The following is a 72089-nucleotide window of genomic DNA, read 5'->3' on the forward strand; positions in this document are numbered from 1 at the left end:
GCACACTGGCGCCATTTTTTCCTCACAGCTCCGTTGGAGGAAGGCTCCCTGACTCTCCCCTGCAGTCCTGAACTACAGAAACAGGGTAAAACAAGAGAGGGGGGGCACTAATTTGGCAGATAAATATATACAGCAGCTATATCAGGGAAAAACACTTATATAAGGTTATCCCTATATATATATAGCGCTCTGGTGTGTGCTGGCAAACTCTCCCTCTGTCTCCCCAAAGGGCTAGTGGGGTCCTGTCCTCTGTCAGAGCATTCCCTGTGTGTGTGCTGTGTGTCGGTACGTTGTGTCGACATGTATGAGGAGGAAAATGGTGTGGAGGCGGAGCAATTGCCTGTGTTAGTGATGTCACCCCCTAGGGAGTCGACACCTGACTGGATGGTCTTATGGAAAGAATTACGTGATAGTGTCAGCACTTTACAAAAGACTGTTGACGACATGAGACAGCCGGCAAATCAGTTAATACCTGTACAGGCGTCTCAAACACCGTCAGGGGCTCTAAAACGCCCGTTACCTCAGGTCGATACAGACACTGACACGGACACTGACTCCAGTGTCGACGGTGAGGAAACAAACGTATTTTCTAGTAGGGCCACACGTTACATGATCACGGCAATGAAGGAGGTTTTGAACATTTCTGATACTACAAGTACCACAAAAAAGGGTATTATGTGGGGTGTGAAAAAACTACCTGTAGTTTTTCCTGAATCAGATGAATTAAATGAGGTGTGTGATGAAGCGTGGTTTTCCCCCGATAAAAAACTGCTAATTTCTAAAAAATTATTGGCATTATACCCTTTCCCGCCAGAGGTTAGGGCATGTTGGGAAACACCCCCTAGGGTAAATAAGGCGCTCACACGCTTATCAAAACAAGTGGCGTTACCGTCTCCTGATACGGCCGCCCTCAAGGAACCAGCTGATAGGAAGCTGGAAAATATCCTAAAAAGTATATACACACATACTGGTATTATACTGCGACCAGCAATCGCCTCAGCCTGGATGTGCAGTGCTGGGGTGGCTTGGTCGGATTCCCTGACTGAAAATATTGATACCCTGGACAGGGACAATATATTATTGACTATAGAGCATTTAAAGGATGCATTTCTATATATGCGAGATGCACAGAGGGATATTTGCACTCTGGCATCAAGAGTAAGTGCGATGTCCATTTCTGCCAGAAGAGGGTTATGGACGCGACAGTGGTCAGGTGATGCGGATTCCAAACGGCATATGGAAGTATTGCCGTATAAAGGGGAGGAGTTATTTGGGGTCGGTCTATCGGAACTGGTGGCCACGGCAACGGCTGGGAAATCCACCTTTTTACCCCAGGTCACCTCTCAGCAGAAAAAGATACCGTCTTTTCAGGCTCAGTCCTTTCGTCCCCATAAGGGCAAGCGGGCAAAAGGCCACTCATATCTGCCCCGGGGCAGAGGAAGGGGAAAAATACTGCAGCAGACAGCCTCTTCCCACGAACAGAAGCCCTCCCCCGCTTCTGCCAAGTCCTCAGCATGACGCTGGGGCCTTACAAGCGGACTCAGGCACGGTGGGGGCCCGTCTCAAGAATTTCAGCGCGCAGTGGGCTCACTCGCAAGTGGACCCCTGGATCCTGCAGGTAGTATCTCATGGGTACAAATTGGAATTCGAGACGTCTCCCCCTCGCCGGTTCCTGAAGTCTGCTTTACCAACGTCTCCCCCCGACAGGGAGGCGGTATTGGAAGCCATTCACAAGCTGTATTCCCAGCAGGTGATAATCAAGGTACCCCTCCTACAACAGGGAAAGGGGTATTATTCCACGCTGTTTGTGGTACCGAAGCCAGACGGCTCGGTGAGACCCATTTTAAATCTGAAATCCTTGAACACTTACATAAAAAGGTTCAAGTTCAAGATGGAGTCACTCAGAGCAGTGATAGCGAACCTGGAAGAAGGGGACTATATGGTGTCTCTGGACATCAAGGATGCTTACCTCCATGTCCCAATTTGCCCTTCTCACCAAGGGTACCTCAGGTTTGTGGTACAGAACTGTCACTATCAGTTTCAGACGCTGCCGTTTGGATTGTCCACGGCACCCCGGGTCTTTACCAAGGTAATGGCCGAAATGATGATTCTTCTTCGAAGAAAAGGCGTCTTAATTATCCCTTACTTGGACGATCTCCTGATAAGGGCAAGGTCCAGAGAACAGTTAGAGGTCAGAGTAGCACTATCTCAAGTAGTACTACGACAGCACGGATGGATTCTAAATATTCCAAAATTGCAGCTGATTCCGACGACACGTCTGCTGTTCCTAGGGATGATTCTGGACACAGTACAGAAAAAGGTGTTTCTCCCGGAGGAGAAAGCCAGGGAGTTATCCGACCTAGTCAGGAACCTCCTAAGACCAGGCCAAGTGTCAGTGCATCAATGCACAAGGGTCCTGGGAAAGATGGTGGCTTCTTACGAAGCGATTCCATTCGGCAGATTCCACGCAAGAACTTTTCAGTGGGATCTGCTGGACAAATGGTCCGGATCGCATCTTCAAATGCATCAGCGGATAACCCTGTCTCCAAGGACAAGGGTGTCTCTCCTGTGGTGGTTACAGAGTGCTCATCTCCTAGAGGGCCGCAGATTTGGCATTCAGGATAAGGTCCTGGTGACCACGGATGCCAGCCTGAGAGGCTGGGGAGCAGTCACACAGGGAAAAAATTTCCAGGGCTTGTGGTCAAGCATGGAAACGTCACTTCACATAAATATCCTGGAACTAAGGGCCATTTACAATGCCCTAAGTCAGGCAAGGCCTCTGCTTCAGGGTCAGCCGGTGTTGATCCAGTCGGACAACATCACGGCAGTCGCCCACGTAAACAGACAGGGCGGCACAAGAAGCAGGAGGGCAATGACGGAAGTTGCAAGGATTCTTCGCTGGGCGGAAAATCATGTGATAGCACTGTCAGCAGTGTTCATTCCGGGAGTGGACAACTGGGAAGCAGACTTCCTCAGCAGACACGATCTTCACCCGGGGGAGTGGGGACTTCACCCAGAAGTCTTCCACATGATTGTGAACCGTTGGGAAAAACCAAAGGTGGACATGATGGCGTCTCGCCTCAACAAAAAACTGGTCAGATATTGCGCCAGGCCAAGGGACCCTCAGGCAATAGCTGTGGACGCTCTGGTAACACCGTGGGTGTACCAGTCAGTATATGTGTTCCCTCCTCTGCCTCTCATACCCAAGGTACTGAGAATCATAAGAAGGAGAGGTGTAAAGACTATACTCGTGGCTCCGGATTGGCCAAGAAGGACTTGGTACCCGGAAATTTAAGAGATGCTCACGGAAGACCCGTGGCCTCTACCTCTAAGAAAGGACCTGCTCCAGCAGGGACCATGTCTGTTCCAAGACTTACCGCGGCTGCGTTTGACGGCATGGCGGTTGAACGCCGGATCCTGAAGGAAAAAGGCATTCCGGATGAAGTTATCCCTACCCTGATCAAAGCCAGGAAGGATGTAACTGTGCAACATTATCACCGTATTTGGCGTAAATATGTTGCGTGGTGTGAGGCCAGGAAGGCCCCTACAGAGGAATTTCAACTGGGTCGATTCCTGCATTTCCTGCAAACAGGACTGTCTATGGGCCTCAAATTAGGGTCCATTAAGGTTCAAATTTCGGCCCTGTCGATATTCTTCCAAAAAGAACTAGCTTCAGTTCCTGAAGTTCAGACGTTTGTCAAGGGGGTACTGCATATACAGCCTCCTTTTGTGCCTCCAGTGGCACCTTGGGATCTCAATGTAGTTTTGGGATTCCTAAAATCACATTGGTTTGAACCACTCACCACTGTGGACTTAAAATATCTCACATGGAAAGTGGTAATGCTGTTATCCCTGGCTTCAGCCAGGCATGTATCAGAATTGGCGGCTTTATCCTATAAAAGCCCTTACCTGATTTTTCATACGGATAGGGCAGAATTGAGGACTCGTCCTCAATTTCTCCCTAAGGTGGTTTCAGCATTTCACTTAAACCAGCCTATTGTGGTGCCTGCGGCTACTAGGGACTTGGAGGATTCCAAGTTGCTGGACGTAGTCAGGGCCCTGAAAATATATGTTTCCAGGACGGCTGGAGTCAGAAAATCTGACTCGCTGTTTATCCTGTATGCACCCAACAAGCTGGGTGCCCCTGCTTCTAAGCAGACGATTGCTCGTTGGATTTGTAGTACAATTCAGCTTGCACATTCTGTGGCAGGCCTGCCACAGCCAAAATCTGTAAAAGCCCATTCCACACGGAAAGTGGGCTCATCTTGGGCGGCTGCCCGAGGGGTCTCGGCTTTACAACTTTGCCGAGCAGCTACTTGGTCAGGGGCAAATACGTTTGCAAAATTCTACAAATTTGATACCCTGGCTGAGGAGGACCTGGAGTTCTCTCATTCGGTGCTGCAGAGTCATCCGCACTCTCCCGCCCGTTTGGGAGCTTTGGTATAATCCCCATGGTCCTTTCGGAGTCCCCAGCATCCACTAGGACGTTAGAGAAAATAAGAATTTTCTTACCGATAATTCTATTTCTCATAGTCCGTAGTGGATGCTGGGCGCCCATCCCAAGTGCGGATTGTCTGCAATACTTGTACATAGTTATTGTTACAAAAATCGGGTTATTATTGTTGTGAGCCATCTTTTCAGAGGCTCCTCTGTTATCATGCTGTTAACTGGGTTCAAATCACAAGTTGTACGGTGTGATTGGTGTGGCTGGTATGAGTCTTACCCGGGATTCAAAATCCTTCCTTATTGTGTACGCTCGTCCGGGCACAGTATCCTAACTGAGGCTTGGAGGAGGGTCATAGGGGGAGGAGCCAGTGCACACCAGGTAGTCCTAAAGCTTTTTACTTTTGTGCCCAGTCTCCTGCGGAGCCGCTATTCCCCATGGTCCTTTTGGAGTCCCCAGCATCCACTACGGACTATGAGAAATAGAATTATCGGTAAGTAAATTCTTATTTAAAGCAGGTTCTAGTCAAAGCAGTACGGTTATAAGACAGCTGGCAGTTGCAGGCTATATTGGTAGCTTAGGCTCTGAATAGCTAGAGTGTGTTCACAATACAGTTCAGCTTCACATGAAAGGTGCAGATAGATTGCAGGCAAGGTATAATAAGCTGGCTAATGCAAGCTGGGGAGTGTCTAAAATACACGGGGGTCCGCTCTTTCCTGTCACCCTGTTCACTAAGGTAGTTTAGAGTTTCTTTTGCTACCTGGCGCCTGCCTTTCCTGAAGTACATTAAATCCAAAAAGGGTTGTGCTGGTCATTAAATGGACTCCCCTGTTTAAAGGTACAATGGGGGTCATTCCGAGTTGTTCGCTTGCTAGCAGTTTTTAGCAGCCGTGCAAACACATAGTCGCCGCCCACGGGGTAGTGTATTTTCTTCACTTTGCAGGAGTGCGAACGCTTGTGCAGCAGTGCGCCTGCAAACACATTTTGTGCAAAACAAGACCAGCCCTGTAGTTACTTATCCTGTGCGATGATTGCTGTGACAAGTGACACGGTAATGACGTCAGATACCCGCCCAGCAAACCCCCGGCCACGCCTGCGTTTTTCCAAACACTCCCAGAAAACGGTCAGTTGACACCCAGAAACGCCCTCCTCCTGTCAATCTCCTTGCAGTCGGCTGTGCGACTGAAAGCATTGCTAGAACCAGTGCAAAACCACGATGGTCTTTGTACCCATACATCGCGCATGCCCATTGCGGTACATACGCATGCGCAGATTAGCCTTTTTTTTTCACTTATCACTACGCAGCGAACAACAGAAGCTAGCGATCAACTTGGAATGACCCCCCCCCATATTTAATACTGTCCAGTACTCTTAATAGCTGTGTCTGCCAAGTAAAAGGAAGAGCGTCTCTCTTTCATCTGACCCCTATTCAGCTGTGTATGCGGAGCTGGGTGACTCTGGGTTTTAACTGAGAGCATTAGCTGGAGTGACTTTGCATCAGAGTTAGGTACCTGCTATCAGCGGCCTCACCCACTCTCCTCTATCACCTGGGATCTTTCCCGGCAGCTTCTCTTAGTACTGGGCAGGCTGGTGTCACTGCAGCGGCTGGCGGTTCTCACAGCAGTATCCTCAGCGGCAGCTCCGCTTTCCACCGCGTGTCTCCTCACAGCAGTCTCCTCAGCAGTGGCTCCGCTCTTCACAGCATTTCTCCTCACAGCGGTCTCCTCAGCGTCAGCTCCACACTCCACAGCATGTCTTTACTCACACACACTGGTGTGAACCCCTCCTCTTTTTCCAGCTCTGCCATAGCCAATCAAAACTCCATCAGCTTTCTCACTCCCTCCTCCATCATAAGTAAATCCAAGGGTCCTAGTGCCTGTCTGCTCACTGGTCCTGCTGGCGTCTCCCAGGCAGCAGCAGAAGGGAGTGTTATCCTCTTCAGCATTAACAGGATGGGTAGTAATCGAAGCTCAGCAAGGGGACAATTAGGGGACCTTACTCATGTCTTATCCAGTCCGACAGTTGCCTGCAATGCATTCCCTTTGTAGTACAAATTAAGGTGGTCCAGTTCAGAGTGTCACATATCTCTCCACTAAAGGCATGCGTGTCCTCACGCAAGTTGCCACAATGAAGAGTTCTGAGCCATGGTTCTGCAAATTCTCACTCAAGTTTTTGATGTGGCCGAATATTCGTGAGCACAAGGAAAATACTCAAAATAACCACATACACATTACATTATACACACTTTCATAAGTATGAATATACAGAAGCAGCGGTTAAAGAAGCATACTGCATTATAACATTTTAATTGCGGTACCTTAGAGGTAGCGTACCTTTTGTACTGTGTTCTGGCCTCTTAGGAACTGGGGTTAGTGCCCCTTTGGCCGGATCGGGTACAATACAAAGTGTCTCATGACATTCAAAAGATATCTCTTCCCTGGGTCTTGGGGCTACCGGTTTCATTGAGCTCGGAGTTGTGCGACTCATAAACAGTAAGAGCTCTATGGGGTCATGGAATGGAATTCCCCCTGGGGTTCCCCGCCCTTCTGCCAGAGGTGAGTCTCTACTGCCGGGACTTCAACGGTGCAGAGCTTCACCTGGTCATGGGGAACAGTACTCAAATGTCCATCGGGTCTCTGGATTTGGTAAGTATATAGTCCATCAACTGGAACTCGGACAGTAACATAGGAAACATCTTCCCACCTAGCACCCAGTTTGCTTGATCAGTGATTTTTCCTTTTACAAACTTTATCTCCGATCTTGAGAAGCGTTGGCCAGGCATCCAAATTGTAGTTTTCTCCTGACGGTGATGCACCGTTTCCATCCATTGTTCCAACAGTTGCCGAGCAGTTTCTATCCGGTACTGATGTTCTTGCACCCAGTCAGTCCGCAAGGTGTCAGGCTCCTCCACCATTGGCATCAGCTCTAAATCCTTTGGGAGTTTGCCCTGTGTCCCGAACATTAGGTAGAATGAAGTGAATCCCGTGGAGCAGTGTTCTGTATTATTATAAAGGTAGGTCAGTTCCGGAAGGAGGTTAGGCCACTAGGTACGTTTCTCTGCTGAAAGACTTTGGAGCATTCCAATTACAGTCTGGTTGGCTCTCTCACATAGGCCATTCCCCTGCGGGTGATAGGCTGTAGTCTGCAGTTTCTTGCAACCGTAGAAAGAACAGAGTTCTTGAAACATCTGGGACTTGAATGCAGGGCCTTGGTCGGTAAGAACTTTATAGGGGTAGCCGTAAGGGCGTACGAAGTGCTTGAGGAACAGCTCAGCCATTGTTTTTCCTGTCAAGACACATGCTGGCGCCACCACCAAGAATTTGCTGTAGTGATCTGTAATGGTCAGAGCATACTGGAAACCAGCGGAGCTATGTTCAAGTTTCACATAATCTAACACAACAATTTCAAGTGGACTGGAATTCTGTATCGGATGTAGAGGATCTTTTTGGGATGAGTCAGCTGGTCTCTTCAGATTGCATATCCTGCAATCACGATACCACTTGTCGATATCAGATCTCATCCCGACCCAAAAGAATCTCTGTCGTAGCATCACCTCCATCTTCTTGGTCCTGAAGTGCCCCTACTGACTGTGATAGGCGTTAAGCAACATGCCAGCTTGCTGTCTAGGTACTACAATTTGAGAGATGGGCTGGTGGGTGCCGGGATCAAGGCTGGTGCGGACGACAAGACCCTGTTGGAGGCTGATTCGGTCTCGATGGCACAACAGTTTAATCAGTTCAGGATCAACAGTGGCTTTCTGGGACTTAGATGACGTTTGCATTGGATGAGGCCCATTTGGTCTTATAACACAGGTCTTCCTGGGTATTCCTGGGTATGCAAGAAGTGGGGCTTCCATTAGTGACGACTTCAAACGTTCAAAGCATTCTGTTGCTCCTTTGCCCGTGCGACCAGGGCAATACTCCGCCTCTTCTGACCTGATTTTCCACGTAGTAACTCATGAAGTGTTGCCGCCACATTGGCGAAATGCTGAATAAAGTGTTGGTAATACCCAACAAAGCCAAGAAAGCTGCAGATGTCTTTCACTGTATGGGGTACAGGCCAGTCCGGCACCATCCATATCTTTTTGGGGTCAGGCTTCACCCCATCAGAGCTAACTATGTGGCCCAGATATTGCACACTTGGTCTTAGAAGATGGCACTTGGATGGCTTTAACTTTAGACCACATTTGGTCAATTAGACGAAGACCTCTAGATGTTTCAAATGCTCGTCATAGGACTTCGAGAATATGATGACATTGTCAAGATACAACAGGACCATCTCAAAGTTCCTGTGCCCCAAACACTGCTCCATAACTCATTGGAAGGTGGCAGAAGCATTGCAGAGCCCAAATGGCATGCAATCAAACTTGAACAGACCCATGGGAGTCGTGAACGCGGTCTTCTCCCTGTCTTCTCCCTGTCTTCTGGAGCCATTGGGATCTGCCAGTACCCGCTCGTCAGGTCAAGAGTTGAGAAGTACTGAGCTGTCTTTTGCGGTATTAACGATTCCTCTATCCGAGGCAGTGGATAAGCATCTTTGTGCATCACCGTGTTCAGTTTTCGATAGTCAACACAGAATCTGAGGCTGCCATCTTTTTTCTGCACAATCACTAACGGTGCTGCCCATGGATTATGGCTTTCATGTATCAAACCGGCTTCTTTCATCTCACATATCATGTTTCTCACTGGTTGCCACCGCTCCCTCAGGAATCTTGGATAAAGCCTCACCAATGACGTCTTGAAAGTCTACCAGAATTACTCTAGCCACAGGACAGTGACGAAACAATCGGACTGGAAAGCTATGTGGGTTTAATATCTGGACAGGTACTCTCCCACGTGTCACTTTAGCCAGAGTTCGTGCCACCACGAACGGTTGCTGTCCATAGAAGTCACAGGGTTCCAGGATTGCCTCATAATCTCGCCCCCCAGTTCTGATCCGGGCCTTTCACCACACTACATGCTCAGAATTTGGTCGCAGAATGACGAGTTGACGATCGGTGATCCTCGCCTTTCCAACTTCTCCCCTTGTATTGGTGAATCTCTTTTCCCCCTCAAGCACCCTGACTGTCTGCTGTAGAGTCTTCCGCTCCATTGGAGCCATGGACCGCATTTCCAACTTAAGAGCCTCCACCAATGCATCCGGGCAGTTCTTTAAGACATTCATCCCTAAGATGACTGGAGGCAAATATTCGTTGTATGTAGAGGTGACCAGACAGTGTTGCCGCTTCATGTTAGCCTTGCTGATAGTAAGGTCAGCCTCCCAATAGCCGCGGAACTTGATTTGCTGTCGATTATTGGCCAATAAGTATAACCAGGTATTTGGTGGGCTACCTATCTCGGATTCATCCCAGTGTCTCTGAAACTCTGCAAGTTGGATCATCGTCACCTGTGAGCCTGTGTCCAGAAGAGCAGATCCCTCCACCCTGTTAACTTGAATCTTTAGGTGAGGACATTCTCTGACATATCGAGGCTACCACCCCAGCTTCGATGCATCTACTCCCGAGGTTCGGTCCCTTGCTTCGGGGTCGGGTCGTTTAAAGACTCATCGGGACACTGCCTCTCGATGTGTCCACTCTGTTTGCATCGACTGCATATAGGTCTTCTATGGGCATCAACTTTATCCATGGGGCATTGCCCCGATTCACGTGGCACATCCCACCGCTGTTGTCCTTTTCCACCTTTATCCCGGGAACTATCCCTTGCGTTTAGCTTCATCCTGTTCCAGACGTATTTCTTTTAACTCTTTCATCAACTCATGGACAACACTGGTGAGCACCCCCACTTGGTCTTGACCAACTTGTAACTGTTGCACAGCAGTTCCTCTTGAGACAAAAGGTTCAGCCAACGGACCTAGTTGTGAGTCTCCGTGTATTCCACTCTCGAGTGGCCCAGTCCCATACTCGACATCTGTATTTTGATTAAAGCCTAAGATGTTCATCATCGCCTCCTTTAACTCTGAAAAAGTGCAGACAGGGTTCTGACGCCTCCACATCCACAACTGAGCCCCAGTTCCTTCTATAAGCAAGTTTATCATGGTCTCATCTTCTTCTTCAGTCTCTTTTGGATCTCTGGCCTGTATTGTCCACATGGCTTCTTGTAGTCCCAGTGCGAACTCTCGTAAGGACACATGTGGTTGTTGCTTCCAGGCATACAGACGACCCTTTAACTCTGCAATTGTCTGTAAGTTGAAGATACCGGCCAACTTATTCAAGATGCCGTCAGCTGACTTTCGCTCTTCATCAGACCAGGATCTTACTTCCCATAATGCTGCATCTTTTAGTTGTCCCTTTTAGACGACCTCCACTTTTTGTTACTTGTTAAGGGGTACAGCCTGACCATAGATCCTAATTTACTTTAAAAGAACTCGTGCCAGCTGTTTTAGTATCTCCTGAGTATATGGGAAGCCATGGGGCCCCAAAATAGTAAGGCATCGTGATTGGTGCAGGCTGTGATGTTGCAGCTGGTGGAGACTGGTCGGGTGAAGCGGGTAGCCTCCTTCTGCCTGTGTTCGATGTGGGCGTCTGAGGTTCCTCTGGTTCTGACATCCTGAATCCTGATCGTGGACACCAAGTTGTAACAGGTAAGTATCGGTGGAGTGTTGTTGTGAGTGCAGGTGTTGGTGGACGTACCTGGATTCTTCACCCAGAATCACCTCCTGAACCGGATCTCACTGCGGGAACCCTAGGCAGAGGGACAAGGAACCCCAGCCCAACATATAAGTCACCACACATTAGGAAAGTGACAAAGACTTATTAATCAGGATCAAACCGGTCACCTCTGTGAGAATAATTGATTAAAAGGCAAATACACTTTCACAAATAAGAGAAAGGGTGCACATGAGGATATAGGAAAAGGTTGCAAACGGTACAGCAATATCACAGTATACTAATAATCAAATCAGTAAACCATTTGCATATGCATTTACATACTGAGAATTAGTAATTTTCTACTATGTCTGCTCAGGGCGGTAACCTTTGTTGTCAAAAGCTGCTGGTGACTGAGATGTATATCTAGTACCGCCCGGAACTAAAACAGGGCAGCAAAAGAGTCAATTTACATGCTAAGATTCTGAACCCTTTATAATCTACTGTCTTCATAGTATCAAGTAATGCTGATAATTGAAAGTCAATAGCAGAATTAAGCACAGTTCGATATTGAAGGTTAGCAGACAGTAGGTATACAGTACCAAGTAAGCAGTTCAGTAAAAGATGAAATATAGCGTACTAATTCCTCACACCATTCAGAGAATAAAGGGGCATGCATAAATTGGCAGACTTAAGAGATTCAGCAGGGTGCAAATTAATTTAAAGCAATTTCCAGTCAAAGAAGTAAGGTTATAAGCACAGCTGGCAGTTGCAGGCTATATTAGTAGCTGAGGCTCTGAATAGCTACAGTGTGTTCACAATACAATTCAGCGTCACATGAAAGATGCAGATAGATTGCAGGCAAGGTATAATAAAGCTGGCTGATACAAGCTGTGGAGTGTCTAAAATACACAGGGGGTCCGCTCTTTCCTGTCACCCTGTTCACTAAGGCAGTTTAGAGTTTCTTTTGCTACCTGGCGCCTACCTTTCCTGAGGTAAATTATATCCAAAAAGGGTTGTGCTGGTCATTGTTGAAAGGTACAATATATAATACTGTCCAGTACTCTTAATAGCTGTGTCTGCCAAGTAAAAGAAAGAGTGTCTCTCTCTCATCTGACCCCTATTCAGCTGTGTATGCGGAGCTGGGTGACTCTGAGTTTCTAACTGAGAGCATTAGCTGGAGTGTCTGTGCGTCAGAGGTAGGTACTTGCTATCAGCGGCCTCACCCACTCCCCTCTATCACCTGAGACCTTTCCCAGCAGCTTCTCTCAGTACTGGGCAGGCTGGTGTCACTGCAGCGGCTGGCAGTTCTCATAGCAGTCTCCTCAGCGGCAGCTTTACTTTCCACGGCGTGTCTCCTCACAGCAGTCTCCTCAGCAGTGGCTCCGCTCTTCACAGCATGTCTCCTCACAGCGGTCTCCTCAGCGTCAGCTCCACACTCCACAGCATGTCTTCACTCACACACACTGGGGTGAACCCCTCCTCTTTTTCCAGCTCTGCCATAGCCAATCAAAACTCTATCAGCCTTCTCACTCCCTCCTCCATTATAAGTAAGTCCAAAGGACCTAGTGCCTGTCTGCTCAATGGTCCTGCTGGCATCTCCCAGGCAAGAGCAGAAGGGACTGTTAACCCCTTCAGCATTAACAGGATGGGTAGTAATCAAAGCTCAGCATGGGGAAAATTAGGGGACCTTACTCATGTCTTATCCAGTACGACAGTTGCCTGCAATGCATTCCCTTTATAGTACAAATTAAGGTAGTCCAGTTCAGAGTGTCACACAGTGATTAATGCTGACTACATTATATGGCAGTTGCATATGTATAGGGTGACTACTGGAATGAGAGGTGCCAAAATTTGCCTTTGCCCTGGGTGACAGAAAGCCTAGTGCTTCACCCTTGAAAATAAGGTTTTCAAAGCCTACAGTAGTTAAAAGCACCTTAAAAATCCATGTGGAAGAAATATCCACATCTTGTATTACCATTGTCAATAGGCATATTATTTATATGAACAGAAAACTACCAACCAGACTTTCGCACAACCTACAAGTTAATCTCATTAAATATTTGCAGATCTTTAAGATAAAAAAATGTGATCATTATACAGTACATATAGTTGTATCTTCTATAGTAATCTGCATAATCTAAAGTATACATGATTTACCTGTTAGAATTGGGAAATATTACAGGGTTTGGCATGGATAACATGTTTACACACTTTTAATGGAAAGAAGCCAGTTCTGAGTTTATAGTGATGCTGACTTACAATGTTCCTGGCTCTTATCAAACACATTATGAGAACTTAGCCCAGTACAGAAAGCTGCATCTTGCTACATTCATGAACTGCACTATAGCATAAGTAACAAATCGTGTTCAACCACATTTTGTAGCAAACACGCAGAAGTGAGTCATCACAGCAAATCAGATAGTTCCACCCTTAGCTCTGGTGATAGCTCCTATTGACAATAACATCATTAACTTCAAGGCGTTAGGTTACTCAGATGTACACACACAAGCATTAAAAAACCTGTTATACCCCTTTCCACCAAAATCCTGGGTCTGACCTAGGTTTTTAACACGGTACCAACCTAGGACAGAACCCATTTCCACCATTAATTAGTCTTGGGTTATTCCCAGGTTGGCTCATTTCACACTGCACCCGTGTGCAGTGTGTTTCTGTTCTGCTGGCCCTTAGAGATGACATCATCTCAAAGCGCCTGTGATCTGGCACTCCATCGGCTTGTAACCGCACCTGTTTATACTGCCCCATTCCTTGGTCCAACCCTGATCACTACCCAGGTTGGATACCTGGGTCACTGGACACAGGTTATTTTTTGGGGACCCTTTTCCACTGAGACACGACCTAGGTTAACCATGCCGTACCCCGTGTTATTGCGGCATTTGGAAAAGGGGTATTATTACTATGAGTGTTAGACTAAAGTGTGCAGGGCTAATTGATAAAACTTGTTACAAAGGTCACTGTAAATTTTACATAATATATTTAGCCCAATAGTCTACATTATTTGTTGATGTTTTTGTGATAACAGAAGGATATGGTGACACTTTCCCATGATTTTCTTGTATTAACCTTATTGTATGGGCTAACTCCAGACCTGTGTGCCCCTTGAAGTTTAATGCAAGAACTCCTGGGAATAGTGTAATCATTCATGTGATTATTGTCAAGTTGATCCTCTCATAATTGAATGTACAGACCCGTTCTAATTATATCTGCATTTAGGCAAAGGTTATCCAGTAAATTAGTAACTTAGCTGCCAAATATCATAGTATCAAAGTCCAATGACGATTGTTATGTTGTTAAACATACGAAGACGCCATTACCATCATATTATATTCCAAATATAAAAGTCGGGGACTTTTCACTTTTCTGTATTACTAAAGAATGCATGGTAACCTTCCAGATTCATTTCATTGCAAACACCCATTTAAAACATAGAATGTTATGTTGTCATACAAACAGCTTTCCAGTCAGTGTACAGGCAGAATATTCAGATTGCTTTATTTACATAAAGAAGAGATAAAATTGAAAGGCAAACCATCAAGACACATATGTCATTCAGCTATCTGATGGAAGATCACTTTGCAGACATCAATATATGCCTCTGAAGCACACATGATTAAGGTCGTTATTTCTCATATTTAGAACTCCTTTTTATAGGTAGCGAAATATGATGAATAATATTATAATGACTCATAAATCTAATATACAGTTGTGTAAAGAATAAGATATTACATTAAATGTATTTGATTTTATGAAAAACAGAATAAAATTTATGTTCTGTACAAGAGATTTCTGTATATGTTAAGTGCATACATTGTCCCAACATTGAGCCTAATTCAACTCTGATCGCTAACAAGCGATTTTTGCACAGCTGTGATCAGATAGTCACCGCCTACAGGGGGAGGGTATTTTACCTGTGCAAGTGTGCGAACGCATGTGTAGCAGAACTGTACAAACAGATTTTGTGCAGTTTCTGCGCAGCCCAGGACTTACTCAGCCGCTGCAATCACATCTGCCTGTCCGGGACCAGAATTGACATCAGGAACCCTCACTGGAAACGCTTGGACACGCCTGCATTTTTCCAGACAGTCCCTGAAAACGGTCAGTTGACACCCACAAACACCTTCTTCCTATCAATCTCCTTGCGATCGCCCGTGCAAACGGATCCATTGCACAAACCCATCGCTGAGCGGCGATCCACTTTTTACCCATACGACGCACTTGTGCATTGTGGTGCATACGCATGCGCAGTTTGGACCTGATTACTCGCTGTGCAAAAACGCACAGCAGCAATCAGGTCTGAATTACCCCCATTGTCTGTGGAGAAAACGTGACTCCAGGCATGCCAAAGGAGTGGGGCCTTATTGGAAGGGGGCGGAGCCTTACAACAAATCCCAGTTTGCCTCAGTGTGTGGGCATGTCCAGCATTCTCTTAAATGCTGGACTTCTCCCAGGCTCTGCCCCTGCACTGTGTATAGATGCCATGCACATTGCACAGCATCTATTTACACGCTGCACTGCGTGGAGCAGAGATGATAGTGCTTCCCCCCGACTTTTCCCCTCTGCGGGACACTATGGCCTGCTGGTGGGACAGTATTGTTATCCCTTTTTCAATGCTGTAAACAATCTCTCTTTGGAATATGTATCAAAGCTTGGAGACTGATAAAGTACCAACCAATAAACTCCTAACTGTTAGTTTACAGGCCAGTGTTTGAAAAATGACATCAGTTGATTTGTTAGTACTTTATCTCTCTCCCCAAGCTTTGATACATATGCTCCTCTGTCTGCTATCTCTTTGCCAGCTGTCTTTCATATATTCGGCCCATAATGATCCTGGCCCTGTCTCAAATAACTTTACGCATATCCCTTGACATTAAACCGCACTCAATTTTCTGAGCTTGGGATCACAGTTTTGAAAGGAGACAAAGGATTATGGGGAAGAGGTACAACCGCATCTCTAGCAATTTCATTTAGTCTAGCTACTGTAAAATAACAAAATATTTAATACATTAATTTATTAATATGTACACGAGAGAAATACAAAGGGAAAATAAAAATATATAGGGTTAAAATCCCTTTAAATGCATTTTCTTAACCCACAAACCAGGCAAATAATAGGTGTGATCAACGTTCAGTTTCTTACTCCTATACGTACTTATTGCCGTGCTCCCTGGTTGTTTGTGATTTTCAACAGTGATTCCTCACAACCTGTGTATTTTGGGTGTGCATTGTACTATTATAAATCATTACACACAATATAATTAATCTGTCTCCTTTATGGATACTGTACAATGTGATAACAAGTTGCAAGCGCCAAGTTGAAGGTTTTTTTTTATTACATAAACCATGGAAGGAATAAGAAAGTATTTAAGTATGAAAAAATAAATATAACTATATCAAACAGCGAATAATACAGTGAAAAGTGCTTAACCTAACTAAAGCCATATTTATAATAATACTTTTCATGTAACCTTATTGTCATAAATGTATAGTGGCATTGCAATGGATCTGTCATAGCCTGGCTTGTAACATGAATCAGCCAAGCTAACGTCTTAGGAGATATTTACTTTGCCTTGCAAAACAAAAGAATCCTAGTACTTATTTCTGTTACTACCAAGCATTGCTTATGCCCCTGTAATATTAACAGAATTCAAATGTAAAATTACAAACAAAAAAGTTTTGGGATCTTGGACATGTAAATGGTCATCAGTGTTGTTGAGGATCATTACATAAAGACTAAGGTTGATGGGGACGTTTCAAGTGTGTCACATCAGAGAACTTCTTCTTGTCTCATCTGATCTGTACATTCACAGACTGCTCTGCCTCCTGGGAGACCCTCAGTGAACGTAGGACTGGAAGCTGTGCAGTATATATATCAACGATGTCAAGAAAGCAAAGAACTGGAATAGAAAAGATGGTAATATTATAAACGTTTTATATATATATATATATATATATATATATATATATATATAAATTTTTTTTTTCATTTTCATTAAATTGCTTCATTATACAGTACATTATCTTGAGTGAAGAAAAGAAAGTCTATGGGGACTATTTATCAAAGGCATTAAACCTAAAACCTGTGAAAATGGGATGTTTTTGCATGATTTACGGCTTCTGACTATTTTTTAAGACCAGCTGTCTGTGATAACAAAGCACAAAGGGTACAGTACTTTCTTTAAATATACTGTAGCTCTATTTTTATATTTACAATTCAACTCTCCATATTAGGGCTTCAGGCATGTGCAATGCTCTTTCTACGCCTGGCCTCCATAACGTCATCAGAATCTAGAAATATAACTGATGGATTCATGATTTCGTAAATATAAGGATGTAAGGGGTGCAGTTAATTTACGGGTGGTAGGAATCCCAGCATTCAGGATACCGATATGCCAATATCCAGAATCCCGACGCACCAGGACTATTCGCACTTGAGCCCACAGCATGGCAAGCGCACCAAGCCCGCAAGGGAACTCTTAGCAGTGTGGCAAGCGCACCATGCCCACAAGGGGACTCTTATATGATCAACATGCCGCCACATGATTGGTACTTCTTAACACCATCTGTCTAAACTAAACATGGTTTCTCAGCATAACCTTACATCCTATGTGGCCCTATGCAACATTAAGGTTTGGGACCCCATTTTCACACCTTTCCTCAGGAAAGAACGCATAAAAATGGGTTATAGTAATCCATGTCCCACAGTGGCCATTGGATAATAGGGGGGAAGTTATGTTTAGGCTGTGGAAGTAGGGTTAGGCTTGTGGGGGGGGGAGGCTAGGTTTAGGCTGCTGATAGGGTTAGGCTATGGGGGTGGGAGGTTTAGGGTATGGGTAGGGGGTTAAGTTTAGGCACCACGGGAGGGGGGCGTAGGCTGTGTTTGGGGGGGGGGGGGTTAGGGTCAGGCTCCGAGAAGGGAGGGTCAGGGGGGAGAAAAGGAGGGTTAGCATACTTACCTCCCAGGTGTTGGGATCCTGTGCATCAGGACGCCACTGTCTTTATTAAGACCACCGGCATCCCAAGTGCTGGGATCCCAATGCCATACCTATACAACTATAGAACTAAAACAATTTTGATGTTGAGTAACACCATGCAAACACTTTTGAGAGTCATTCAGGACTCTTACTGAGTGAGAGGAGTAAAATAAATGAGAAAAGATGTGTCCAGATATTTTGGGAAAAATTAGTCTTTTGTGGGAATTGGGCACCTGAAACTAGGAAACTGAAACTTTATATTATGCTGTTACACAGTGTGTGATCATAGATTTTTCCACCAGTGTCAGTTTCCTAGATGTATTCCAGTAGTTAGCTAGTAACTTAATTTGCCCTATACAAAGAGTGTATCTCTAATTATACTATACACCTGTAAGTTAAATAGACAAATGTCCTATTAATAGTACGAACATAAACACATCAAAGTGAACTTACTGTGGCTGCAGCATCCAAATGGTAGTATGTTACGCTGCAGTGGGGTGTATATGAAGAATTGGGTGGTATAGAATAATCACAGTATATTGTTGCGTTGGCTTGCAAAACAGCAGCACTGAGGTAAAAAATTGCTGTAATCCCATGGTAAATCACATCCTAATAAAACAAGGTGAAACAAGCAACACGTGAGGTCAAACAGCATTTACATTTTAAAGACAATAACTACATTATAGTCCTTGTAATGATGTTCTTAACATATTTATTGCTGCACCTTTGTGTTTTGTACATAGCAACTTTTTAGACAATAAGAATTTTTTTTTACAAAAATGATAAATGCATATAAAGGCTTCTTCTTCCTCCAACTGTGTAATCCATCAGAGTAATAGCAGCGGGCGTCTGATTGGCTTCTATGAATCACCTGAGGTTTCTGTGATTTGTAGTATGCTATTATATAAGCAAAATTAGGTCCAGGTGTGCTTTACCAGAAAACCAGACCCACATTTGGGCTTATTAGTATCATGTGACTCTAAGGCGCTCTACTAAAAACATGATGCAAAGCTTTAGTCCACAACAATTTATCAGATTTACCTTTTAACTATGGGTTATACTGGTCACAAACACTGCGAAATCTGCAGTGACATAAGGCAAAATTGGTAAATATTGTAACATAACATATATATCAGGAAGCCATGCAAAAGAACAGGTGACTTTCCACACTCCTGAAAGGGTCTGGTAACCTCCCTAAAGCTAGGCCAGACAAAGAAGCAGTGGGAGAAACCCAGCGTGATGACTAAAGTCACATCATCATGATCCGACAACTACTGGGTGATGATGCTACTTGCATCTTTGTACTGAGGTGGGCAGAGAATAATAATGCAAGTGTTGTCATCAAACCCTGCCAACCAACAGAGTTAACAGAGTTACCCACTTCTTGGGGTCTAGAGAGGGACTGGAAAGCTAGAAACTATCATTTAGAAGCAAATAAATACAGTACTTATTATTAACTTTTACTACCTTATACAAGAAGTCTAATATGTAAACAATTAACATTATCATAAAGTAAAGCTTGGTTGCTGTGTAAGTCAAAGTGTACCTGACAAATTTATTTGAAAATCAATAATACATAGGTAAAAATCTAACTTTGTTATTTTTCTGAACCTAATAAAAGGCCCATGAACGATACAGTAATTAAAAGTGTAAACAATTTTTTCCAAAATTATGCTTCTTATTTATGTAACACTTACTAACACTTTAAGCTCTCACTAGGGGCGGTTGGCCCTTGCTGACTTGGTGGGGTCCCGCGCACTAGATTTGAACCTAAGTGTTAGTGACCCATCAGATGATGTCACCTGGTCGCAGTTGATGGACCTATATATTTTATATATATTAAGCTCCTCAATTTTTGTCTGTGTTAGATTGCAGAGTTAATTATAATTATTCTGATTAGCAGTGCTTAGTATTATAGAGTGTGCATCTGCATGTTCTTTTTTCTGTTTGCAATTATAAATCTCAGCATTATAGCACCTTTTATTTTGTTTGGAATTAGGGTGTGCAGCCCAAGGCTCTTCCCCCCAATATATAATATAAAAACGGGAAATTAACAGTACAGTAAGACACAGACATGTTGCACAATATTCATAGAAACATAGGGGGGAATTCAAATGTTTGAAAAGTCGGTTGGGTATTTGTTTTTTCCTGTCTATTAGATAGGGAAAAACAGACACCCAACTGACTTTTCAAACAATTTAATATCCCACATAGAATGTGGATGGCAGATAAGAACCACTTGTACCAACTAGTCTGCTCTAAACACATGTCCACACTTACACTAAGGTTCATTTTTGTTCGGAGCCAATTAACCGGTATATTTTTGGATTGTGGAAGGAAACTCACGCAAGCACAGGGAGAATATACAAATTTCACACAAGTAGGGCCATAGTGGGAATTTAACCCATGACCTCAGTGCTGTGAGGAAGTAATGCTAACCATTACACCATCCAGACTGCCAAATATTGATGCACACTTAGCCATGAATATTGCAAAAAAACTCTTTAAAAATTTTCACGTTTTCAGGACACAGAATTGTAATCATGAAATTTCACATTTGACTTTTTTCGGATTCATGTTTTCTTACCACTAGTCTCCAGGTGCCGCAGTGGTTTCTGTGGAAACCAAACACGTAGACCATCAGGAGTAACAATGAAAAGAAGAATGAGGATACTGAAACATACATGACCCATCCTTGAGTAATTGGATAAAATACTTTAGTAGCAGCAACCAGGATCCAAACCCATGAACCAAAAATCTGAAAGAAAAATAAACAAATTGTAATGAGCAAATAAACCTTTCGGTAACAAAAAAAAACCCACTAGTAGATGATACACGTGTGTGTGTGTGTGTGTGTGTGTGTGTGTGTGTGTGTGTGTGTGTGTGTGTGTGTGTGTGTTATATATATTACATCACAGATTCTCAAACTCTGTCCTCAGGACCCCACACGGTGCATGTTTTGCAGGTCTCACAGAATCACAAGTGAAATAATTAGCTGCACCTGTGGGCTTTTTAAAATGTGTCAGTGAGCAATTAATACACATGTGCACCTGCTGGGTTACCTGGAAAATATGCACTGTGTGGGGTCCTGAGGACCGAGTTTGAGAACCTGTGTATTACAGTATATGTCTGTCCATTGAGAACCTATCATGCAAGCATTTCTCCCAAGGCACTCTCTCCAGGAGAGACAAAATGCTCTGTTCTGGACTTCTTCATTTAGGATTGCCCTCACCTGTGGTGAAACACCTTTGTTATAAATTAACCTATTCAAAACAGGTGACAGCAATTCTAAATTAAGAGAGAAGTCCGGGAACGGAGCATTTTGTCCCTCCTGGAATGGGTCATGTTGGGAGATATGTGTAAGTGGTACTTGGAGAAAGCAGTATATAAAAGTCTGACTGTGTGATGCATTGAAAGATATGGTATAATACACTGAGTAACATGCAGTATATTATTTACTATAAAAGTTGTCTGGAAATTTAGGGGTCACAAACAGTTGATTTCACTTAATTTTATCCTAACAAAAAATATAAGCCTGGTTCGGAAGTGGGTGTAAAGCAAAAAAAAAAAAAAAAGAGCAAGTTACTGTGCACATAGAGAAACCATATTGCAATACAAGCGGTGCACATACACACATATTTGCATGCAGGGTAAATGTTGTCTGCTTTTGCATGTATCCCACAAATGCTGGGCAGCTTTTTTTTACACTGCAATTTAAATTTGAGTCTGGACGCACCCCTACCAATCTAACACATGTTACATCTGCCCCACCGGCAGTGCAACATGGTTTTACCAAGGTGGGGGCAGTTTCCAGGTATTATAATGTAGCTAAGTCAGGAGGATGCCAATAAACTCCACTCCTTCAGTGATACCCCTTTCACACCGCACAAATAACCAGGTATCGACCCAGTATATTGCCGGGTCGACATGGGTCGCTGTGCAGTGCGAAAGGGCCCATGGCGAATTCCTGGATCGCCTGACCCGGTAATTCAACCCCGGGAATAAAGCTGTATTATACCTTGGTTGAATACCTGGTCAGGGACAGTGTGAACGGGTTGCCCGTTCACTACATTAGGAGAGGTGGCGTGGAGATGAGATCATTTCCCAGCGTCACCTATGCACCCACCCCCGATGCTGGCTCCGCCCCCCGCCACCATGGCAACACAACCTCGCATATTGCCAGGTCAGGGAGCCAGTTATTAGGGTCCAATGCCGAGTCCCACCCAGGAAGGATCCATTTCCAAATCCCGGCATTTGTGATGTGAAAGGGTATGATTATTGCACAGACTTCCCAACAGTACAGTCTTTCCAAATCCTCTGGTCCGGTTATGTTTCAATGTTTAGTATATGGATTATTTTTAACACACTGAACTAGATATGAAATATGGTTTCTGAGATTCTTTCACAATCATTAGGTCTGTACTGATAAATAGCATAACAAAAGATTTAAAAAATGTTAGTTCAAGCCCAAATGTTAGGAAAGGTGGATTGGGGTTGATCAAATGTGTCCTTACCCATAGTACATACTGGTTATTAGCTTTGATTGATCTAGTGCAATTAGTGCTACTGACCACAAGTGTGTCATATAATGCTCTCAGTTTTCCTCACATTGGGGGTAATTCCAAGTTGATCGCAGCAGGAAATTTTTTAGCAGTTGGGCAAAACCATGTGCACTGCAGGGGGGGGGCAGATATAACATGTGCAGAGAGAGTTAAATTTGGGTGTGGTGTGTTCAATCTGCAATCTAATTTGCAGTGTAAAAATAAAGCAGCCAGTATTTACCCTGCACAGAAATAAAATAACCCACCCAAATCTAACTCTCTCTGCACATGTTAAATCTGCCTCCCCTGCAGTGCACATGGTTTTGCCCAACTGCTAAAAAATTTCCTGCTGCGATCAACTTGGAATTACCCCCATTATTTGCACCATATCATTAAACACATAGCCAGATTATTCATAGGCAGCCTAACTTCATGCCAATAGGAAATTCGGTGTCCAGCCTACGCTAACCTGTCTTTAGGTTTTGTTTCTCTTGAGAAAATGGAGTGAGATGGGGACCCAAGGCGGCGGGTTGTCCAGCATCCTGGTGCATCAATCACTCTGGTTAAACAGGATTATGTTTTAGGGCCTGTGTACTTTATTTCTTATTTAAAAAGTCTGCATAATAGAACTGAATGTCATGTTCACAAGAAAGTATTAGGCGCCAAATCTTCAAAATTGTTCAGTATGAGAAAGGATGACGTAGGCAGAAAACTTTGTCACCCTGCAATAGCTATTTCTGCATTCATATGCTATTCCTTTGGGTGTGAGAACTTGGCAAGGTGTGTCTGTGAATGGCTCATTTAGGGTGTGCACTACATTTCTGTCTATCAGGGAGCAAAAGGCAAAGACTGAACTGAAGCAGTAAGCAGTGTAATCTGAGTTACAGTGCAGCCAGTCAGCAGCTCTTGGTGCAAGTTTTCAGGATCCCATCAAATCTAAAATATAAAACAGCACCAACAAAGATCACATTTATTGTGCAAAGTAAACTTATATCCGTGCAGCTGTATGTCTTTAAGGCACTTCCGCTTCAGTTCAGCAATTTTCCTATACCATACTGTACTTGCCTCCTCTCCCAGAATGTCTGGCAGACCCCCAATTTCCGTGCAGTGAAACAAAACAGAAAATAAATATGGCCTTGCTCAGTATTACCCATATTGTAGATGGTACCAGCTGCGTGGCAATATTAATGCCATATATGTATACAAAACAGGAAAATATGACAAAATCCCCTGCTTTATTTCCACATACACACAGATTAGCAGTATATTATTGTTAGCGCCTATTAGGGGCGTAAATTCATCCCAGTCACCTGGAGGCAACCTGGGGTTTGGTGCCCCCCAAATGGGAAAACAAATATGGTGTGTACTGTGTATGTATGTATGTATATATATATATATATTTATATATATATATACATATACATACATATCTTTATACATATATATACTCGCACACACAACTTACAGAATGATGCAGATAACGTTCTCAGCCGGACTACAGGGACTGAAACCCACATTGAATTGGCTGGACTCCAGCTACTCTGTAATTCAGCCGTCAGCATGAAAAATCAGCATTCTCCAGTGGGTCCCATACATAAACCAGCAGCAGTGGTGGGTGCACCGTTGCTTGCTGCAGTGCAGGTTGAGCGGTACCAGGCAGCAGCCATCTTGTCCCCTTTTGCAGGTGTTAGCAGGGTTCCTGAGACAGAGCCAGGTAAATCTGCATCAGCAGTGGGCGCGCCACAGAGCTCCATTGGAAGAGCAGCGGTCAAATTTGGATCCCACTGTGAACCACACAGGTGCTACTGTACACGAACCTCGCTCATCACTACTGTACATGCAGGTGCCCCTTCAAGACTTGGAGCCCAGAGACAGGCATCTCCATTGCCTCTGGGAGTTACACCCCTGGTGCATACTTGCCTACCTGACCCTCTCCATGAGGGAGAAAATGCTCTGTTCCTGGACTTTCCTGGTAATGTATGATTGACATCACCTGTGGTGAGCTAGTTAATTGATAAGAAGGGTGTTTCACCACAGGTGATGGTAATCATACATCACCAGGAAAGTCCAGGAACAGATCATTTTCTCCCTCATGGAGAGGGTCAGGTAGGCAAGTATGCCCTGGTGCCTATAGCAAAAGTATATCTGTTTCGGTGCAGTGGACTGAGCTATGATTTGCCTAATCGTGGCACCGCCTTTTGTGGTAGAATGCCCAATTTACCACTCAAAGTCTCTCGGAGGGGAGTCCCACAACATCAGCAGCTATGCCTTATATACAGTTAATAACACCACATGATTTGTAATATAAAATAATATGCAATGTTATTAATGACTATTGAATATTAGGGTGGTATTCAGTATACCGGCTGTTGGGATCCCAGCGCTCAGTATACCGGCACCGGAATCCCGACAGCCGGCATACCAACAACTATTCTCCCTCTTCGGGGTCCATGACCCCCCTGGAGGGAGAATAAATAGCGTGATGCGCGTAGCGCGCTACCGTGCCAGCAGCGTGGCGAGTGCAGCAAGCCCGCAAGGGGCTCATTTGTGCTCGCCCATCTGTCGGCATGCTGGCGGTCAGGATCCCGGTGCCGGTATACTAGGCGCCGGGACCCTGGCCGTCGGCATACCATACTACACCCGAATATTATGTTAATTTTCATCCTACGGTTTTGTTTCTAAAGACCATTAGTCACAGTTACATTTTCTTTCACTGGTATGTAGCAATCGCCTCTCTAAATGCCAGTTTCAGTGACATATAGGTGTGTTGAATATTTCTGAGTTAATAGCTCACCTTTACAGCAGCAGAAGGGAAAAATTAACAAAGTGAAAATATGCTGAGTGAGCTAAGAGCTTGTTCAAGCCCAAGAAGCTTTCATTCTCCAGCTTATCAGTTTACATGGCCTTGTAACACTAGTTGTGTAAGTACCATAAATGGAGGAACATGGGAGCCTGGGGCATTCCTGTACTGTTTAAACATGAATGCATTTCTCTGAATGTCTCTTTGCTGCAAGATGGGATTTGATGTAACATAGCTGGGTGCACACTAAAAGAACTTTATTCAGCAGTCCCACAGCTAATACCTAAAGTATGATGCAAAAAGTGATAAAAGCATCAATTAGGTCACATAATATTACAATTTCATAGTCTACAGGATTTTTCTTAGCAAAGTAAAAAATACTATTTAAGCTTAGAAATTTTGGATTGCTCAGTTTAGCGTGAACTATGCCAAAGGCATTAGTACGTTCTCAAAGGTCTCAGTGACTCGGCCCACAACCAAGCTTATGCAAGTTTATGTGCACATTACATAACAATGGCCCTCATTCCGAGTTGTTCGCTCGCTAGCTGCTTTTAGCAGCAGTGCACACGCTAAGCCGCTGCCCTCTGGGAGTGTATCTTAGCATAGCAGAAGTGCGAACGAAAGGTTAGCAGAACTGTTCGGAAACATTTTCATGTCGTTTCTGAGTAGCTCCAAACCTACTCCTACCTTGCGATCATTTCAGTCTGTTTAGTTCCTGCTTTGACGTCACAAACACGCCCTGCGTTCGGCCAGCCACTCCCCCGTTTTCCCAGGCACGCCTGCGTTTTTACCTGACACACACGCCTGCGTTTTATAGCACACTCCCAGAAAACGCTCAGTTACCACCCAGAAACACCCACTTCCTGTCAATCACTCAACGATCTGCAGAGCGACTGTAAAGCATCGCTCGTCCTTATGTAAAACTGCATAGTTTTGTGTGAAAGCACTTTGCGCATGCATACTGCGGCCCGTACGCATGCGCAGAAATGCAGATTTTTAGCCTGATCGCTACACTGCGAACAACGGCAGCTAGCGATCAACTCGGAATGACCCCCATTTCACCAATAAACGAGCCACAGAAAGTTACTAAGGGGCTGATTAAGAAATGGACGCTAATGGCACCACCGCTTTATCTTTGTATGCAGCAAAAGCTGCATGAGGCATCTTGAGTAAATAGACGCCCACGGATGGCTTCTCAGAATCGCTGCTGCGTCCAATGCTGTGTTCAGACATCTGAATAACCATCAGCTTTCTAGGATATCCGGCAAAATAGTGCTGCCTTGGCCAGTGAAGCTGCATTCAAGGACTCCTTCACTGGATTTGGCACACCCCGAAAACAGGGCCAACACAGCCTGGTCTTCTGGAACGATTCCCGTCACTGCATTCTAAACACCAGCCGGATAGCATCCTGGTAATGGCCTAATTGCACAGGTATGTCCACTCCCCCTTTAAAAAAATCTGTATAGAAATTACTTTTTATGCACCTAACCTGCACAGGGGGGCGACGTGTGCCCCTCTGTCAGGGTCATATCCAGGGAGGGGGCACAATCAGTGTAATTGCTCACCCCCTGCAGGCAGAGAAGACTCAGCAGCAGCATCCCTGGACCTACTGTGTGCTGGGCAAAGAGGCTGCTGGTGGTGATAGTTAAGAGGAGAAGCCGATGCGGGGGGTGTCACATGGACCTGGGACCCCACTGTGCCTCTTCAAGAAGCTCAGGTAACCCACTCCCCCCATCTGGCACCACTGACTCTGTATTCTGAGTGTGTCTAGTATTATTTAATGATATAATTTGATAATATCCATTAATTAATTCAGTGTACACTCATGTGCCAGAAAAACTGAGACCCCTGTCCAGTAATTCTTAGGTCATCTGTTCAATTGGATTACCTCAGCAACACGATGGGACATGGACTCTATGAGCTCTCTGAAACACTGTGTAGATAGTGTGCACCATTCCTCCTGAATAATTATTTACCAGTGGCTGAACCCTGCCATTGATGGCACGTTGATCTGCAGAGATATCTGCCTATATGTGGTACTTTAATTGCAGAAGATACCATTTAATGAAGGGTGTGGTGGCATGTACTGGGAATGGAAGTGGCTGTGTCGGGTTTTCTGGCACATGAGTGTATTGCGGGATCCAAACATTGTTAATTAGACTCACTGTATTCTACAAGTGGGCATTATGGTATGTATAACACTGAACTATGCTGGTCGTATTCCTTTAATTGTGCAATGTTTAACAATGCTAATTTATGGAAAGGAAAGCTGTGGTAATGACACAGAGACGTGCAACAGGGTGGATTAGATGCATGAGGCACAAACAGCATGAAACAAGATGAGTCAGTCTGATCAGGGCTGTACTACCGGTTTTCTGTGAACAGGGGTGATAATGTTCTAGAATTTTGTTAATTAACATGTAATTAACCACTTTCATACAATAAGGCAGGGTGATTCACATCACAGTAATTAGGTACATTCTGTAGTAAGGTGGCATAGCACCTAAACAAGCACATGCTACAATGCCACATCCCCAACATCTATAGTAAGGATAGTGACCAGCATGCCTAGAATGGTGGTTCTAACTAGAGGGTCACTGAATGGGACAACCTTGCTTGTTGTGCTCAGGAATATGGCATTATGTACTGAAAATAGCATTTTCTATAGAGATGAAAGTTTTTCGTTTTACCAGCCATCCAATACGTTGTGACTGGAGCCTGAACCTAAAATACAATGGGTGTAAAGTAAGCCTCATTGAGTATCCTCCCTCAGCAATGCATAAGAATCCACAAGGCATAAAATGAAAGGAGTCCTTCTTATGAAACCGCTGTCTGATTGGGCGGAGAAACGCGTCAGTGACACACACACAGCAGGTGGAACGCATCACTTGGAAGCCGGAAGCACCGAACTAGGAAGTGATGAAACGCGATATTCACGAGCGTCCCTGGTCTCCAGCAGCAGCCGCACAGCATGATCTCTAAACAAGCTGTTTACACCCAGCCTGTTTGCTAAACGTGCCTCCTGTATGTAGGTACAGCTTTCTCCTTTACACATAATGGTGTTATTACCATAAGGAGCAAACCAGGAGAAGAACAGGACTGTGCTGACAATTATATAGGAGCGCTCCTCTGAATCCATACTCAAATGGAAGGGTGATGTATGATTTCACCATATTTCATCATACTGCAAATTAAGAACCGAGTACTCCATTTTCACTAATTATTTGCACATGCATACTAATTAATTTAGTATTAATGAGAACTGAACTTATTACTAACAACTAATCTGCATGTGAAGCTTCAAAAACACCTGTGTTTCCTTGTTAAATGTGCTTTATTTTAATATGTGTTTTTTAAGCTTTAAAGTTTGTCTAAACTTTTAATAAACTGTGAACCTAATTGTATCAAATCAGCAGCTGATATAAGTTTTTTGTGCGCCTTCACTTTATTGTTGCATTATTATTGAAACAAAATAAATGCTACAGTGCATCCGGAAAGTATTCACAGCGCTTCACTTTTTCCACATTTTGTTATGTTACAGCCTTATTCCAAAATGGAATAAATTAATTTTTCCCCCAAAACTCTACACACAATACCCCATAATGACAATGTGAAAAAAAAAGTGTTGGGAGATTTTTGCAAATTTATTAAAAATAAAAAGCTAAGAAATCACATGTACATAAGTATTCACAGCCTTTGCTCAATACTTTGTTGATGCACCTTTGGCAGCAATTACAGCCTAAAGTATTTTTGAATATGATGCCACAAGCTTGGCACGCCTATCTTTGGACAGTTTCGCCCATTCCTCTTTGCAGCACCTCTCAAGCTCCATCAGGTTAGATGGGAAGCGTCAGTGCACAGCCTTATTTAGATCTCTCCAGAGATGTTCAATCGGATTCAAGTCTGGGCTCTGGCTGGGCCACTCAAGGACATTCACAGAGTTGTCCTGAAGTCACTCCTTTGATATCTTGGCTGTGTGCTTAGGGTCGTTGTCCTGCTGAAAGATGAACAGTCACCCCAGTCTGAGGTCAAGAGGGCTCTGGAACAGGTTTTCATCCAGGATGTCTCTGTACATTGCTGCATTCATCTTTCCCTCTATCCTGACTAGTCTCCCAGTTCCTGCCACTGAAAAACATCCCCACAACATGATGCTGCCACCACCATGCTTCACTGTAGGGATGGTATTGGCCTGGTGATGAGTGGTGCCTGGTTTCCTCCAAACATGACGCCTGGCATTAATGCCAAGGAGTTCAATCTTTTGTCTCATCAGACCAGAGATTTTGTTTCTCATGGTCTGAGAGTCCTTCAGGTGCATTTTGGCAAACTCCAGGCGGGCTGCCATGTGCTTTTTACTAAGGATTGGCCACTCTACCATACAGGCCTGATTGGTGGATTGCTGCAGAGATGGTAGTCCTTCTGGAAGGTTTTCTTCTCTCCACAGAGGAATGCTGTATCTGACAGAGTGACCATTGGGTTCTTGGTCACCTCCCTCGAGACAATCCTGTCTCGGAGGTCTACAGACAATTCCTTTTGACTTCATGGTTAGTTTGTGCTTAGACATGCACTGTCAAGTGTGGGACCTTATATAGACAGGTGTGTGCCTTTCCAAATTATAGCCAATCAACTGAATTTACCACAGGAGGACTTCAATTAAGCAGTAGGAACATCTCAAGGTGCACCTGAGCTCAATTTTGAGCTTCACGGCAAAGGCTGTGAATACTTATGTACATGTACCACAACTGTTCACGCGCAGATGCGAATGCTGGTTGACAGGCAGAGGTGCCCTGCGATTGGCGACCCCAGCATGTGAAAGAAAGGATTACAGATTCTGCTTTTTAGGGCACTCCTATCACAGTTGGGTAGAGAGTCCGTGGCAGTGTGGCTGTATCCCACAGTCAAATCAGTTTGTCACTTTTAGGTTTTTGAAATTGTCTCTATTGCCCATTTTCCTTGTGTATTGCAGACAGTGTCAGACTATTGCCACCTCCCATCCAATTTTAATTACAATTATCTGTACTAGAGATGCCTGAAATTGCAGCAACATTTTTGTAAATCGAGCATTACAACATAATGTAGTCATTAAGTTACATTTCCCTGAACAACGTTTCGCATTACATTTTTAAATTCACATTTTCCTACATTGTAGTCTATGGATCAAATTCAGTTATCTGCTATATGCAGCACATCACTGTTCCTTTTAGGAGAGCAACCTTCCTCATTTTTCTGCACCCCCCTATACCGTTGCGATGACGCTTCACTTAAATTACAAATTGAAGTAGAGCCTATTTAAAGAATTGATTTGACAATGTGTGTGGTTTGGTCAGGGAAATTTTGTCAGCGAAACATGAGAAACTTTGCACCAAAATGTGGTACAAGGCACATATTTTGCAAAGCAGTTTTGAAAACTGCTTTCACCTCTCTGCATGTACAGTATTATACACCAGAATTACCATTCACCCATGTCTAGAGCCTGGGAAGGACTTGCACATACACACTGCCTCAAATCTATTTTCTTTAATTGGTGGAAATTTTACATGGCAAAAATGACACAATTATTTGTTTAAATCTCAGATGTATTATCCTGAGAGAATGGATTACAGAGGTCAAAGTGGGCGGGTGTATGATGATACCACCACCTGGCTTACTCCTTTGATTGTACTAAAATGGGGATCATCCTGCTCTGATATCAGTACTGTATGTACTACTTTACCTGGTCAGCAGAACCTTTTCCTGGCAGCACTTCAAAAATCTAAATAAAAGCTATTTTCGTCTCTGGGTGTGAGACACAGGTGTGTCACAAAAAGTCCCAGGTAAGGTGTGCTCATCTTGTTTGGAAGCAAACAACACTGAGTAGCTAGCCTACATAGGTAAAGCTACAGTACAGTCAGAAAGAGTGGATCCTATGAACTAAGTCCAAAAACATAAAGGGGATGCAATGCCAACATTTCATTTTTAATGTTTTGTATAATAAAAATGTTAAAATGATTCATGGGTACTATAATTGTTACTATTTTAGGTGTATTTGACTAGGGTCAATACAGATACTATCTTTATCAGTGTGGAGATAAAGGGCCTGATTCAGCATGGAACGCAGGTACGCTTATGTTCGCATGCTGGGTCCTTTTGAAGTGTACTCACATGTAGAAGCCACACTGTGCATGCGCACACTGTGAGCATATGCGAACACCTATGCGAATGCCTCTGCCTGATTGACAGGCAGAGTCGTTCACGGGGCGGAACACCAGCGATTTTTAGGTGGCGGTGCAGCATTGGGGGGGACGCGGTCCGGACAATGCAGGCATGTCGGACCATTTGCGGTGCAGGCCACGACGGCTGCGTGACGTCACATGCAGCCACTGTGACCCAAAAGATGGCAGGTTGCAGTCTGCCTAAACAGCTAGGCTGCATAGGCAGAGGGGCCCCCAAAACATGCAAGAGCATTGCCGTTGTGCGATGTGCTTGCATGTTTGCGGTGGGGGGGGCAGGACCCAGCATGCGGGGCGGACTTGTCCTGTGCTCGGCGTCCCCCCACATGTTAGTGTAATGGATTGTAGATGTGTAATTTTTTCACACATCTATGATTCATGCTGAATTAGGCCCAGAGTCAGATGCTGACAGCAGCAACAGATGAGTGTGCTGAAATAGTGGGCGGCAGTGACCTGTGATTATATTAGGCAGGTATCACACAAGAGGGTTTCACTCAGCAAGAAAACAGCTATGGAATAGTTCATTATTAATGGGTGAGGCAATAAAAACCTCCTAGATAGTAAAGGTTGATAAAAAAAGGCCTGGTAAATGCAATGCAACATCTTAGTACATAATCGAACAGTACATGGAATACAGTTTATTTTAAATTGGTTATGAATATGATGTCGTCATTTCTTGGCGTATAGCAGTCTTCAGTTCATTAATGGTTCTTGGTAAATGTGTGTAGAACTCAGCTCTCAGATGGCCCTGTTGGCTGTGTAGAGGCCTTTCATGAAGCTGATGAGGAATGTTTTCTGGCCAGTAATGAAAACTCTGCTTGTTATTGTAGCCAGACAGATTAAAGTGAGCTTCGTCAAGAAATTGCAGTGATAACACCTGAAATGAGCCGCCGAGTGATACGAATCTCCAGAAATCAACTACATATGTGTATCACAAATGAAGGCCACCATCTGGATGATATCAAATTCAAAACCAATTGAAAGGAAACTATTCCATGCACTTTTAGATTACTGAATGTACTAAAATGTTGATTGAATAGCATTTACCATGCCCTTTTTTGTTACCCTCTAAAATCTGGGTGGTTTTAGTTGTTTTTTTTTTTTTTTTGCCTCCTTTATCCTGTTTCTGTGCAGTTTTCCTGCAGACAGGTAACATTCTAGCTGTAATATTATGCTCTAGTCTATCTTCTGCTTAGTTTCACCATGAGTGTGAGAGGGGAAGGGGACACATCTATTTGTAGAATTTATTTTTTTATAGAACAATCCAGGATATCATGGACAGTGCTATGAGCCCTAAACTAGCTGGCCAAAGGTGAAAACTATATCTGTAAAAGAAATGCATTCAGGGGCTCATGCATAAAGTAGGCTGTATCATAAGATGTGCGCAACTTGACCTGGGTGGTATATGTGTCTGGATTATTTCTGGATAGAACAGTAGTACATGTGGATTAGCCCTGGACGGAACAGTAGTATATGTGCATGGAGTAGTCCTGGAAACAACCATAGTATATGTTCCTGGATTAGTCATGGAAACAACAGCAATAGATGTACATGGTTTACTACTGGAGGCAACAGGTGATGATGTATCTGGGTTACTACTAGTGACAACAGGACTAAATATGCATGGGCTACTACTGGACACAACAGCAGTAGATGTGCATGGGTTACCCCTGGAAACAACAGCAGTAGATGTACACGGGTTACCACTGGAGACAACATAGCAGATGTGCAGGAGTTACTACTAGAGACAGCAGCTGTAAATGTGCATGGGTTACTACTGCAGACAACAGCAGTAGATGTGCAGGAGTTACTACTAGAGACAGCAGCAGTAGATGTGCATGGGTTACCACTGGAGACAACATAGCAGATGTGCAGGAGTTACTACTAGAGACAGCAGCCGTAAATGTGCATGGGTTACTACTGCAGACAACAGCAGTAGATGTGCAGGAGTTACTACTAGAGACAGCAGCAGTAGATGTGCATGGGTTACCACTGGAGACAACATAGCAGATGTGCAGGAGTTACTACTAGAGACAGCAGCCGTAAATGTGCATGGGTTACTACTGCAGACAAGAGCAGTAGATGTGCAGGAGTTACTACTAGAGACAGCAGCAGTAGATGTGCATGGGTTTCCACTGGAGACAACATAGCAGATGTGCAGGAGTTACTACTAGAGACAGCAGCCGTAAATGTGCATGGGTTACTACTGCAGACAACAGCAGTAGATGTGCAGGAGTTACTACTAGAGACAGCAGCAGTAGATGTGCATGGGTTACCACTGGAGACAACATAGCAGATGTGCAGGAGTTACTACTAGAGACAGCAGCAGTAGATGTGCATGGGTTACCACTGGAGACAACTTAGCAGATGTGCAGGAGTTACTACTAGAGACAGCAGCAATAGATGTGCGTGGGTTACCACTGGAGACAACATAGCAGATGTGCAGGAGTTACTACTAGAGACAACAGCAATAGATGTGCGTGGGTTACCACTGGAGACAACATAGCAGATGTGCAGGAGTTACTACTAGAGACAACAGCAATAGATGTGCGTGGGTTACCACTGGAGACAACATAGCAGATGTGCAGGAGTTACTACTAGAGACAACAGCAATAGATGTGTGTGGGTTACCACTGGAGACAACATAGCAGATGTGCAGGAGTTACTACTAGAGACAGCAGCAGTAGATGTGCATGGGTTACCACTGGAGACAACATAGCAGATGTGCAGGAGTTACTACTAGAGACAACAGCAATAGATGTGCGTGGGTTACCACTGGAGACAACATAGCAGATGTGCAGGAGTTACTACTAGAGACAACAGCAATAGATGTGTGTGGGTTACCACTGGAGACAACATAGCAGATGTGCAGGAGTTACTACTAGAGACAACAGCAATAGATGTGCGTGGGTTACCACTGGAGACAACATAGCAGATGTGCAGGAGTTACTACTAGAGACAACAGCAATAGATGTGTGTGGGTTACCACTGGAGACAACATAGCAGATGTGCAGGAGTTACTACTAGAGACAACAGCAATAGATGTGCGTGGGTTACCACTGGAGACAACATAGCAGATGTGCAGGAGTTACTACTAGAGACAACAGCAATAGATGTGCGTGGGTTACCACTGGAGACAACATAGCAGATGTGCAGGAGTTACTACTAGAGACAACAGCAATAGATGTGCGTGGGTAAAAATGAATAAAAACAATAGTCACATTTACCATGTAAATTCAAACCAGCGCAAATTCAACTATAATGTACGTTGAAATAAATATACATACATCTTTTGCCTTTCAAAGATCAAATAGAGAATATATCAGTATAATATTGTTAATATATTACAGCAATGACATTTCAATAGTAATAGTATCAGAGTGAGGGATTCAGACACACCCAACCACCTTTCCTGAATTAAGTGTAGATATATTTGAGATGCATTTTACTCTGCATTCTGTTTACTTTCTGTCCAGCGTACAGTGGATTCAAGTGAGATCACTACTCAAGCTGACATGTGTTCAACTGTACATAAGCCCCAAAGTGTAAAGGACAATGGGGCTAATTCAGACCTGATTGCTGCAGTGTGATTTCACACAGAAGCGATCAGGTCTGAACTGCGCCAGCGCATGCCAGACAGCTGACGGTTGTCTTAGCCCTGCGATTGCCTCTGCCTGATTGACTGGCAAAGGCGGTCGCTGGGCGGGAGGGGGCGGGCCAGCGTTGTTTATCCACCATTTAACGGGCGCGGTCCGGGCAACACAGACGTGCCCCAAATGTGGGGGGGGGGGCAGGTTACGGTGGCTGCATGACATCACACACAGCCGATGTGACCTGGGCAGCGACGAGTAGCTCCCTGCCAGTGCGCAGGAGCTGCACTGGCTGGGAGCTACTCTTCCAGTACAAAAGCTTCGCCGCTGTGCGATGCTTTTGTACTTGTGCCGGGGAGGGGGGTCGGGCCTCACATGCCTGTGCTAGGCGGCCCTCCGCATGCCTGAAGACTGATCGTAGATGTGATAAATTTAGCACATCTACGATCAGGTCTGAATTAGGGCCAATGTTGGGATGTATGGAGTGAAAAACTCTTGTCCACCAGATTTAAATATGGAAGTAAATTTATAGTACATATCCGATTTGTTTAGTATTGCAGCCATTGCCTTTGACTTAGAGTTGTTAGTAGGTGCAAATTATAGATGAAATTTGGTGAAAAACCAAACATAAGCTGAGTCTTTAGAGGTGCACGTAGCATCTTGCACTTGCAGCCTCTTGCACATGAATAGTCAGATCACATTCGTACAAGCAGTTTATGGTAAAGGCATGCAACTTAAGAAAGTATCTTGAAATTCTTAACTTGCGTGCGTTTCCAACCTACTGTAGATAAACCACATTGATGATGATTGTTGCATCTTTGATCCAGGTGCATCTATACCCCTGATTTAAGGTTGCACGTATCTCAAAATGTGTGCCATTCAACACACAGTCATGGAATTATTAAAGAAAAGTACCCAAATCAAAATTGCTTTTGTTTCCAAATTATTAGCAGCATATTAGTGCTGCAAAAAAATGTTATTTCTTTTTTTAAATTGAAAGATTACTATTGTAGAACTTCCCTTCTTTCTAATCTAGCCTTGTAGTCTTTCATCAAACTATATGCTGCATTCAGCTCAGTGGATTCAAATAACGGGTCCCCAGCTTTTAGCCCCCAATTTTCGACATGGAGAGACGGATTAGAAATGTGAAGTTCCTTTACTTACAAGCTATCAACAGATAGCAATAGTAACACAATTACACTGCTCGAAATAGCAAGTTTAAATTAGGCATGTCCAATAGAAGCAAAATGGTGATAACAGAATAGTGCTGGCTTATTGAATAGGAACCACATTTACAAATATAATAAACTATTATTAACCACATTTGTCTGCTAAAGACTATTTACTTTAGACAATTAGTGCAGCCTAGCATTTTATTGACATTTAGGGACAAAGGGACCCAACCAATATGTTGCCTAGGGCCCAATGGGGTCTTAAACAGTCTATTCAAGTAGGCAAGCCTGGTCTTCCTGTTCAAAAATATGTTGTTGAGCCACAACTTTGGGGAGGTATCCCTTGCATGAGCAGAGGAAGAAACATCCAAGAAATATCTCTCATGTATTGTAAATTAGATAATAAACCTGTTTTCCAGAGAAGGGAGGAGTCATTCCTCATGAAGGTTCAAAATACATATTGCAAAGCCAAACAAGATAAAATAACCCAACTGTGCAATTGAGTCACACTTTGTCAAATCAAATAAGGTTGGACCAGGTGTCTGCTCAGGCCTATGGAAAAGTTGGTGAATAGAAGAGTCGTTTGTTTTTCTGTGCCAATAAATAATCTGTTGTAGTCCCAAAGTCCTCCTCCATGTAGTATCCAGAGATTATGTATTTGGGGCCACTGTATTCCATTCGTGATGAGGTAGAAGAAAGCATATTTGATTCTCTGCTTTTGAGGTCTTGGGGAATGAAGGTACAGTAGGCTTGGGCTTCTTGCTATTCTATGTGACATGGTGAGAGAGCTGTCACTGTAGCTAGATAGCAATTGAAAAATGTAAACAATAGCAAACCAGGTAGGTCAGAAGGTATAATGTAGCTGGTGCAAGATCAGAATGAAAATAAATATATATACCCTTAAATTCCTTGTATACAGAAGAACTAACTGCAAAAGGCTTCTTTTATAGTATATTAGTGAAGAGGAATAATCACATTTCTGTAGAGTTCTTTTGATTGCATTAGGGTATATCTCAAGACTAATCTGGATAATATCTGCAAACAATGAAGTATGGCTTCAATTTATTTTAATTATGTCATCCCTTCAGCATCCCATATTCATGCTACATCCAAATGGTAGACTGCAAATATTGCGAAGGTACTGACAATCAAATTTCCCATATACTCCGTTCAGGGCATCAAGCTCAAAAAACAATTGAGGAGCATATATTGGCCTAAGTAATGGAATGTCTTAGGATATCCAGTCCCATACTATATTATCAGGGAGTGTTCTCCGGGTATTCAGTCCCACAGAGTGGTGTATCAGACAGTGTTTTCCAGGGATTCAGTCCCACTGAGTGGTATTTCTTCAGATAGAGATTGCAGCAAATTCAATCTCATAGATTGGATATCATCAAGGAGAACTCTCAGGGTATTCGGTCCCATACTGTAGAGTGTTATATCATCAGTGATGTTCTCAGCACATTAAGGGCCATAGAGTGGTATATCGCCAGGGAAAGTTCTCAGAGTATTCAGTCCAATAAAGTAGTATATTGTCATGGAGCGCTCTCTGCACAATCAATCCCATAGGTTCATGAATGTTGTAATATACATTATCGGAGTCTGTGTTTTAAGGTGAATAACTAATTAATATTAATTTACTTGTAATGATGAATTATCTCAATGGAACTTATAAACTCACTTTAGTCAAGTCTTAAAAGATATGCTATTAATCAGATCATGCTCTGTATGATCACTTACTCTTATAAGCTTCTGCTACAAGAGTTGATTAGTAAAAAAAAACAAAAAAACAAGAAAGAGTTATTTAGAAAAAAATTACAAAAAGGCACATGCCCGTGGTATGAGGCTGACCATTAGTCCTAGTATAAAGCCTCGCCATGGCAGCCTAGCAAAGACCCCTTTTTTGATGATATATAGCCTAATGAAATGGTGGTCACAATAGGTGTACAGTGGATGAGAAAATGACTGTTAGGTCACACCGAGTGTCGTTAACCTGGATGCTGGATTTACTGGTAAACAGCAGTAACATGATATGCAGGAATGCAGTGATAATGCAGGGGTTAACAGCAGTAAGCAGAGGTAATGCAGCAGATGTATCAAACCATGATAAATGCAGGTATTAAGTGTCTCAATTTAGGAGCTTAAGTACTGTGTCTACACAGCACTGTGTCACTCTACACAGTAGAGATGGCTGCAGTCTGCACATATGCAGTAGCACATCAGGTTGGAGGTTGCAATCCCTGCAGACTCTGGGTCTTAGTGCACAATAGTTACGTCACTGGCTGTAGTCACAGCTGCCCCATTGCTAATCTTGCCTTGTCTGGGTCTATTTATGATTTCAGGAGGCCGATGAGCATTAAAAACAAAACTAATGACATTCCTTTGTTCTGTCAAATTTGCAGTTGTTTAAATAATAACACATACTGTCTGTTTTGATAACTTGGTGCCATGATACAGAAAGGCCCATGTTGTATATTCAAAATATCACAAGAGTGATAATTAAACACACAGCACAATAAATACCAAACAAAGGACCTATGGTATTCCCATAACACTACAGTAGTATGAAATACATATAACAATACTATTTTTTAACTTTTACCTTAGCATCCCCTCTAACTTTTACTACAGCATCCCAAGTGGAAAGAGCTTTTGACAAAAGTTTATACTGTTACAGTGTCCTTTCAGTTCATGTTACTTGAGAAGAAAAGAATACAATGGGCTAGTAATGCAGGTTCAGAGCCCATGGCTCTCTGTAATGCTTTTACAGAGACCAGGAGGATGTAGTGGCATCGGTGGATGAATCTTACTCTGGGGTGTGGTGTGCCAAGTTCCTTTCCTGCTTGTGCATTATTTCCATTATAATTCATAAAATGTTACCATTTAACATGTAGGTTCGCCACATACAATCACAATTTTAATGGAAATTTTCTCATTAAAGAAATCGTAAAGTAATTGTGAAATTAATTTACAAAATCTAGGCAGCCAAAATAAGCTGTATATAAATGACAGTCTCTTTACTTGTTGCTTGACTCAACATGTAAGAGAGTCATTTCTGTTTGTCTAATGGTTAAGAAATATAAAAAGTTCACATACACTAAACACACCCATTGGCAAATTATCAGCATGCTTAGAGAAATAAATCCCTAATTTGGCAGGACAAAGGAATAGTAAACTCTGCCAATGAACCTTTCATTAACTTCACCGTGAGTCCACCTTGCTGAATTTCACAATACAATATATCTATATATGATATGATGTCAATAGACAATACTATTAGTGTTTAAAGTAACCAGATAACATGTTTGAAGTATAGTTCCTTTAAAAGGATCTGTCTGTTGGTGTGCACTAGGGCTGGCTTCTTCAGCTATTTCTGTTCTCACTGTATATGCAATTTCTTGGTGTTCTCGTCAGCTATTTTTGTCTCATGTATCACCTATATACAGATAATATACACATATAATTGTTCAACTCTAATCTCACATCTGAAGTCCACTGTAAAATCTTTGATAAATCCTCCTGGACAGTGCTTCAATGGCTCAGGCTTAACTGAGTTTTCCTTATTTCCTACAAAACCCAGCCCGTTACCCTCCTCTGACAGCAACAAAACTGACGTCTATTACATTAGCTCCTCCCTTCCTTTCTCTAATTATATTCATTCTCATTCATACTCTGACTAAAACCTGACATTTTGTTCTCTGTAATAGCTCCAAGATCTGCCCTTTCCTCTCTCTCACACAGCCTAAATTATAATTATTTGCATTTTGGAGTACTATAATTAACCACCAATAGGCCTCCTGTATTTGTCCATCACAAACTATCCAGAATTGTGCAGTGAAAATAATTGTATGTTCTACCAGATCAATCACAACACATCCTCCTTAACTCTCTATTACCTACAACGTGTGCTGCTTATCTTTTGAGATCTTTACAAAGAAGTGGAAATATTGAACAGAAAAAGTCAGATGCAAAAGTTAGTAGGGGGCTTACATAAAGTGGGACAGACATGGTTCCTCCAGTTACGTGCAGCATTTTGGGCAGCCAGTATTGTTTGTGGGCCTAATCAGTATCTCACCAATATTAATTAGGAGTTAATATGGACTGAAGGAAATTACAACTGAACAATGATAGCAACCAGATAGTGGCCACCATCTTCAGCCATCCCCAACAATTGGGGTCATATGATTCAGGTGTTAAATCCCAACCTGACCACTGTGCAGGCAGATTATTCCATCGCAAGTAGGGAGGCCAATCCCAGGATTGGCAGGATCCCAGGATTGGCACTTCCAATCCCAGGATTACAGTGAGCATGTTCATATTGTCTCTCTTCTATGCCGTTCTCTGAGCCACCAGCATGCCAGTAAAGCTGATTGCAGCAACAGGCACACTCATTGAACACGACTAAGGAACCGCTGGCACAATTTATGACAGTAGCGAGTACACTGCCCAGCCATAATAGAAGAGATTGAGCAGTGCCTGCATTCCACTACCACCAACCTCCAGCTAGCAGAGAGAATCAGCATACTCTCCTGCTTTGCCGTAGGAGTAAAGAGGTCCGGGACTGCATAATTAAACGGCTCCTATGATAGGAGCTGCAGCACCAGCTGCCACAAACATTGTAAATCTTCCATCCCAGCATTGCCGGGGGGCTCTCTATTCTCTGGTATTATTTATAAGATTTTAACAAGTTTTAGATTTATCTGTAATTTTTACAAATCTGAATATAATTAGCCAGGAATGACGGTATTGAAATTTTTTCATTCCCAGGATTTGCTGCCTCAGTTAGTCTAGTGTCACTTGTATGGACTATGGAGTCAATAGTCCATACAAGTGACACTAGACTAAAAAAAAAATTGCTACTCGCATGGGAAGCATAATTTTCCAGTCTTACATTGATGTTATTAAATAACATGATATATATATATATATATATATATATCTCACAGAAAGATAGATAGATAGATAGATAGATAGATAGATAGATAGATAGATAGATAGATAGATAGATAGATACTGACTCAGGAATAAGGAACTGGTAGTCAACTAAAACTACAAGTTAATACCAGATGTATATTAGCTTCCATACTCTGTAGAAGTCTTCAGTCACTTATTTTATTAATTTCTGATGATATTACAGATGTTTCCAGTACTGCGGTAGTTCCAAGAATGAAAAATAGTACAAACACATTTGCCTGTATAATGTAGCACTGAGCAGATGCCCCTACGGTGGGACACTGTACAAGAACAATAAAATAACAATAATAGATTGTATGTGGTCACCATTTACAGTGAATAGTGCTGTTGGTAAATATTTTCAAACATCTGTGTTTCTTGTAAAATGGTTAAAATGCAAAAAAGTGTAATGACTTGTATATAAATGTGAGCGTCCTTTCTGTAACATCATAAATAAATTAAACAAAAAGGTATATTTACATGTCTGTGTGTGTGTTTGTTTTTGTGGGTTATAGCATTGACAAGTCCCATCTATATAAACTAACCGCTAATTGCACAGTAAATTTAGGATTCTGACAGCATGGCACGTGTAAGAGACTTAGAAAGAGTGGTACTTTGTTAGGACATGCAAAGCATTCTTTTCCCCCCTTAGTAATTGAGCACAAATGTAAGCCACAGTGACAGTGGATAACTTACCAGTTCTGGAAGTATAAATGCATATGGTAATGTTCTAAAAACCCCAAATCCATAGGGAATGTCTGGCACCTCTGTGCTGCCGGGTATCTGTATTCCTGCTGTTGCCATTTCTCCCTCTCAGAGCAATCTGCTAAGTAAAGAGATGTCTGCTGCTTCCCAACACCTGGCTATCTGTACACCAAACATAGCAATCACTTTAGTTTAAAATAGTATTCTATACAGTGACACACCTACAGAGACGTAATAGACTGAAAAACCTGTTTCGTCCCTGGCAGGTCCTTAGAGATAAAAAGGGCAAGGTGATTTGTGTTTAATCTGTCAGATGAATGACGATTATGAAACATGCAATCAATTGACAACTTTTCTCAAGTGACACTTCTACTGAGCACAACTTTAAGGAATGTTCTTCAGGATCCAACGTTATGTTTTAGAAACAGTATCATGTGCTAAACTTCAAAAAGAAGACTATTAATATAATGCTGCACTATTAGCAAATATTTTACCAGAACTTATAAAACATGTAAAGACATGAGAACTGTACTTTCGTTTACGGACATCACTAATAATAACCAGTGATGCCGAGAGGGCTGCTGGAGAGGCAGAGTATACCTATACAGGCCGCCGCCCTCTTCCCAGTGACATCTTCAGGAATATGGCGCCTGCACATTGAAAGCAAAAACTCTGGCACTGTGCGGATCTCTTGCACCAGAGATAGGGCTGATGCAAACACATTCTAATAGTGATAACTATTTGAACAAGCGCATTCATAAGGGCAAAGTGGACGCATATATTTGTGCAACTCTGCATACAGAGAAATATCTGCATTTAGTCCTGCTCATGTAATACAAGTGTAACTTTGACTGACTTGTGTGCAACTCTGAATCACCCTTAATGCCCTGAGATATTTCACTCCATTATGACATCACTGGGTGTTAGAATCTGGAATATGCACAGTTCAGCTGCTCCGAGTGAGGTTAGCTTTGAGGCAGGGATGTGCGGTGAGGTAAATGGATGAGGAGGCACTGGCTAGTACCAAAGCCAGATTTACACACAATTTATGAGCCAAAGGGTTCATGTGGGCATTATACACAGGTGCAGCAGTATATACTGCTGGAAATTTGGTGAGTTTTGATAAGAGATGTGCAGAAAAGGAAGACAGGGGAGGCACTGCCTCATCTGCCATAGACTTTTTACTTCAGAGTTTTGACTACAAATATCATTAGAATAACACAAAGAAGATATTTAGAATATATTTTTTGCATTTATTCATATACTTTATAAAGTCAAAACTCTGGTTTAAACATTAGTGTGACAGGAAAGGCTCTGCCTCAAGAAAACAAAGTGAAAATATAATATAGTTTGGGTGAATAGTATGGTGGGAATACATACGATATACTGGCTGTCGGGATGCTGGCTGTCAGTATCCTGACAGCGGCATACTGGCAGTGAGCGCAGTGAATCCCCTCACAGGCTTGCTGCACTCGCCAGTCTTGCTTTGCTTGCCACAGGTTATATTCCCACTCGGGTGGTGGCGTGGACCCAGCACCCGAGCATTTAGCCGCCTGTCGGGATTCCGGCATTGGGACCCTGAATGCCAGGATCCCGACATGCGGTATATTAATCGCCTACTATATGGTGCTTATATGCAAGATTAACAAGTAGGTTTTAGGGCCACTTTTTCTTTAATATCCTCCCTTGAGGGATTCTTTATAATTAGCCTTAAACCTCCAATGAGGTATTCTCACTCTTTTTGAATGTCATAAGCATATGGTACTAAGATGGAGGTTCCTGATACCTCTTATTTTCCTTTCTTCCAGTGGGGTTAAGAACTTCTTACATAGATCCAACAAGTCCAGTAGGCCCTTTTTAGTTTCTGTACCAAACCATTTCATGCTTTACAGTTCTTCCTCAAGGATTGATATGGTTAGATGAATATAGATGCACCCACACTGTCAGTATTACCAATCTATTTTCTATCTTTTCTCAATGCTTGTACTTTGCATATAATGCTTTTGTATAGCTGTTAGCAGGTTTTTTTTTTATAATCTCAGGTTACTATCTTCTAAGAAACTGTCAGATATTTTATTAAAACTCGTTCCTCAACAAGCGTGTAACTGAGGTTTTTAATATGTAGAACTTGAATAAGAGGTTGGCTATTTTTTTATGTTATCAGATGTTCAGGTGGTGGCTTATCACAAACAAGGCAGTTTTGTGGTCTGTATGTTTATGAAATAGGGTGATCCCCATGGAATGTACTTGTTAAAAAAATGGTAAAATCCAAAAACATCCTACCTTGACCAATCTCAGTAGTAAACTTCATAAGATTATCTAATAAATTCAAAGAATCAACTATATGGGGTAGATTTACTAAAGATCAGTTTTGATTAAAATCTATCTCAATCGATGTTGAGTTCCAGGGACAGAAGCACACATTAGCTAACAGCTGTTTTTTTAATATCATTTTTTGAATATTAATAAATATTAATAAATTAGTATTTTATCCCTGGAAGTGCAATATCGATGTTGATTAATTTAAAATCGACCTTTAGTAAATATACCCCTATATGTTAAAGATAAGCTATTATTAAATATAGGCATAAGCTGATGCAGGATTTGAGCCCATGGCGGTGTCAGTATTTTGCTTAAAAAATGATTCAACATATTCAAACTGGTTATTGATCCGAGCCATTTCAGTCAATTCACAGACAAATTAAATTGTGGTCCAGTGTATGTTTCACCTGAAAATTTTGTCCTTATGTGACCTATCCCTGACCAGTGAGGATTCACCCAGTATAGGAAAGAAATGTCTATAAAAACAAACAAAGCTGTGGATTATAAATTTCCAAGTTTTATGTATTTTATCTATATAATAAGCAGGAGTGTGTGTGTGTGTGTGTGTGTGTGTGTGTGTGTGTGTGTGTGTGTGTGTGTGTGTGTGTGTGTGTGTGTGTCCAAATTTGGCATGGTGGTGTAGTTTGACCAGGTTACATTTTTTCCCTAGTTTGAACTTTGTAGGGCCATGCAGGTCTACATGGTGGCCACAAACCAGGCCACATACTTTCTGAATTTAAATTTAAATTTAAGCAACTTCACTCTGGATGTTTCACAGTGCTTAAAACTGCACTGATTTCATGGTCCAGGCTGATATGTACCAGTGGGGCGTTGGCAGAGCTCCAATGGAAGATCAGTGCATCAGAGGACCAACTGTCACACTGCACCTGCACTGACAGTAACTAGCCATGGTCTGCAAAGATTTATGCTTTGCAATGTTTTCTGTTCTGCAGTGATTTCTGAAACCACAGTGATTTTGGAAGCTATACTGATTCCTGTTCTGTAAGTCAGTCTGCTCCTTATATACCATAGTCCAGTCGGAGACTATGCCTGTCTTCACTGTCATTTACTCCTAATTTACTTTGTTATCCAGGTGTGAATGATTTCTGTGTTCCTTTTCAAAGCTGTCTCCCTTTAGTAAACCATATTTAATAAAGTTTACTTCTTTTTACTCTCAGCCTTCAAAAGTGTGCTCCTTCCAGGACCATTCAATGTTAAAGCATAACCATAGACAAAGTTTTAGAAATGTCATGCCACCAAAAAAAGATCCAGTCTGTGTCACAGCTCCTCAGCTGCTAGAAGTAAAAGAGTGGCAAGACGTGAGGAGACTTCAGAGGAAGTACAAGCATGCTTGGCAGCGCAACAAGAGAGACAAGCAGCCACTCAGGAGGGAAAATGACTCAATACAAGGCTAGCTCGCCACACTGCCGATGCTGCTTTGTCTTGCAGCATCCAGGGCCACGGAGTCCCCAGCTGCAAGACAAACACATCAGTCATCCGATGCTGCTATACACGCAGCCCAATAGAACAAGGAGTTGGCATCTGCAAGACAAAAATGTCAGTTAATTAAGGCTGCACAAACTGCTACATCCAGGGCTATGTAGTCCCCAGCTGCAGGATAAATCTGCTAGTCAGCCAATCCTGTATAAACTGCAGCTTTGAGAGCCATGGAGTCTCCAGCAGCAACACAAATTCAACAATCTGCTAATGCTGCAAGAACTGCAGTTATCAGATTAAAACAATGGCAAGACTTTAAATATGCTGCAATTCACAATGATGCAAATATCCGGTATGGATGCACCTTAAAGGAAAATATTGTGAGCATGTTCAGGCAATGCATGGGGCAGAGAAACACCTAGTATGTGTTGCTGTGGGGGCAAGGTGAAACTCCCATCACTTTTGGACCCACTTAAGAATCTGGTTGCTGGAACACACAGTAAATCAAAAGTGTTTTGCTCAGACTTTCGACAGTATAACTCTGCTCTCCAAATTTACATCCTTTGGAGCAACAGGTCCAGTGAATGATGCAACATACATGTATGGAAAATGTAAAGTTCACGGTAAGTCTACCATTGAGTAGGATCATTGCTCTCACTTCCCAATGAGAATCATACATTTCCTTCAAATTTACTTCATTGGAGATGGGAAGCAGGAAGCAAACAGATGATGTGAAAATATTCCTGGCATTGATTTCCACATACTGGAAATGCAGGAAATGTTGCATGCTACCAATAACTACATCAATAGATTTAAGGGTGCCTTAGAAAACATGCCATCAGATGATCTCCTTTTTATGGCTATAACGATGTTAGCACACAGTGGGGTCCTTTTTTAGGATCAATGGACTGGTGTTATAGACGAGGAAAATGTGAAAATCCATTCTTGAACCGGGGCAATGCCAGGTATCACAGTTAGTATAAATTAGGTTGCAATAGAAAATCTATATATTTTAAGCCAAGGGCTGTAACACTGCCCCCCTTGCTAAGATAATGAGACATCCTGTTGCATTTGACAATGACTTGTGTATCTAAGGATTCGTATATCTAAAAGGGCACAATGGATATTGAACCTTAAGGAAATCCACCAAAATTGGATCTATCCACTTATGTATACACAGATGCTTTCACTTGCCACATTGGATTATGTTTTCACTATACATTATTATCCTATAATTGCTTGCACAGATCTTAATCGTATTCTGTATGATTCAAAATAACCAATGCTCCAGTTTTATCTGCAGGTGAAATAACTAGGTTACAATTAAGAGAAGTCATATTCTGTACACAACATTTATCCTACAATTAATTAGAGGACGACACTTTTCAAAATGTCTCTATATACAGTACACCAAACTGCTGTTTCTCTTGGTAGATCCTTGCCAGACCAGGAACGACAACAAATCCCATACGGTACAAACCCCAAGAGTGTGCTTATAGTGTAATAGATGTAAAATGATTATATAAACAACCCATTCCCCAAATGCTATTTAAAGGCTGGTGCCTGTCTAATTAGCCCATGACCATATGCATCTACGTCATCACCTCATTTCATCAACTTTGAAGGCACTCAGTCAAATTACAGTATACTTACAAAATTAATATTTTATTTAAAGTCGGGTCTCTTATTAGTTAAACATACTTTCTGCCTACTTTCCCTCAATTAGCCTTATCTTTTAAAATTAGATAAGACACACCCCTGAAGAAGTTGATGTGTGGTTTGTTGTAGTTGAAAGGCAGAAGTGACATTTGACACTTACCTTGAGCTCGCACTCTGTAGTCGGGTGAGGTTATAGTGCTATTTCAATCAGTCGAGTGTCCGCATTATAAGTTAACGTTAAAAAACTTTAAATATTACACATTTTTATGGGTGTTTATGGGATATTATTTGACATATCAGTTTTGTTTTTGTTTTGTTTAGGTACTACAGGTTACTTTGTGATGTAGCTTATTTTATGTCTGTTTTACCCTTAAAAAAAATTTAATTATATATTTATTTATTTATTTATTTGTTGATGCGTCACAGTGCCTAATGGTTGTCTGATTTTGAGTTAGGCAGCACACTGATCACACATATGAAGCACAAAGAGGTGCAGAGACTATTCAAATTATATGGTGATATATGCCTCAATTTGCACAGACACATCTACAGTTATACATAAGTACATAAGTTCTGTGAGAGACCATTCGGCAGAACCATTGCATCAGGTATTGGGGGCCTGCTTGAAAAAGCTAGCAGTTTCCTAGACCTACACAACAGAAACATGTCACAGGCCACCCATCATACCTACAAATACTAGTATAAATCATGAAGCAGGGATTTCAGCTGTAAGATACGTCATAAATGGAGAGAAAAGAGGACTTACATAACTTTTTAATAGAGTTATTGGAATTTGTCCTCAAAAGAAATTACTACACATTTGTAAACCAGTTTTTCCTAGCAACCCATTGTACAGCCATGGGTTCTTGCTGTGCGCCCACCAATGCCAATATCTACATAGGCTGATGGGAATGGGAACTGGTATTCATTGAGAGAAATGAGGACCTCTCTTTTTGGCTACTGACGACATACTATTAATATGTCATGGTGCTGAGAACCAACTCATTGATTTCATTGGGGTACTCAGTCACAACAACCTGAATTTAAGATTAACATAAGTGAAAGTGCCATTACATTCCTGGATTTAAAAATCACAAAAAATGAGAACAACAAATTGGTCTCAAACTTGTACAAAAAAACATGGCTACAAAAAAGCTTACTACATAGTACATGTCACCATTTCCCACCGACAGTACATAATACCCCCAAGGGAAAATTTAATCTGGCATCTAACATTGACAGGGTATGGGTGACCGGCGGTTGGGATACCGCCGGTCACCATACCGACGCCGGGGTATAGTTTGCCGGCATGGGGGAAGCAAGCGCAACTAAGCCCCTTGTGGGCTCGGTGGCTTGCTGCGCTCGCCGCAGGTTCTATTCCCACTCTATGGGTGTCATGGACACCCACGTGTGGGAATAGTCCCTGTCAGTTGGCATGCCACTGTGTGGGCTTCCAGCGTCGGTATAGTGACTGGCAGTCTCCAGACCACCGATCACATAACTTCATCCCATTGACAGAGACAGAGTAATTATCCCTGCCAATAGGAGGGGAGATAACAAACCAACCACAATCAGGTTTGTAGGCAATTTCTGCCATGAGTGTAAAGAGATCAGCAAGGTTATACAAGATAAAAAGACCAAAAATTTGAGAAAGTCACATGACCATGACGAAACACATTAGGACTCCACCCCTTTTCTCTACGATCTCACCTGGGACTTCAACAGTGCTCCGTGATCCTCCTAGCTTCCAAAATCATTGCAGCCTGGCAACTTGTACTTGAAGACGCTCGGGCTTTTAGCCACAAGGTGCACTACTGAGTGCAACACAAACAGCACTGGGCACCATTTTACCCCCACAATACACCATCGGGCTATGGGGTGCCACATATTGAAGACTGCTGAGTGAAGTGCTGTGCAAAGGGAGTTTTGGTGCAGATAGCACACTACAGATTGAGGTGACAATATATTGTGGAACATAAGCATATGGACAAGGACTCGTAAACCGTTACATATGTGCACAGGTGAATATACCCTATATGAGACCTATGCTCTGAGTCATCAACACAATTATATGCATCCCAGGTGTATATAATATGTTTTTAACACACACTGACTTTTATTTCCTTTTTTATGCATGCAAAATAGGCTGAAAGCCCTTGAATTATACCTGCTCTTAATGCCTTGATACAATCTGATACAAGTTGAAACATGTGGCAATTATTCTTGAAAAATGTTAGTGACTATGGGGCTGATTTATCACCATCTGCATCTGTGAATGTGGATAGGATGTGATAAAATCGACCCAATCCACAGTGCGATAATTAATTACATTGCATGGATTTATCAATTGTCGAAGGCAGGGACAGAGCTTGTGAGAAAATTCTGTCCCTGCAATGGCACTCTGCAGCATTATCAGGGTATTTTTCGTAAAAAATCCCCCGAGTATATGCTGCACCGCCACCAATATTGCCGGTACCGCTGCCCGTTCAACACCCTTTATCGCAGCTACCCCCTGCATGCCGCAAAACCCCACAACCCAGACTTACGTACTGAGGGATTGATGGTCTAAGCTCCTGGAGGGCTAACAATCATCGGATCTTCCTGCTGCTGTAAAGTGAGGTGGCGCTTTGAGGCATCACTTTACTGCACCAGAGGTCACAGGAGCAGCATGGAGCCCCGATGACCGTCAGCTTGCACCGAATACCAGTCCCTGAGTAGGTAAGTATGTGTTGGTGGTTTTTACACTGTGATCAGCATGCGTGTCCATCGGACACACATAGCTGATCACTCTGATGGCTCCCTGCACAGCTTTCTCTGCCTAGGGGCAGAGAAAGCTGTGCAAGAGTACAGGATGCACAGTGAGCCCTCTGATAACACTGTCTCAGGACAGCGTAAATATTTGTACATTTAAAAAAAAAATTTGGTCAGATCACATTTCCCATTATACGTAAAGTAAATGCGATCTTGGTTACTAAAAAAAAAAAAAAAAAAGCAATTTAAAGGGTCTGGAGCAGTTTTTCACAAAACCTACTCCAAAAGCCCTTTAATACATTCAAGTGATACCAAAATAACGTGAAAATGGTGTGAAATTATTACATTATTTTAGTTTAAAAAAATCCGACCATAAATCTCATATTGCTACATTGACTGCCATTCACAATCTGTCCAAGCTGAATACGTATGATTTTATTAATGTGTTTTGTTTTCTTAATAAATAGTTTATTAAATATATATATATATATATATATATATATATATCTGCACGTTCGGCCTTTTGTGATCCTTTGAGCACAGTTAGTCACTCCCCCCATTTCTTCCAATATAAATGGCCTATTGTACTCATGGACAATGATTTGAGCCAACTACTACAGTATAAGGTATGAGCTGGAGGATAACAGCTAACCTTAGTCACTACGACAGGGTCACTCCACGCCAACCTAAGATTAGAGACTCTCACTCCCACGGAACTTGTAAGACCTGTACCATCCTGGCAAAGACAACCACAACCTTCGATCGATATGGCAACAAGATAGAAATAAGAACTTTTATCAATCAGACAAATATAAACATATCTCTAGTTAAACATAGTTCCCGTTCTGAGCTCAAACGCTTATGTGAATGGAGATGTAATAGCTTACTTTAAATATCCCGATGGTGATACTCTCCTTATTTCACCCCCCGAAAACTATCTCTACCCCCTCTGTTCTTTACTTTCTATCTAGCTCTTCCCTTTTCTTCTATTTTCCTTTTTTTTTTCTTTTCTCATGACTTATTACTCTTCTTTTTCTCAGCTGACATGCAACTTTTGTTATACGAATGTAAAGGACGAAGAAAAGAACGGTCAGTTTAGTGACAGCCACATTATTATTAGAGATGAGCGAGTTCGGTTCCCTGAGAACCAAACTCCACCGAACATCACATCCCGAGCGCGGATCTGAGCCCGGCTCGGGACTTCCCGCCAGACCCGGAAACCAGAACGAGGAACAACGTCATCATCCTGCTGTCGGATTGTCGTGAGATTTGGATTCCATATAAAAAGCCGCACGTCGCCGCCATTTTACTCCGGACTTGGAGAGTGAGGGAGACAGACCTCTGTCTCTCTCTGTGTGTGGTGGCGTCGGGTGGGGTTAGTGTGTGCTCTGTAGGAGTGCTGCTTCAGTCACTGTGGTGTACCTGTGCTGTTTTAGGGGTGCTGTCCTGGCTGTCACTGGTGTTTCATGTGCTGCAGCTGTACATGGGTGTTGTTGTCCTGGCTGTCACTGTGTTGTACAGGGTGCAGGGGCCAAAAAATTAAAAGCACACTGCTCCTGTATGCTGTAAAATATTGGAGTGCTGCTGGCCCTGAATGTTGTAAAAATTCAGGGGTGCAGTTAAAAATTAAAACACCCTGCTGTATGCTGTAAAATATAGTGGTGTTGCTGTTCAAATAACATTACACTGGCCCTGTATGTTGTAAAAATTCAGTGGTGCAGTGAAAATCAATGTACACTGGCCCTGTCTTGTATGCTGTAATAATTTTAGGATGCAGTGAAAATCAATGTACACTGGCCCTGTCTTGTATGCTGTAATATATCTAGGGTGCAGTGAAAATCAATGTACACTTGCCCTCTCTTGTATTCTGTAATTATTCTAGGGTGCAGTGAAAGTCAGTGGGTGGAATTCAAATGATATATCACGCCCAATCTCCTGTCTAAAATGATCCCCGTTATCGTGCATATCGCACCCATAGTAATCAGGTTTAGCTGTGTAAAGGGTCGGGTGCCTTGCTACTCCAAAGGTAGCAAGCTGAAATAATGATACCATGCCCCTGTGGGCAGAAACAGAACGGGTGTGGAAAAGGGTGAAAAGAATTGAATCCCGCCCAATGTACACTGGCCCTGTCTTGTATGCTGTAATAATTCTAGGGTGCACTGAAAATCAATGTACACTGGCCCTGTTTTGTATACTGTAATTATTCTAGGGTGCAGTGAAAGTCAATGTACACTGGCCCTGTCTTGTATTCTGTAATAATTCTAGGATGTAGTGAAAATCAATGTACACCGGCCCTGTCTTGTATGCTGTAAAATTACAGGGGTGTTGTGAAAATACAGGGTTACTTGCACTGTCTGCGGTTGCAATGTCTAGACATGACCTTCACAACAATGTATGGGAAGAGGAGGGTCCTACCACCATTTGCACGCACCCTGCAAGTGCTGGTAGGAGCACCGCCAGTCCAGTTGCTGATGTTGAGATTGAGGATGTCATTGTAGAAGTATACCAGGATGAGGAGGATGTTGGTGTAGCTGGCGCTGCAGAGGAAGTTGACGATGAGGATTCTAATGTTGATGTGGTATGTTTGAATAAGGCACCAGTGGAGAGGGTTGTTGGCCATGGGATGAAAAAGCCCATTGTCATGCCTGGGCAAAATACCAAAAAAGCCACCTCTTCAGTGTGGAATTATTTCTCCACAAATCCAGACAACTGGTGTCAAGCCATCTATTTCCTTTGTCAATCCATAATAAGTAAGGGTAAGGACGTTAACCACCTAGGAACATCCTCCCTTATACGTCACCTGCAGTGCATTCATCATAAGTCATTGTCAAGTTCAAAAACTTTGGGTAATAGCGTAGGCAGTCCACTGACACCTAAATTATGTGGTTTTATTTGAATATTATTTCTCTGTGAGGATGAGGACGACATCTTGCCACTGTAGAGCCAGTTTGTGCAAGGAAAGATTAATTGCTTATTTTTTTGTGGGGGCCCAAACAAAGCAATCATTTCAGCCACAGTTGTGTGGCAGACCCTGTTGCTGAAATAATTGGTTTGCTAAAGTGTGCATGTCCTGTTAATACAACATAAGGGTGGGTAGGAGGGCCCAAGGACAATTTCATCTTGCACTTCTTTTTCTTCTTTGCATCATGTGCTCTTTGGGGCCTAGTTTTTAAAACTGCCATCATGTCTGCCACTGCAGTTCCACTCCTAGATGGGCCAGGTGTTTGTGCTGCCCACTTGTGTCACTTAGCTTAGTCATCCAGCTACCTCGTTGCACCTCTTTTTTTTTTCTTTGCATTATGTGCTCTCTGGGGCCTAGTTTTTAAAACTGCCATCATGTCTGCCACTGCAGTGCCACTCCTAGATAGGCCAGGTGTTTGTGCTGCCCACTTGTGTCACTTAGCTTAGTCATCCAGCTACCTCGTTGCACCTCTTTTTTTTCTTTGCATTATGTGCTCTCTGGGGCCTAGTTTTTAAAACTGCCATCCTGTCTAACACTGCAGTGCCACTCCTAGATGGGCCAGATGTTTGTGCCGTCCACTTGTGTCACTTAGCTTAGTCACACAGCTACCTCTGTGCAACCTTTGGCAGAAAAACAATGTTGTGAGGTGTAAGGTATTCAGAATAGATTGGAAAAGCGTGGAAATGAATGTTATTAAGGTTAATAATACCGTAGGATAAATATTACCCCCAATTTCTGTGATTTTAGCTGTTTTTATGGGGGAAGGGGGGGTTTATAAAATCATCCAGGTCCAAAACCAATACCCCAACGGGTTGTTTTGGCAAAATCAATCCAGATCCAAAACACTAGCGGGGATCCAGATCCAAAACACAAAACAGGAAAAGTGCCCGCCGCACATCTCTAGTTCCTATATAGTGATTGCCCATGTGTACTTTATTGTTCTTGTCCTTGATTGAACTATCATTTTTCACATGGTATGTGTTTATTGTTTAGGAATACAAGGTCCATAATTGTTCAACTTATTGTTATCTTCTATATGTGAAATGTACTTATTTTTACTTCAATAAAAAATATGCAGAAATAAGAATTTTTATCAATTGTAACACAGCAAGGGTGATCCATTGTCTGGAGTGCAACTGTGGTAAAAGATGTTGGGATGACAACAAGGCCCCTTCAAATCCGTATTCTTCAGCACCTTGTCAATATCAGAAATGCAGCAAAAACTCAAAATTAAAAAGCTCACATCTGTGGTGAGACACTTTCATCTCAACCATAAAGAAGAACACAAAAAAATCAGAACATGTGGCCTGGAGAGAGAGAGGTTAGGAATTGGGGGCTGCAACCTCAACAAAGAATTACACAAAAAGGAGAGTAAATGGATTTTCCAATTGGGCACACTTTTCCCACATGGCCTTAATAAATATAACAGCTAATATAACAGTATTACCAAATAAAAGGGATGTCTATACTAACCTGAAACTGTGAGGACATAGAGTGTAGTGCCCACCAACTTTATATCGGAGTGGGCATGATTAAAAAATTGTATTATGTGTATTGGGTGATGTATCACTGTATGATATATTAAGAAACATGTCTGTGGGTATTTCTCTGCTGGAATGCTAATGACTAGGGAGATCTGGTATCGATCAAGTTAAATGTTTCTGCAGGATAAATAGTTGGAAGTTAATTACTCACACACCAGAATTCCAGAGTCAAAATTATAATGACACTGCATTCTACTGTATGTGGAACTGATAATCAAAGTGTTGGGACAGAGTGTTTACAATACAACTTAGAGAAAACACACTGACCACTGGAGGGGTTGAATCCTCTTTGATGTAGAAGAGGGATTGCTGGCAGAAAGCTCTCCATTCCAACCGCTTCCTGAGTAGGCCCATAAAACCTACACAGTACAACTTGGTATGCCAAATCTCCAAGCTTCAAACAGACAGAAAGATAAGAGAATCAGCCACTGCCAGAATGGCTGAGATACCCCAGTATGAGCTGAAACTCAATACATTCTGGCTTTGGAAGGGTTAAAAGGAATCCCAAGAGGTGGGGGCTGGATGTGAATTGGAGGGGGGTTAAATATGAGACACTCTTTCTGATTCGCATTCATTGTTGTGAAGGGATCTAGAAGATCATGATGAATCATATTTACCAATGGACACTGTACCTTACCCAGTGTTAAGCCCTGTTTAGGTGATATGAACATTGTACTTTTTTTCCCTATTTTTATTTCTTGAGATTGTAATTACTTGTGTGACTATTTAAACTATTATTTTCTTGTAACCTTTCTTTTTCTGTAACAATAAGGTTTGAAGTTTTGTCTTGGATTAAAAATCTTAATCATAGATCTGGAATTTGTGTTTTTACACCCAAAACCTCAAGTGGCTCATGTTTTTACGTATTAACAATTGTATGTGCAGGTGGGAGCAGACGCTCACCCTGGGCGTGATCCCCTAAAGTCACTTGGCCTGCCTGGTGCAGCGACTGGTACTTCTGTTGGTGGCAGTTACCGCATTAATTTACTACACGTACTAAGATAATCAGTAAGGTGTCACGGGCAGCGTTGTCAGATTGGTGTATCTGGAGAATCGCAGTACTCGGAGTCATGAATTACAGTACCTATAGATATTCAACAGAATCTTTAGACATGATTCCCTAGAGGAGTTCACAATATGGAACCTTATTTTATTAATATCCTATTACTATTACCTACAACATGTAGTTGGGAAGGGTTTTTTTCCCATGAAGAAAAATGATGTCCATAACTCTGTATCGATAGGTTTTCTTAGTTTTGAATCATTTCATAAACCAAGTTTACAAGGGTTTTGCCAACATGCCTGTAATACAAAGATAAGTATGGAAATAGGTTTCACTTATCACTCTTTAAAATTTGGTCATGGTAGATTACATTTGAATACATCACCCATCAGAAAACCAACTTTCTACATGCCTCTCCTAATATTTAGTCCAAGGAGGGCTACGTATTCTACTCTCCATGCCAGGTGATCGATCTACCCACTTACAGTGGTGCAAGTACTTCACGATAGCCGTTGGAGTATGATGACATCACCTTCAGGCTCCCAGCGCCCTGGTACTGGAAAGCAGGAGGTGCTGGTGGCACCACTGAGTAAGACCTGGGAGCTCAGCGGTGGTGTTTTACAGTGTGGCGGTGGTATGGCGTACTGGCGGCCAGATTCTTAATGGTACACCATACCAGAACATACCGCCACATTTGCTGGACTAGTGCTATATGCAGTCCCGTGATTATTAACAGTTGATATTTTCAACTGATGAATCAGGATGTCTGTATGGATTCCTACATACTGTATATCAATTTTATCCAGTAAGACCTCTGTTTCCCATAATGTTCTCATCCTTTTGTTCTTGAATTGAATCTACCTTTGGAACTTTTCCAATTTTTAAATCATCTTGTACTTATTTACCGCAAAGCATTGCTTACAATTACCCAAGTAATGTTTCAGTACATGCAGGATTGGTTACTCCATGTGCTACCTTTATAGATGGTATACAGCATATGTACACTCTAAACTTTTCTTTCTCTTTTAATAATAGATGAGTATAATCTTATTTTAGTAATTCCCTTTAGAGTAGTCTCTAACTATATATATTTTTTTATATCTTAGCTATATATTCTACTCAAATGATTGTGGACTACATGTACTATATACAGTATATTTAAAGTTATATTACCCGATTACAAATATATTGATATGACATATGTACCCTGATGGGGAGGTCTGTGTGTTTGAATTATCTGATATTTATTGTATTATATTATGTGTAAAAGTAATACATTGTTTGTTCTATTTTCACTATCTATTTATCTATAAAAGATGACATATCTATAGGTTTAGGACATACTGTCACGTTACTGATTTTATTAACTAACCAGTGAAATACATATGGTCATTTGTGTTTTCTTTTCTTGAAAACATCACCTTTTATACATTTAGGGGTAAATTTACTAAAACTTCTAAAATAGAGAATTGGTGATGTTGCCCATAGCAACCAATCAGATGCTGCCTATCACTTCTCTATTGCCTTTTATAAAATGATAGACAGCATCTGATTGGTTGCTATGGGCAATATCACCAATTCTATGTTTTAGAAGTTTTAGTGAATTTACCCCTTGTAGTTCTTGGTGCATTTATCTGCAGAGAAAACCTCATGTACTAACTAGCTGAATACCCGTACTTGGCTACGGGATGAGGATGGTAAATTAGAATTATAGTTGTTCGTTAATTTACGTTGGTTGGAGATCTAGTATATAGGCATATCTTGCTTCCCTGACCCACTTTGTGTAGTGACCAGACCCCTTTTTGGTTCCCCAAGGGACCCTGCTTTTCCAACTATACAACTCTCAGTCTGTAGCTTTCTGCTGCCTCCATCCCCCTCCTCACATCATGTCAGTTCCCCTGTGAAATTATCAATTTACCGTATATACTCGAGTATAAGTCGACCCGAATATAAGCCGAGGCACCTAATTTTATCACAAAAACCTGGGAAAACTTATTGACTCGAGTATAAGCCTAGGGTGGGAAATGCAGCTCTAGCCGTACACAGCCCTCATACTGCCAGATATGCCCCCACAGTGCCAGATATGCCCTTACACTGCCAGATATGCCCCCACAGTGCCAGATATGCCCTTACACTGCCAGATATGCCCCCACAGTGCCAGATATGCCCTTACACTGCCAGATATGCCCCCACCGTGCCAGATATGCCCTCATAGTGCCAGATATGCCCCCACAGTGCCAGATATGCCCTCATAGTGCCAGATATTCCCCCACAGTGCCAGATATGCCCTCATAGTGCCAGATATGCCCCCACAGTGCCAGATATGCCCTCATAGTGCCAGATATTCCCTCATACTGCCAGATATTCCCCCACAGTGCCAGATATGCCCTCATAGTGCCAGAAATGCCCCCACAGTGCCAGATATGCCCCCTCAGTGCCACATATGCCCCCCCCCAAGTGCCAAATATGCTCCTTCCAGTACCAGGTATATGGTAACTTACCCTCCGCCGCTCCCGTGCTGTCTTGTGAAGATGGGACACGGAGGGCACAGAGCGCGCTTCTTCTGTGTCCCTCCTGCATCTCCGGCGGCCGCGGTGGGTCTGTTAAATGAAGTGCCGGTTCGTGAGCCAATCAGAGTTCACGAACGGGTACTTAATTTAATAGACCCGCCGCTGCCGTCGGAGACGCAGGAGGGACACAGGAGAGGCACGCGCTGTGCCCTCCGTGGCCCTCCTTCCCACTGCACTGACTGCCCTCCATGTTCCCACTCCTTCCCACTGCACTGACTCGAGTATAAGCCGAGGGGGCTTTTTCAGCACAAAAAAAAAGTGCTGAAAAAGTCGGTTTATACTCGAGTATATACGGTATTTACAGTTTCTTACATAGCGCAGCACATTATGCATCTCCTGATATTCTCTTGTGCTGCTGGTAGACCCTGCTACTTCCACTATTTAACTCTGTGTGTGGGTTCGTGCTACCTCCACTTCCCTCCTCACATCATGTCAGTGCCCCTGTCACATGCAGTTCTGTCTTGCCTGACATATTATGTATCTCCTAATAATACTGTGTGCTGCTGGGGACACTGCTCCTCCCACTATATAACTCTCAGTGTGTGGATTCCTGCTACCTCCATTCCCCTCCTCACATCATGTCACTACCACTATCACATGCAGCCCTGTCGTCATTGACATATCATGCAAGTCCTGATATAGTCTGTGCTGCTGGCCCACCCCTAGGGTTGCTATCGGTGTGTTACCCCCACAGTGTTTGTTGCCAGATTGTAAGTCATATGTGTACCAAGTTTGGTGTAAATTGCTCCAGGTATTCCAGAGTTATGCTGTCCCGTGAAATACTCTGCTGCTGTCCCACACCTAGGGTTGCTAGGGATGTCTTAGCCCACAGCATTTGTTCCCAGATTGTAAGTCATATGTGTAACAAGTTTGGTGTAAATTGCTCCAGGCATTCCAGAGTTATGCTGTCTGCTGATATACTCTGTGCTGCCTCACCCCTAGGAGTGCTAGTGGTGTCTTCCCCCCAAAGTGTTTGTACCCAGATTGTAAGTCATATGTGTATCAAGTTTGGTGTAAATTGGTCCAGGCATTCCGGAGCTATGCTGTCTCCTGATATACTCTGTGTTGCTGTCCCACCCCTAGGGGTGCTAGAGTAAAATCGGTTCTCAGCAAGCACCTGGGACCTACAGTAAGTAGAAGCTACCTGCCAAGTTTCAAGATTGTAGGCCTTGTGGTTTAAGAGATTTCATGATGAGTCAATCAGTGAGTCGATCTCCTTTTTTGCCTTGATATATATATATATATATATATATATATATATACACACTGCTCAAAAAAATAAAGGGAACACTTAAGCAACAAAATGTAACTCCAAGTCAATCACACTTCTGTGAAATCAAACTGTCCACTTAGGAAGCAACACTGATTGACAATCAATTTCACATGCTGTTGTGCAAATGGAATAGACAACAGGTGGAAATTATAGGCAATTAGCAAGACACCCCCAATAAAGGAGTTGTTCTGCAGGTGGTGACCACAGATCACTTCTCAGCTCCTATGCTTTCTGGCTGATGTTTTGGTCACTTTTGAAAGCTGGCGGTGCTTTCACTCTAGTGGTAGCATGAGACGGAGTCTACAACCCACACAAGTGGCTCAGGTAGTGCAGCTCATCCAGGATGGCACATCAATGCGAGCTGTGGCAAGAAGGTTTGCTGTGTCTGTCAGCGTAGTGTCCAGAGCATGGAGGCGCTACCAGGAGACAGGCCAGTACATCAGGAGACGTGGAGGAGGCCGTAGGAGGGCAACAACCCAGCAGCAGGACCGCTACCTCTGCCTTTGTGCAAGGAGGAACAGGAGGAGCACTGCCAGAGCCTTGCAAAATGACCTCCAGCAAGCCACAAATGTGCATGTGTCTACTCGAACGATCAGAAAAAGACTCCATGAGGGTGGTATGAGGGCCCAACGTCCACAGGTGGGGGTTGTGCTTACAGCCCAACACCGTGCAGGATGTTTGGCATATGCCAGAGAACACCAAGATTGGCAAATTCGCCACTGGCGCCCTGTGCTCTTCACAGATGAAAGCAGGTTCTCACTGAGCACATGTGACAGACGTGACAGAGTCTGGAGATGCCAAGGAGAACGTTCTGCTGTCTGCAACATCCTCCAGCATGACCGGTTTGGCAGTGGGTCAGTAATGGTGTGAGGTGGAATTTCTTTGGGGGGCCGCACAGCCCTCCATGTGCTCGCCAGAGGTAGCCTGACTGCCATTAGGTACCGAGATGAGATCCTCAGACCCCTTATGAGACCATATGCTGGTGCAGTTGGCCCTGGGTTCCTACTAATGCAAGACAATGCTAGACCTCATGTGGCTGGAGTGTGTCAGCAGTTCCTGCAAGACAAAGGCATTGATGCTATGGACTGGCCCGCCCGTTCCCCAGACCTGAGCACATCTGGGACATCATGTCTCGCTCCATCCACCAATGCCACGTTGCACCACAGACTGTCCAGGAGTTGGCGGATGCTTTAGTCCAGGTCTGGGAGGAGATCCCTCAGGAGACCATCTGCCACCTCATCAGGAGCATGCCCAGGCATTGTAGGGAGGTCATACAGGCACGTGGAGGCCACACACACTACAGTGCCTCATTTTGACTTGTTTTAAGGACATTACATCAAAGTTGGATCAGCCTGTAGTGTGTTTTTCCACTTTTATTTTGAGTGTGACTCCAAATCTAGACCTCCATGGGTTAATAAATTTGATTTCCATTGATAATTTTTGTGTGATTTTGTTGTCAGCACATTCAACTATGTAAAGAACAAAGTGTTTAATAAGAATATTTCATTCATTTAGATCTAGGATGTGTTGTTTAAGTGTTCCCTTTATTTTTTTGAGCAGTGTATATATATATATATATATTTATATATATATATTAGTGATGTGCACCGGAAATTTTTCGGGTTTTGTGTTTTGGTTTTGGATTCGGTTCCGCGGCCGTGTTTTGGATTCGGACGCGTTTTGGCAAAACCTCCCTGAAAATTTTTTGTCGGATTCGGGTGTGTTTTGGATACGGGTGTTTTTTTACAAAAAACCCTCAAAAACAGCTTAAATCATAGAATTTGGGGGTCATTTTGATCCCATAGTATTATTAACCTCAATAACCAAAATTTCCACTCATTTTCAGTCTATTCTGAACACCTCACACCTCACAATATTATTTTTAGTCCTAAAATTTTCACCGAGGTCGCTGGATGACTAAGCTAAGCGACCCAAGTGGCCGACACAAACACCTGGCCCATCTAGAAGTGGCACTGCAGTGTCAGACAGGAAGGCCGATTTAAAAAATAGTCCCCAAACAGCACATGATGCAAAGAAAAAAAGAGGTGCACCAATGTCGCTGGATGGCTAAGCTAAGCGACACAAGTGGCCGACACAAACACCTGGCCCATCTAGGAGTGGCACTGCAGTGTCAGACAGGATGGCAGATTTAAAAAATAGTACCCAAACAGCACATGATGCAAAGAAAAAAAGAGGTGCACCAAGGTCGCTGGATGGCTAAGCTAAGTGACACAAGTGGCCGACACAAACACCTGGCCCATCTAGGAGTGGCACTGCAGTGTCAGGCAGGATGGCTCTTCAAAAATTTAGTCCCCAAACAGCACATGATGCAAAGAAAAAAAGAGGCGCAATGAGGTAGCTGTGTGACTAAGCTAAGCGACCCAAGTGGCCGACACAAACACCTGGCCCATCTAGGAGTGGCACTGCAGTGCCAGACAGGATGGCAGATTTAAAAAATAGTCCCCAAACAGCACATGATGCAAAGAAAAAAAGAGGTGCACCAAGGTCGCTGGATGGCTAAGCTAAGCGACACAAGTGGCCGACACAAACACCTGGCCCATCTAGGAGTGGCACTGCAGTGTCAGGCAGGATGGCACTTCAAAAAAATAGTCCCCAAACAGCACATGATGCAAAGAAAAATGAAAGAAAAAAGAGGTGCAAGATGGAATTGTCCTTGGGCCCTCCCACCCACCCTTATGTTGTATAAACAGGACATGCACACTTTAACAAACCCATCATTTCAGCGACAAGGTCTGCCACACGACTGTGACTGAAATGACTGGTTGGTTTAGGCCCCCACCAAAAAAGAAGCAATCAATCTCTCCTTGCACAAACTGGCTCTACAGAGGCAAGATGTCCACCTCCTCCTCATCGTCCGATTCCTCACCCCATTCACTGTGTACATCCCCCCCCTCACAGATTATTAATTCGTCCCCACTGGAATACACCATCTCAGGTCCCTGTGTACTTTCTGGAGGCAATTGCTGGTGAATGTCTCCACGGAGGAATTGATTATAATTCATTTTGATGAACATCATCTTCTCCACATTTTCTGGAAGTAACCTCGTACGCCGATTGCTGACAAGGTGAGCGGCTGCACTAAACACTCTTTCGGAGTACACTATGGAGGGGGGGGGGCAACTTAGGTGAAATAAAGCCAGTTTGTGCAAGGGCCTCCAAATTGCCTCTTTTTCCTGCCAGTATACGTACGGACTGTCTGACGTGCCTACTTGGATGCGGTCACTCATATAATACTCCACCATTCTTTCAATGGTGACAGAATCATATGCAGTGACAGTAGACGACATGTCAGTAATCTTTGGCAGGTCCTTCAGTCCGGACCAGATGTAAGCACTCGCTCCAGACTGCCCTGCATCACCGCCAGCGGGTGGGCTCGGAATTCTTAGCCTTTTCCTCGCAGCCCCAGTTGCGGGAGAATGTGAAGGAGGAGCTGTTGACGGGTCACGTTCCGCTTGACTTGACAATTTTCTCACCAGCAGGTCTTTGAACCTCTGCAGACTTGTGTCTGCCGGAAAGAGAGATACAACGTAGGTTTTAAATCTAGGATTGAGCACGGTGGCCAAAATGTAGTGCTCTGATTTCAACAGATTGACCACCCGTGAATCCTGGTTAAGCGAATTAAGGGCTCCATCCACAAGTCCCACATGCCTAGCGGAATCGCTCTGTTTTAGCTCCTCCTTCAATGTCTCCAGCTTCTTCTGCAAAAGCCTGATGAGGGGAATGACCTGACTCAGGCTGGCAGTGTCTGAACTGACTTCACGTGTGGCAAGTTCAAAGGGTTGCAGAACCTTGCACAACGTTGAAATCATTCTCCACTGCGCTTGAGTCAGGTGCATTCCCCCTCCTTTGCCTATATCGTGGGCAGATGTATAGGCTTGAATGGCCTTTTGCTGCTCCTCCATCCTTTGAAGCATATAGAGGGTTGAATTCCACCTCGTTACCACCTCTTGCTTCAGATGATGGCAGGGCAGGTTCAGGACTGTTTGCTGGTGCTCCAGTCTTCGGCACGCGGTGGCTGAATGCCGAAAGTGGCCCGCAATTCTTCGGGCTACCGACAGCATCTCTTGCACGCCCCTGTCGTTTTTCAAATAATTCTGCACCACCAAATTCAATGTATGTGCAAAACATGGGACGTGCTGGAATTTGCCCAGATGTAATGGACGCACAATATTGGTGGCGTTGTCCGATGTCACAAATCCCCAGGAGAGTCCAATTGGGGTAAGCCATTCTGTGATGATGTTTCTCAGTTTCCGTAAGAGGTTGTCAGCTGTGTGCCTCTTATGGAAAGCGGTGATACAAAGCGTAGCCTGCATAGGAACGAGTTGGCGTTTGCGAGATGCTGCTACTGGTGCCGCCGCTGCTGTTCTTGCTGCGGGAGGCAATACATCTACCCAGTGGGCTGTCACAGTCATATAGTCCTGAGTCTGCCCTGCTCCACTTGTCCACATGTCCGTGGTTAAGTGGACATTGGGTACAACTGCATTTTTTAGGATACTGGTGACTCTTTTTCTGACGTCTGTGTACATTTTCGGTATCGCCTGCCTAGAGAATTGGAACATAGATGGTATTTGGTACCGGGGACACAGTACCTCAATCAAGTCTCTAGTTCCCTGTGAATTAACGGTGGATACCGAAACACGTTTCTCACCACCCAGGCTGCCAAGGCCTGAGTTATCCGCTTTGCAGCATGATGACTGCTGTGATATTTCATCTTCCTCGCAAAGGACTGTTGTACAGTCAATTGCTTACTGGAAGTAGTACAAGTGGTCTTCCGACTTCCCCTCTGGGATGACGATCGACTCCCAGCAGCAACAACAGCAGCGCCAGCAGCAGTAGGCGTTACACTCAAGGATGCATCGGAGGAATCCCAGGCAGGAGAGGACTCGTCAGACTTGACAGTGACATGGCCTGCAGGACTATTGGCTTTCCTGTCTAAGGAGGAAATTGACACTGAGGGAGTTGGTGGTGTGGTTTGCAGGAGCTTGGTTACAAGAGGAAGGGATTTAGTGGTCAGTGGACTGCTTCCGCTGTCACCCAAAGATTTTGAACTTGTCACTGACTTCTGATGAATGCGGTCCAGGTGACGTATAAGAGAGGATGTTCCTAGGTGGATAACGTCCTTACCCCTACTTATTACAGCTTGACAAAGGCAACACACGGCTTGACACCAGTTGTCTGCATTTCTGTTGAAATAATTCCACACCGAAGAGGTGATATTTTTTGTATTTTGACCAGGCATGTCAATGGCCATATTCGTCCCACGGACAACAGGTGTCTCCCGGGTGCCTGACTTAAACAAACCACCTCACCATCAGAATCCTCCTTGTCAATTTCCTCCCCAGCGCCAGCAACACCCATATCCTCATCCTGGTGTACTTCAACAGTGACATCTTCAATTTGACTATCAGGAACTGGACTGCGGGTGCTCCTTTCAGCACTTGCAGGGGGCGTGCAAATGGTGGAAGGCGCAACCTCTTCCCGTCCAGTGTTGGGAAGGTCAGGCATCGCAAACGACACAATTGGACTCTCCTTGGGGATTTGTGATTTAGAAGAACGCACAGTTCTTTGCTGTGCTTTTGCCATCTTAACTCTTTTAAGTTTTCTAGCAGGAGGATGAGTGCTTCCATCCTCAGGTGAAGCTGAACCACTAGCCTTGAACATAGGCCAGGGCCTCAGCCGTTCCTTGCCACTCCGTGTCGTAAATGGCACATTGGCAAGTTTACGCTTCTGCTCAGACGATTTTGATTTAGATTTTTGAGTCATTTTACTGAGCTTTATTTCTTGGGATTTTACATGCTCTCTACCATGACATTGGGCATCGGCCTTGGCAGACGACGTTGATGGCATTTCATCATCTCGGCCATGACTAGTGGCAGCAGCTTTAGCACGAGGTGGAAGTGGATCTTGATCTTTCCCTTTTTTACCCTCCACATTTTTGTTCTCCATTTTTTAATGTGTGGAATTATATGCCAGTAATATATCAATAGCAATGGCCTACTACTATATATACTGCGCACAACTGAAATGCACCACAGGTATGGATGGATAGTATACTTGACGACACAGAGGTAGGTAGAGCAGTGGCCTACTGTACCGTACTGCTATATATTATATACTGGTGGACAGCAAACTGTGCAAAACTGAAATGCACCACAGGTATGGATGGATAGTATACTTGACGACACAGAGGTAGGTAGAGCAGTGGCCTACTGTACCGTACTGCTATATATTATATACTGGTGGACAGCAAACTGTGCAAAACTGAAATGCACCACAGGTATGGATGGATAGTATACTTGACGACACAGAGGTAGGTAGAGCAGTGGCCTACTGTACCGTACTGCTATATATTATATACTGGTGGACAGCAAACTGTGCAAAACTGAAATGCACCACAGGTATGGGTGGATAGTATACTTGACGACACAGAGGTAGGTAGAGCAGTGGCCTACTGTACCGTACTGCTATATATTATATACTGGTGGACAGCAAACTATGCAAAACTGAAATGCACCACAGGCATGGATGGATAGTATACTTGACGACACAGAGGTAGGTAGAGCAGTGGCCTACTGTACCGTACTACTATATATTATATACTGGTGGACAGCAAACTGTGCAAAACTGAAATGCACCACAGGTATGGATGGATAGTATACTTGACGACACAGAGGTAGGTAGAGCAGTGGCCTACTGTACTGTACTGTTATATAATATATACTGGTGGATAGCAAACTGTGCAAAACTGAAATGCACCACAGGTATGGATGGATAGTATACTTGACGACACAGAGGTAGATAGAGCAGTGGCCTACTGTACCGTACTGCTATATATTATATACTGGTGGTCAGCAAACTGTGCAAAACTGAAATGCACCACAAGTATGGATGGATAGTATACTTGACGACACAGAGGTAGGTAGAGCAGTGGCCTACTGTACCGTACTGCTATATATTATATACTGGTGGACAGCAAACTGTGCAAAACTGAAATGCACCACAGGTATGGATGGATAGTATACTTGACGACCCAGAGGTAGGTAGAGCAGTGGCCTACTGTACCGTACTGCTATATATTATATACTGGTGGACAGCAAACTGTGCAAAACTGAAATGCACCACAGGTATGGATGGATAGTATACTTGACGACACAGAGGTAGGTAGAGCAGGGGCCTACTGTACCACACTGCTATATATTATATACTGGTGGACAGCAAACTGTGCAAAACTGAAATGCACCACAGGTATGGATGGATAGTATACTTGACGGCACAGAGGTAGGTAGAGCAGTGGCCTACTGTACCATACTGCTATATAGTATATACTGGTGGTTAGCAAACTGTGCAAAACTGAAATGCACCACAGGTATGGATGGATAGTATACTTGATGACACAGAGGTAGGTAGAGTAGTGGCCTACTGTACCGTACTGCTATATAGTATATACTGGTGGTCAGCAAACTGTGCAAAACTGAAATGCACCACAGGTATGGATGGATAGTATACTTGTCGACACAGAGGTAGGTAGAGCAGTGGCCTACTGTAACGTACTGCTATATATTATATACTGGTGGTCAGCAAACTGTGCAAAACTGAAATGCACCAAAGGTATGGATGGATAGTATACTTGACGACACAGAGGTAGGTAGAGCAGTGGCCTTCTGTACCGTACTGCTATATAGTATATACTGGTGGTCAGCAAACTGTGCAAAACTGAAATGCACCACAGGTATGGATGGATAGTATACTTGACGACACAGAGGTAGGTAGAGCAGTGGCCTTCTGTACCGTACTGCTATATAGTATATACTGGTGGTCAGCAAACTGTGCAAAACTGAAATGCACCACAGGTATGGATGGATAGTATACTTGACGACACAGAGGTAGGTAGAGCAGTGGACTACTGTACCGTACTGCTATATATATAGTTATACTGGTGGTCAGCAAAATTCTGCACTATCCTCCTACTATATACTACAATGCAGCACAAATATGGAGCGTTTTTCAGGCAGAGAACGTATAATACTGGTGGTCACTGGTCAGCAAAACTCTGCACTGTCCTCCTACTATATAATACTGCTGGTCCCCAGTCCCCACAATAAAGCAATTAGCACACTGAGCACAGATATTTGCAGCACACTGAGCACAGTCAGATATGGAGCGTTTTTCAGACAGAGAACGTAGATATTTGCACTTGCAGCACACTGAGCACAGATATTTGCAGCACACTGAGCACAGATATTTGCAGCACAATTTGCAGCCCACTGAACATAGAAACTGAGAGGACGCCAGCCACGTCCTCTCACGATCATCTCCAATGCTCGAGTGAAAAATGGCGGCGACGCGCCGCTCCTTATATAGAATACGAATCTCACGAGAATCCGACCGCGGGATGATGACGTTCGGGCGCGCTCGGGTTAACCGAGCAAGGCGGTAGCATCCGAGTTGCTCGGACCCGTGAAAAAAAAGGTGAAGTTTGGGCGGGTTCGGATCCCGAGGATCCGAACCCGCTCATCACTAATATATACATACATATATATATATATATATATATATATTTACAGTCCTCTCAGTGTGATAGCTGCATTACAGGCTCTGCATTGTGGTGAACTGTTTGGAGCAAGATTGTATCACTGTTTATAGAATTTGTGAGCGCACATAAGAATTATTTGAAACTATATCTAATAGTTGACTGCTGTTTTCTACCTAGTTTATAATAAAGGTGTTTGTCACTGGATAGGCTGTGAGAAAACTCATTGGCAGCCATTTATGTGTATATGTGTTTCTGTATTGTATTTTTTAAATAGGAATCCAATAAAATGTATTTTAACTGAATATTGTCAAGAGTGCCTCCGCCAACAGTTATTTATTTATTTATTTATTTTTTACAGTTTCTTATATCGCACAGCATACTTCGTTGCACTTTACAATTCGGAAACAACAGTGATAAGACTTGATAATAATGGACATAGAGGTAGGAAGGCCCTGCTCGCAAGCTTACAATCTATAGGGAATTAGGAAGGATAGGCCCTATCTATAGCATAGCGGTTCCACCAGATTGTAAAGACAGTCCTGATGGGATGTAATTATTGGATATGAATGCTTCTGTAGGTCATGTGGGTGATTCAGGAATTTGAAAGGCTTGCCCGAATAGGTGAGTTTTCAGGTAACGCTTGAAAGTTTGGAGGCTAGAAGAGTTTCTGTCATTTGGTGCGACATCTAGAATTCTGCAAAAAAAGGGCTGAGTTTATGAAGCAGGATAACACAGAGAGAGAAGCAGAAGAAAATTGGTCAAGCTAGGGTATTTGTGGCACAGTGAAATGCAACATTGCATTTTGAGAAGTGATCTTATTGAGGTAAATAAAGGGATTAATAATTTTTGGGTGATGCAGAGGAATATATACGTTATGGTAAGGCGTTGATAACAGTATTTCTCCTAAGTCTACAGGATAACAGTGGGATATGATGAAGTGACAGCGGATTTGCACCAATCGGACAAAGCTTTTCCGGCCTCCCAGCATGCAACGGGCCTATCCATATATCCCCACCTCCTTGCTCAGGCAAATCAGTTATATTCCAAAGCTCAAGGCAGGAGCATCATAGATAGCCCTAATCAGGCGATAAGAACACACATGCACACCCTTCCGTACAAGAAGGAAGAGGTTAGTGAGTAAAAGGATCCTCAGATCAGGGTGGGATCCCTGTGGATCCTGTGGACTTAGGAGAAATACCATTATCAATGGTAAGTTCTTACCATTACATATATTTCTCCGGCAGGGCCCACAGGTTATCCAGAGGATAACAAAGGGATTTCCCTAAGCAATTTAGTGGTGGGGACGCTCCTGATTGGACAGGAGAATCCTTTGCCCAAATTCAGCGTCATGAGAGGCAAAGTTATCCAAGGCATTATGTCTAATAAATGTGTTAATGGAAGACCATATGGCTGCCTTACATATCTGTTCTGCTGAAGCACCACGTTGTGCTGCCCATGATGGACCTACCTTACGAGTAGAGTGAGCAGAGACATTAGTTGGAACAGGGAAATCAGCCTGAGAATATGCTTCTGAAATCGTCATCCAAAGCCATCTTACCAGTGTCTGCTTATCAGCAGGCCATCCTCTCCTGTGAAATCCGTAGAGAATGAAGAGAGAATCTGTCTTTCTGATGGCACTGGTATGATCCACATAGATCCTTAATGCACGGACCATGTCCAGTGGTGCATCTCCCGCAGAAAGGCCCGGTACCTGTAAAGCCGGGACTACAATTTCTTCATTAAGGTTGAATTTAGACACCACCTTTGGAAGATACCCAGATCTAGTTCTGAGAACTGCTTTATCTGGATAAAAAATCAGAAATGGGGAACAACATGATAATGCCCTTAAATCTGATAATCTTCTAGCTGACGCCATAGCCAGTAGAAAGAGAACTTTAGCTGTCAACCATTTAAGATCCACTTTATTAAGTAGTTCAAATAGGGGAACTTGAAGGGCATTCAGGACTAGATTTAAGTCCCAAGGCATTGTATGCACATCCTGTAAATTGGCAATTCAATGCCGACACTTGCACTCTCAAGGAAGCCATCTTCAAACCTTTATCCATTCCTGCCTGAAGGAATGCTAAGACACTGGAAACTGAAAGACTTAGGATCCAATTTCCTTTCACTGCACCAATGAATATAGGTTTGCCATATTCAGTGATAAATGCGAGCTGAGGAAGGTTTCCTTGCTCTAAGCATAGTTTGAATTACCTGTTGTGAGAATCCTCTTGACTTCAGGATAGAGGTTTCAAGAGCCACGCCGTCAAAGACAGTCGATCCAGATGTCTGTGATAACAAAGACTCTGCATCAGTAGATCTGGACGTTGAGGGAGCAGAAGTGGAACATCCATCGACATCCTCTGCAGATCTGTGTACCAATGTCTTCTGGTTCAAACCGGAACTATTAGTATCACGGCACCTTTCCCTTGCTTTATCTTTCTCACCACCCTGGGTAATAGGGTGATTGGAGGAAACAAATAAGCCAGATGAAAGTACCATCTCACCGACAAGCATCCACAAAGATCGCCCTGGGATCCTTTGTTCTTGCCCCGTATGCGAGAACTTTGTTGTTCAGACAGGATGCCATGAGATCTATCTCTGGCAAGCCCCACTTGTCTTCTAGAGTCTGGAAGACCTCCGGGTGTAGAGACCATTCGCTTGCCTGAATGGCGTGTCAACTGAGAAAGTCTGGTTCCCAGCTTAGGACTCCCGGAACGAACACTGCGGACAAGGCTGGATGATGAAGTTCTGCCCCCTTTAGTATGTGACTTACTCCTTCATCGCTTTTCGGCTGCGAGTTCCTCCCTGATGGTTTAGGTACGCTACTGCCATCGCATTGTCTGAGTGGATCTGGACTGGTTTTCCCCGAAGAATGTCCTTTGCCTGAATCAGTGCCATGTATATGGCCCGAAGTTCCAATATGTTTATTGGCAGGCAACTTTCTTTACTGGTCCATTGTCCCTGAAAACACAACCTTCCTGACACTGCTCCCGAGCCCTGGAGATTGGTGTCTGTCATCAGAATTTCCCAATCTGATATCCAAAGGGGACTCTCCTTGTCCAGATGGGATGTCTGTAGCCACCAGGCTAATAACCTTCTTACTTCTATTATAAAAAACATGGTTTTATCATGTGATGCAACCCATTCCATTTGGCAAAAAACAGATGCTGCAGAGGCCTTGAGTGGAATTGTGCATACTCCATCATGTCGAATGTTGACACCATCAAATCCATCACATGCATTGCTGCGTGAATGGATACCTTTTGACTGTGTAACAAGTCCTGAATACTTGACTGGAACTTGGATATCTTGTTCAGAGGTAAAATTACTCTCTGAAGAGCTGAATCCAGTACAGCCCCCAAGTGAGTCCTCCGTTGTGACGGAACCAGAGATGATTTTGCCCAGTTTATGAGCCACCCGTGGTTCTGCAGACACGTTATTGTCTGTTGCAGATGACATAAGAGCAAATCCTGAGTCTGTGCCAGGATTAAAAGATCTTCGAGGTATGGAAAAACTCTTATCCCCTGCTGGCGGAGATAAGCTGCCATTACCACCATAATCTTGGTAAATACTCTGGGGGCTGTGGCTAACCCAAAAGGTAGGACCTGGACTGAAAATGCTGTTGGAGGATAGCGAACCTGAAATAGCACTGATGGAACCGTGCTATAGGAACATGTAGGCAAGCATCCTGTATATCGATGAATACCATGTAATACCCTGGCTCCATGGCCAAAATGATGGAACGTAATGTCTCCATGTGAAACTGAGGTACCCAAATGTATTTGTTCAGTACTTTGACATTGAGAATAGGCCGAAAAGACCGATTTGGCTTCTGAACTAAAAACAGGTTGGCGTAAAAACCCTGTCCTAGTAGTGCAGGAGGAACTGGAATGACTACTCCTGCCTGAAGCAATTTCTGATCTGCTTCTAACAAAGCCCTGGCCCTCGTCTCTACGCGAGATGGGCTGGTACTAAAAAACCTTCGAGGAGGGTGCTTCTTGAAGGCAAAAGCATAACCTAGAGAA

At 43.3% G+C, this 72089-nt stretch overlaps 1 protein-coding gene across 1 annotated transcript; it reads right to left on the bottom strand.

The window, feature by feature from the left end:
* Positions 1–14515: 14515 nt before the first annotated feature.
* LOC134910253 (MAL-like protein) lies at positions 14516–42169 on the bottom strand. The gene is made up of 4 exons (XM_063918080.1): positions 41978–42169; positions 20607–20777; positions 18473–18628; positions 14516–16942 (listed from the first exon to the last, which is right to left on the bottom strand). Exons 1-4 carry the CDS (start codon positions 42083–42085, stop codon positions 16880–16882), a joined length of 498 nt encoding a protein of 165 aa, XP_063774150.1. The 5' UTR covers positions 42086–42169; the 3' UTR covers positions 14516–16879.
* Between the last annotated feature and the right edge of the window lie 29920 nt (positions 42170–72089).

The sequence above is a fragment of the Pseudophryne corroboree genome, chromosome 4 (genome assembly GCF_028390025.1).
Source record: "Pseudophryne corroboree isolate aPseCor3 chromosome 4, aPseCor3.hap2, whole genome shotgun sequence".
Taxonomy (NCBI): Eukaryota; Metazoa; Chordata; class Amphibia; order Anura; family Myobatrachidae; genus Pseudophryne; species Pseudophryne corroboree.

What these genes read in the sequence shown, in the direction of transcription:
- LOC134910253 (XM_063918080.1), bottom strand. Translation starts at nt 42,085, where the DNA reads ATGGCAACAGCAGGAATACAGATACCCGGCAGCACAGAGGTGCCAGAC. An exon ending in CATTTATACTTCCAGAACTG is followed by an intron (nt 20,778 to 41,977) that starts GTAAGTTATCCA and finishes TTTTTCTTTCAG; the next exon opens with ATTTTTGGTTCATGGGTTTG. An exon ending in GCGGCACCTGGAGACTAGTG is followed by an intron (nt 18,629 to 20,606) that starts GTAAGAAAACAT and finishes TTGTTTTATTAG; the next exon opens with GATGTGATTTACCATGGGAT.